General features: G+C 48.1%; 2 protein-coding genes and 1 pseudogene across 2 annotated transcripts; 2 read left to right on the top strand and 1 right to left on the bottom strand.

The window, feature by feature from the left end:
• Window positions 1–17501: 17501 nt before the first annotated feature.
• On the top strand, window positions 17502–18653 carry LOC136464211 (tropomyosin-1-like). The gene is made up of 3 exons (XM_066463170.1): window positions 17502–17686; window positions 17761–17907; window positions 17993–18653. The coding sequence occupies exons 1-3, from the start codon at window positions 17545–17547 to the stop codon at window positions 18379–18381; spliced, it is 678 nt and encodes a 225-aa protein (XP_066319267.1). The 5' UTR covers window positions 17502–17544; the 3' UTR covers window positions 18382–18653.
• An 18664-nt stretch (window positions 18654–37317) lies between these two features.
• Window positions 37318–37892, top strand: LOC136464951 (uncharacterized; annotated as a pseudogene).
• Window positions 37893–67714: 29822 nt separating this feature from the next.
• On the bottom strand, window positions 67715–71720 carry LOC136464209 (probable WRKY transcription factor 14). The gene is made up of 3 exons (XM_066463169.1): window positions 70893–71720; window positions 70087–70230; window positions 67715–68476 (listed from the first exon to the last, which is right to left on the bottom strand). The coding sequence occupies exons 1-3, from the start codon at window positions 71492–71494 to the stop codon at window positions 67744–67746; spliced, it is 1479 nt and encodes a 492-aa protein (XP_066319266.1). The 5' UTR covers window positions 71495–71720; the 3' UTR covers window positions 67715–67743.
• Between the last annotated feature and the right edge of the window lie 20 nt (window positions 71721–71740).

Here is a 71740-nt window from a genome sequence, read left to right as displayed (position 1 = left end):
CGTAAAATATTTAAACTAAAACATGCCATATTATAGATCCACTGCATAGACAATTTCACAAGGATTCCAAAAAGTCCTCATTTACTATTTTACGAATTTTCTACGATTTACTATGAATTTCCAAAGTTCCTGCAAAATAATTACAAACCAGTCCTTACGGCACTATTCACATGAGTCTATGACATTGCAGATAGGACCCTCCCTTTCTTCAAATTCTTGCGCGAAGTCCTTGACGTGGATCAAAGCAGAGGAGGCCGTCGGAGGCTCGCGGTGTCGGCCAGGGGAGGCTTGTCGGCGGCGGGGGAGGATTGCGTGAGCACCAGAGTGTCCTCCCGCACCCGTGTGTGCACTCGAACTTACCGGAGGTGGCCCACGATGGCCTGGCCACGCGCATGCGTGCGCGTAGGGGCGTAGCTCCGGCGGAGACGGCGGAGGAGCTGGCCGGCGTTGGCGGGCGGTGGCTGGCAGCGGCGTGGAGCACCAACGAGAGCGTACGCACAACTAGGAGCCCACAGCTCGGCTTGCGGTGGCCCAAGGACGGCTGGCCATGGAGGTGAGCGGTGGGCAGCTTGGCCGGCAACGGCGGCGGCGGCTGCGCCCGCAAGCAGCAGCAGCGCGAGGGGGAAAGTGAAAGGGAGGGCCAGAGCGAGTGAAGGGGAATGTGCTCGGCTCTCCACATCGACGCAGGGGCACAGGGACACGTGGCAGCAAGGTGGGGTGCTCAGCTCGGGCATGGAGGACACGTCCAGGACACTCGTCACCCAATGAGGCAAAACTCCGAACAGGTGGCGGGCATCGGTGTGGACATGGTAGGGAGCAGATTTGGGCCGTCTCGGGTGCGAATTGGACTTTGGGCCTAAAATGAAGTTTGCTCAACTCGGCCTGCTCTACGTTTCTTATTTAAGGTACCTAATCATTTGAGCTCTGTAACAGCGGGTAATTAGGCCACAAACTGTCAGTGTCAGCGCCATGATAACGGTCACGGAAATTCACTTTCGGAGGTCAAAACTCGGTCAAACTCAGTGCAACTTTTTGCATGCTCTTCTCCATAGTATAACCTTCAACTTTTATTTTTGGACCAACTCAAGTTGCTTAACGAATTTTGGAGAACGCGGAATGCCAACGTCGTTGCTTAGCGAAACTCCAGACTTAGAATATTTCTAAGTGCTGAAAACAACAGCAAATTCGATCTTGTGACCTCGATTTGACTTACTTTCAAGCTGATCCAGCTCTTAGTCTAAAAACAAAGTTTGTTCTACAAGATATGGACTACAACTTTCATTTAATGTCCAACCTAAAAACTGGTATAGATCCTGCTGTTCTACTTTGACCAAAGTAGGATCACGATGAAGCTTAAATTATCCTTTTTGATCCATTGGAGCATTTTCTTGGCATTTGCCCAACATGAACCTTTCATGACTTTTGTTGTAGAGTTCATCTAGAGTCATTTGGGCATGGTTGCAAGATTTGGTTGACATCTCATGTTCTCATTCACTTAATAGTGCAATTTAAGCACTTAGCAAAGTCATTCCAATAAGGATATAACTTATCATTTCATGTGACTTTTTGATTCCAAACTTCCTGAAACTTTTCGAGTGTCCAATATAGATGGGTATTGATGTGAGACACATGAAGATATCCCAATCACACCACCCAAGCATATATCTTGAAAAGGGGTCTATAGGCGAGCAAAGGTGCAATATCCAAGTTTAGGTTGGGGCTCGTTTCTATAGGTTTGACCTTGACATCTTCATCATCACTTAATATACCATGTTTTAGCTCAAACCCATTGCTTAACTAGTGGCAAACACCTGGGGTGTTACAGGCTGTACTATCAAAAGGGGCAAACTTGTTTGCATATCGGTCATCTAGTGCCACTCGAGTGATCTAACTTTGCATCATCGCTAGGATTGAGTGGCATGGCAAGTTGAGTGGCTAATCCTTTGAAAAATGATTGTGAAAATGCTAACACACATACACATAACGGTGTATACTTGGTGGTGTTGGCACATTTACAAAGGAGATGAAGTTGGCGTTGATGTGGATCAACTCGGCGATGGAACGGAGGTGAGAAGGGTTCGGAACTCCACCGGCGCCCTGTTCCGAAAAGATAGGGTCTCACAGTGTGGACCGGCACTGGTCACGTAGTGACCGGACGCTGGGTTCCAGCGTCCGGTCAGTTGTTGCAGTCAGCGGGTAGGCGTCGGTCATCGACCGGACGCTGGCGCTGGAAGTGACCGGACGCTGGCTGTGTGTGTCCGGTCAGGGTGACGTGTGATGACGCAGGCAGAGCAGAGAAGCTGGAAGTGACCGGACGCTGGTAGTGTGTCCGATCACGACTAACCGGACGTGTCCGGTCATGTCTGGTACCTTACTAGAAACGACCGGACGCTGGGGTTGCTGAGTCCGGTCAGTTCAAGCTGCTGCGTCCGGTCATCAGATGACCGTTGAGATCGGATGAATAGTGTTTGAAGAAGGGGACATGTGGCATGCATCGCACGACCGGACGCTGAGATCCAACGTCCGGTCGATCGGACCGGAGCGTCCGGTCGTCTCGACTTTTGCCCAGTGAAGGGGTAACGGCTCTATTTGTTCATGGGGTTATAAATAGAAGCCATGATCGGCCTTGGGCCGGTAGCTGAGCACACTAGAGCCTTGGTGGCTTGTGTAGTAGTGCTTAGGAGCCCTCCATCTCACATATACTTGATAGTGATTATTCGATTGTGTGAGAGAGCAATTCTAGTGCGATTGCATCGTGAGGTTGCATCGAGTGGCACTAGGTGATCGAGTTGCAAGCCAGTGGTGCTTGTTACTCTTGGAGGTTGTCACCTCCTAGATGGCTTGGTGGTGGTCTCTATTGAAGCCTGCAAGAAGCTTGTGCAGTGCTCCAGAGAAGAGCTTTGTAAGGGGCATTGTGTTCGCCCCGCGGGAGCCACGAAGAGTAACTCTAGTTGAGCGTGTCATTGAGCTACCCTCACTTTCGGGGTAGGTTCTTGTGGTGCCTGATGTACGGGCTTGGCGGGTGATGCCAATTAGCCGCCGAACCACCAAGTGAGCGGTCGACACAATGGGGACTAGCGTGTTGGCAAGCACGTGAACCTCGGGAGAAAAATCACCGTGTCAACCTTGTTCTTCCCGTTGGTTTGCATCCTCGTTACACAAGCTTGTAATTACTTTCATATACATTGTGTGTGTGTAGTTGCTCTTGTAATTAGTTAGCTTGTGTAGCTTACTAGTTACCTTCTTGCTTGTGTAGCATAGAAGTAGCTCCCTTGCGTGGCTAATTTGGTTTGTGTAACCTTGTTAGTCACTTTGCTTAGTTTGTGTAGCTAAGTATTTGCGCTCTCTAATTTGGCATTGGTTGTCTTGTTATTGAGCATTGCTAGTGAGCATTAGGTGGCTTTGTGCTTTTGCTTACTAGCATGTGTAGGAGCTCCCTTGTTACTTAAAGTACTTGTGGCATAGGTTTGTGTGCTTGCTCCTAGAATTGGTTACATGAGCTCTAGCTAGCCTGGCACCTTTGTTGCTTGATTAGTATCTTTGGAAGGTGCTAGAGAACAAAGACAGAGGGGTGTAGTCTTGGCTAGACCGATCATTTTAATTCCGCACTTGTTTTGGTTAGCCGACGCGATTAATTTTAGAAAAGACTATTCACCCCCCTCTAGTCCGCCATCTCGACCCTACATTAGCTGTGTGCGATGTGGTGCATGGTGTGTTAATTCGATCCATCCCCTTAGTGGGGTGCCCTGCCTTCCCCTTTTATAGACCAAGGGGAAGCAGGGATTTACAAATGGGAGAAAGAACAAAAACCAGAAGCCAAGGAGATCCTTCAACGATGCCGGGTCCTCCTTTTCCTCTGAGCGAGTCCCCCTGACATGGCAAATAGTGCCAAGGATAGCATGTCTGTTGATCCTAATAGGGCCGTGCTCTGGCTTCGTTCAGCAAGTGGTCACGTCCCATCCTGCCCCTGCGGGCGGCGTGACGTACTAGGGTGCCGAATCATGACCCTACGGGGAGCAGATGGCGTAGAGGCCCCATGTTCGATACTGTAGATGACATGAGTTTCCTCCTGGACTGTAGTGGTTGTCGTATGTCCCCGTTAGGATTCGTGTCCGAGGGCAAATGCCGGCACCCATAACACTGTAAGACAAATGTCGGCGCCCACAACGCTGTTTGGGCTCTAACATGCCTGGAAGGGCTTAAAGCGCCCATCTTGTCATATCCTGACGGTAATTTCCTACAGACATGCAGGGTATGGTCCTCGATATTGCGGTTGACTTGAGTGCCCCGCCTTATCCGCACACGTAGTTATGAAGGAGTAGTGTATAGACGTCAGGCGAGGTGGAGTCCAGCCTTCGGGGGTCGGGCGGGGCGGAGCCAGTCCTCAGGGGTCGGGCGAGGCAGAGCCAACCTTCGGTCATTGGGCAAGAAGTGTAGTTGTGTTCTTGTCTATTCAGAAGCATCAAAGTTTGATGGTTATTAGCTCCTCCTCTCTAGGTACCCCACTATCAGGTCCTCGATAGTAGCCCTGGAGCCCCCGAGGGATTTGGATAGAATCGCCCGGGAGTGATTTGACTTGCTAGAGGGTGCACGTGAGCGCACCCAACGGATGTAGCCCTCGAGCCCCTAGGTGATTCAGATAGAATTGCCCAGGGGGGTATTTCGATTCACCAGATGGTACGTGTGAGCGCACCTGACGGGTGTAGTCCCCGAGCCCCCGAGCCCCCGGGTGATTTGGATAGAATCACCTGAGGGTATTTATGTTTGCTAGAGGGTGCGCGTGAGCACACCCATTGGGTGTAGCCCCTGAGCGCCCGGGTGATTCGGATAGAATCGCCCGGGGGGTAATTCGGACCCTTTGCGGGTATGGCTGTGAGATTTGGTGTTTTGATAACGGGATAGTTTGATTGTAGTCCTGGTATCCCATTCACGGGGATCTGGCAAGAGTCAGCCTGGCTGAGACCCAATCGTGGGTCAAGATACTTGTGGCACTCATGTGCCTGGGTTTTGGCCGCTCGTGGGCCCATCCTTTGTTGTAAGGCTGCCTTGAGACAGTCATTGAAACCGTTGATGGGCTAGCCCTCAAACTCCTAGGCCCAGGCGGGCTAGAGGAACGCTTTTTGACCTATATCTCTTCTACTGGTAAAGTGTCCTGGTTCGCCCGAGAAGGCGAAACGTCCGGCGCGTCTTCGGAGGGAAAGGATAGGGATTGCGGGCGCATATCCCGCGATGTGACATGGTGGTGTATCATGGTAGGTACGGAGATCTAGGCAGACGGTTGCCTTCCTCGCATCCATCGCCCCTATAAAACCAAAGGGTTTGCCCCTAGGGTTCCGTACTTTGTCTCCTTGCCTTCTCATCTGCAACCTCCACCGCTAATCGCCCAAGCTCTCTACATTCGTGTCACAGCCGTCGTCAAGTTTGCATCCATCCATCCCAATCATTCAGTGGAGCCATTGGGTAGATCTGATATCACCCTCCAGCCCCTGGAGGGCCTCGTCCACCATGGTCTCCTTTGCGCATGGACCGTCGCCGAGGAGTGGCGGTCGCCCGGTGATGAGGACACGCCGTCACTGCCCGACGGCTATGTCATGTCCTTTGCTCACTTCCATGAGTTAGGATTCACCACCCCCGCCCACAAGTTCCTTTGGGGTTGTTGCATTACTACAAGGTGGAGCTGCAGCACCTTAATCCCAATGGAGTCCAACACATTGCAGCTTTCGTCGCCCTGTGTGAAGGGTTCCTGGGGATTAGTCCCCACTTTGACCTATGGCAGTACTTCTTCACCATCACCCTCCTTAAGAAGCAGGAGAAGAGGCAGGAGCTAAGCATGCCGATGGGATGCATCGGCATTTAGCTTCGCAACAATCGAGTAAACGAATACCCGCCGATGCGTCTGTCGACCTCCAACAAGGGGTGGCATTTGCATTGGTTCTATGTCAAGGACGACACAGCCGCCCCTTTGCTAGTGTTCACCAAGCGCCTCATCGAAGAGGTCTCGGAATCATGGAGGAAGTGGGGGCTCCCGGATAAAGACAAGAAGAAAATCTAGGACCATCTTGCCGCCATCCGAATTCTGTAGGAGAGGGGCATGAAGGGGTCAGGGATCATCGATGCCAACCATACATGGAGAGTTGCGCCGCTGATGAGGTGCGTGCTTCCCCTATACATGATGGCACCCGGAGTGTCACTCAATGGGACGGCTCTTGTCGAGGGAGCGCTCTCCCCCTCTAAAGTGGCATAGCACATCAAGGAGGCGATGGAGCCTTCGCGCGACGACAATGGCTCCATCCTCGATTTCATGTATTCAGTGCCGGGGCACCCTCCGATGCGGGCGGAACTGGGCTACATTGCCTTTGTAAGTTTTTCTTTCCTCGTGCCTCCTTTTTAATTGAACTTCTGACCCCTTGAAGCTAATATCGAGATAGGGGGACCAGCTGAAGAAACTCGCCCTCGCGGATCACCCGGCTCTGCTGCCAAAGGACCCGTTCATGGCGATGGCCAACTGCGCTGTGGCCGAGTGGCAGAGGAAGACAAAGGGGGTTGAGAGAAAAAATAAGCAGCAGAAGCTGCAGGCATGGGAGTGAGGAGAGGAGACTAACAACGATGACAATGATGAGGAAGACGATGAGGTAGTTGCCGACACCGCGTGGGATGACCTGGAGAGCGAGGATACGCTGACTGGTACCCACTCGTCCATGTAGGGACCCTTCCCATTTCATGCGGGGGGAAGTGAGTCCATGAGGCCGACGGAGATAGGCCAAACCATCAGCCTGTCCTTAGAACTAGTCGGGGTGGACGGATCTACTGCCGCGCCCGAGGTGCCATCGGCGGGAAGTGGCCCGCGGCCATGCCTTGAGAGGCAGCTAGGGTGGGCAGATCTGCCGCCACGCCCGAGGTGCTGGTGGAGCGGGATGGCTCGGCTGCCGCGCCCCAAGAGCTGATAGGGGGTGGCGGATTTGTCACCGTGCCCTAGATGCTGACGGAGGGGGGTGGCCCTGCCACCGTGCCTTCGGAGGTAAGGGAGGCGAGCCCCTCTACCCAAGAGCAGGGGGTAGGCTCAAAGTGGCCTCGCCCCGATGAGGTGCTGCAGGGACCTAGGGGTTCGTCCCCTAAACAGCCCCACTCAATAGCACCGATGTAGGTCATCAGCTCCTCTGCTTTTTCTCTGTTTTCATCATGACTCATGTCTTTTCTATTTTTGCGGCATCTTAAGGCGACATGATTTTTTGGCGATCGTGCCCAAGAACAGCGTCGCCATCCAGGCGAGACGTGGACCATCGTCCGACATTGCTCCTGTTTTGGGTAGGAGAAGAGCCGACATCATAGCCTCATCGGCCGGTCAAGCGCTGTCCTCGGTGGTTCCCATGCCCTTGGCGGGTCAAGCGGGCATCGGGCTGAAGGAGCGCCCTCAGAGGTCGCCGAGCAACCAGCGATGGAGGCGATTCCGTTGCCAACATCGGGGCGGACGAAGCCGCCGTTCACACTTATGGCATCAACTATAGTGGGCATGATGCCGCCGGTCAAGGTCCAGCCGACACAAGTAGAGGTGGCTGCAACTATGACAAGCCAGGCATAGCTAGATGTAGCTGTGGTGGTGCCCGAGGAGACAGCACGATCCGCGCCGCTGGCGGCCCAAGTGATGGTGCCCGACATGGTCCAGACAGAGGGGGACACGGCCGAGGGGTCCTCGAGCGTCGTGGCGGTGGTGGAGAGGATTGGTGGGGAGTCACCCTTGGCCCTGACATCGGGGGGCAGCCAATCGCCCGCGTGGGGCGAGCCATTGCTCCAGTGGATGGATCCGTAAGACCCGTCATCGATACTCTTCTCACTCGACGATGCTACCGAGAGCATAGAGCGGGAGAGTCTCAACGAGGAGATCTTGGCTAGGCTAGAAGTCCTAAACCAGGCCAGGGGCGTCTTGCGCGACGTCATCATTCCCACTGGCTGGGTATTCTCTTAATCTTTCCTCTCGCTTTCTTCTTTCTTCATATGTTTTTGTGTTTCAACACTGATTTTCTTTCAGTCCCTTATCACTCGTAGCCGGGAGAAGTCCTGGTTCCTCCATGAGCAGAAGGTGGAATGGGACCACCTCACTGAGGAGGCCCGGCTGCGCGAAGATATGAGCGCCCAGCTTGCTGCCGCCCAGCAGCGGGTGGCCGAGCTGACTCCCTTGGCCGAGGAGGCAGCCGGTCTCCGGCAGCGGGAGGCCGAGGCATGTCGAGACGCGGAGGTTGCCGTGGGGATGTTCTAGGATCTATTGGTGAGGGCAGTACAGGACGAGGAGGCCGCCAGAGTCCGAAAGGAGCGGGACAAGCTGCTCTAGAGGGACGCCGAGGCCCGCCAGTGGGCCCTCGTCCTCCTAGCTGAGGCGGAGAAGGAGCGGGAACTCAAGCTAGGAGCCGAGGAGAGGTCCGTGGCCCTACCGTAGAGGGCGAGTCTAGATGCTGAGGCGATAGCTCGGTTGCGCAAGGAGTGAGACAAGCTATGCCAGACTACAGAGAGACTCCAGTCGGAGCATGGCGTGGACCGTGAGGAGCGTGACCAGGCCGTCTGAGAGCGCGACGAGGCACGTTAGGGGGTCAGCTCCCTCTGGGCCGATCTTGGAACTGCGGTAGCCTAAAGGCTGGAGGCTGAGAGCGTCTCCGCCGGGCTGGTCATGGAGCTTCCCAAGACACGGGGGATCCTTCAGGCGGAGAGCAATGAGCACGACCTCCTATGCGCTACCATTGGGGTGGTCTTCGATGACTTGAGGGTGGCATGGCCGGAGGGAACCAACTCGCTTGTGGCCTCTGCTGCCGTAGACATCACGGCGTGGGTGCACCAGCTTAAGGAGGATGATTTTCATGCCGAGATCACCCAAGCCTTTGCTGTTGCCCGCTCTCATTATGCGGAGAGCATTGACTTGGGGACAATGAGCCTCGGCTTGACGCCTGGCTATGAAACCTTTGAGCTAGATGAGATTGAGATGGCTGTGACTCCTATTGCGCAGAACCTGGAGAACAGAATCAAAGACATAGTGCTCCTCCAGAGGGGATAGTTAGTCGAATGGATCTGGTAGACATTATCTGTAATCTGTGGACAAGTGTCGATCCTTTTGTATCTTAAAAATAGATTCGTAATTTCGTTTCGTTAGACAAATTCGTAATTTCATTTCATTTGATTGAACTTGCTGTCTTCCCTTTTTGTATTTGAAAAAAAGGGGCTCATGTAATCTGACCCTTCCATTTGTTAAGACCCTAGGGCCTGAGGCGCGTAAGAGGGAAACTTCGATTATGCTGGTGGGCAAAGTTACCGTAGCCATTGGGGCATGGGTTTTTTGCAGTCTGACTAGGCATGCTCGTTTATTTGTTCCCACAAACCTTGCCACTAACCTTAATGTAAGGAAGAGGTTCGACGCAGTGAATGTTTCGAAAAAGGGGGATTTATACCTTTACTAGCCCCCAAGTGAGATCTGACCCCTTGCGGTTGCTGGGGTTGAATGTCACTGGAGACCGAAGAGAGGATAGCGAAACTACTCATGTATTCGCATGTACCTCTTCCTTAGGATTTTAGCTATCGTTCTGTGACCATGTGTTTGGTCATCTTGCAAGTCCAACCTTCCCTGAGCCTCCACGCATGGCAGGGATTTGGTCAAGGGCCAGCTCGCTTTTGTGACTGTCGCCCCATCTGTGGTTTTTGCAACCGGAGGGGTTGAGGCAATGTCACTTGCCTCGAGTGACGCACTTGATGAGCTCGCTAACTGGGGTGTTCGAATGGAATCTAGTCCCGTTGCTTGTGACAGGGTCGGCAAAGCCCTCGGGTGGCATTCCGTTGCTCCTTAACCCGCCTTCCAATAGATTCCCCCTCAATGGGGATAATATGGGCTCGGCTAGAGGCTGGATCGAACGAGAAGGTTGAGATGACCCTCTCCGCCTCTATGCGGGTTGGGCGAAGGCCTCTGAGGCTCATCTATGTTTTTCTCCCCTGGCTCTTGTTCGACGTGAGGCAGCCTTGGGCCCATCATGGGCTAGCCTTCGAACCTCGGTCTCTCGATCTAGGATCGGGCGGCTCGAGCCCGCGAGCCCCTTGGGATCTGATAGGGGTCGGCCATGTTTCATGTGTCACCCCATCCTCGGTTTCTGCAACTGGAGGGGCTGAGCTAACGATACTTGCCTCGATGGCTCGAGTGTTGCGCTCAATGAGCTCGCTGACGGGCATGTTCGAGTGGAATCTGGGTCCGTCATCCGCTGACGGGGTCGGTAGAGCCCTCATGTGGCATTCCACTACTTCTTAACCCGCCTCCCGGTAGATGCTCGAGCCGTTCGATAGGCTCAGATGGCCCATTGGCCTCTCCTTGATGGAGATTCTATGGTCTTGGCTCGAGGTTAGAATCGAACAAGAAATGTCGAGATGTCCTTGTCCGCTTCTGAGCGGGGTCGAGCAAGGCCGCTGGGGCTCATCTCGATTTTTCTCCCCTGGCTCTGTTTGACATGAGGTAGCCTCGAGCCCTTTGTGGGCCGGCCTTTGAACCTCGATCAGTTGCCGCTCATATCGAATGAGGCGACTACCGCTTTATGACGCGATGTGAAGCGTTGAGATGCAGTAATTGCATATGCAATGCTTGGATATATGGGATGAATGTTCAATATAATAGAAATGAAGGTGAGGGTTGGTGATGTTACCTTGGTGGCATGAGTGACGGGGAGCTCTTACCGAACATGTCCGTGTGGGGTTTGGGTCCAACGTTTGCGACATGGCCAGTGTAACCAGCACGAGCATCACAATTTTTTGTTTCTGTCTTTCGGCAGCGATCCAAGCCGTTCAATCGACTTGGGCGACCTAATAGCTTCTCCTTGAAGGAGATTCTATAGGTAGACCCTTCCAAACCCTTCTTGAGAAGGTGGATGCTAAAGCTTGGGGTACGGGGACAAAGAATTCGATCACGCTGGTGAACAAAAATGCCATAGCCGCTGGGGCGTAGGGTCTAGTGGTTCGACCAGTTTTACTCAAAGTTTACACCTACACACCGTGCCTCTAGTTTTTAAATGTAAGAAGGGGTCAGGTGAAGAGAATGTCTAAACGAGTGGACACTCTCGGCAGCCCCTGAGCGATGTTCGTGCCCCTACCGTTGCTGGGGTCGGAGGCTCGGTAGTGAAATTAATGCGTAAAGTAAGTAAACAAGGGTGCTTATCTTTCAGCGGCCATTTGGTTACTTAACCCCATCGCTCGACGTTTGCCTAGGCCATCCGATCGACTCAGGAGGCCCGTTGGTCTCCCCTTGATGGAGGTTCCGTCGTTGGGCCCTTCTAGGTCCTACCTGGGAAGGCGAAGAGCCGCCTGCATGTGGCTACGCCTTGTTTCTTACGCCTGGCGTGCGGTAGTGGTGGGCCATGCCTAGGCCACGTCCCGTTTGACTAGGCACCGTCTCATCAAGCAGGGCGCGTCCCATCGGTCAAGACGCGTCCCATCGAATTCCCATCTGCATTGAATAGGGGAAATGGAGACAAACCATGTACCTCATGCGTACCCCGAGGGGCGATATGAAGACTAGCACCGTGCCGGTGCCCCTCTTCATCAGTGACCCATCGAAATACATCATCTAGTACTCTTGGTCGATGACCATCGGTGGCATTTGGACCTCGGTCCATTTCACGATGAAGTCAGCCAACACCTGGGACTTGATCGCTGTTTGGGAGGCATACATAATGCCATGATCCATCAACTCGAGTGCCCATTTTGTGGTTCTTCCCATGGCATCCTGGCTTTGGACGACCTCACAAGGGGGAACGACGTCACGACTGTCACCGGGTGTGACTCGAAGTAGTGGCGTAGCTTTCTTTTGGTGATGAGGACAGCGTACATGAGCTTCTAGATTTGGGAGTAGCGGGCCTTAGAGTCAGATAGTACCTCACTAATGAAGTACACAGGGCGCTACACCTTGAGGGTGTGCCCCTCTTCTTTCCGCTCCACTACTAGGATGGCGCTGACCACTTGCGTGGTGGCCGCTATGTATAGCAGAAGGGATTCTCTATCGGTTGGAGGAACCAAGATCGGGGCCTTTGTCAGAAGCAGTTTGACCTTGTCAAGTGCCTCCTAGGCCTCGGATGTCCATTTGAAGTGGTCGACTTTCTTCAAGAGTCGATAAAGGGGGAGACCACATTCGCCGAGGCGCGAGATGAATCGGCTAAGTGCGGCAAGGCACCCTGTGACTCGCTGAACCCCCTTTATGTTTTGAATCGGGCCCATCCTTATGATGGCTGAGATTTTCTCTGGGTTGGCTTTGATGCCACACTCAGAGATGATGAAGCCGAGCAGCATACCCCTTGGGACCCCAAAAACACACTTCTCAGGATTGAGTTTGATGTCGTTGGCTTGGAGTTTCGCAAAGGTTTGCTCTAGATCGGCTACGAGATGGTTAGCCCATTTGGACTTGACCACGATGTCGTCAATGTAGGCCTCAATGGTCCGCCCGATGAGGTCCCCAAAGCATTTAAGAATACAGCGCTGGTATGTAGCCCCAGTGTTCTTTAGTCCAAACGGCATTGTGACGTAGCAGAACAATCCAAAGGGGGTGATGAAAGATGTCGCGAGCTGGTCGGATTCTTTCATCACAATTTGGTGGTACCCGGAGTACGCGTCAAGGAAGCAGAGGGTTTCGCACCCTGAGGTAGTGTCGACTATTTGGTCTACGCGTGGTAAAGGAAACGGATCCTTTGGGCATGCCTTGTTGAGACCCATATAGTCAACACACATCCTCCATTTCCTACTCTTCTTTCGTATAAGAACTGGATTGGCTAACCACTCTGGGTGGTATACTTCCTTGATGAATCTGGCCACCGAAAGTTTTGCTATCTCTTCACCGATGGTCCTATGTTTCCCCTCATCGAAGCGACGTAGGCGTTGTTTCACCGGTTTGGAGCCTAGGCAGATCTTCAAGGTGTGCTCAGCGACTTTCCTTGGTATGCCTGGCATGTCCGAGGGTTTCCTCATGAAGATGTCTCTATTAGCGTAGAGGAAGCCGACGAACGTGCCTTCCTATTTGGAGGAAAGCGTGGTACCAACGCGCACCATTTTACCCTCGGTGCTCTCGGGGTCTATAAGGACTTCTTTAGAGCCCTCTACAGGCTTGAACGACCCGATCAACTTCTTGGTGCCGGGCGCTTCTTCAGTGACCTCCTCCTTGATGGCGGCAAGCTCTCTGGAGGCGACGATTGCTGCGGTGTGACCACAGCACTCGACCTCGTACTCATAGGCACGCTGGAAGGAGGTGCCGATGGTGATGACCCTGTCGGGGCCTAGTATTTTTAGCTTGAGGTATGTATAGTTGGGGACGGCCATGAACTTCGCGTAGCACGGACATCCCAGGATGGCGTGGGAGGTTTTGAGGAACCCGACCACCTTGAAGGTGAGGGTTTTCGTCCTATAATTGGATGGATCCCCGAAGGTAATAGGCAGATCGATCTACCCCTGTGGCATGGCCTGCTTTCCGGGCACGATGCCGTGGAAAGGTGCTCAGATTAGGCGGAAGCATGTCCGGTCGATGCCCATTTCTTCGAGCGTCTTGGCATACATGATGTTGAGGCATTGCCTCCATCCATCAGTATTTTGGTGAGCTGCATCATGCCGACTGTCGACGAAATATGGTCGGCAGTCTACCTAGGGGTATGCCCAAGGTAGTAGATTATCGGCAGACAGATGCGCAAGCCCCAAACAAGACGGTGACGCAAGACAGACACGAGGTTTTATCCAGGTTCGGCCGCCAAGAAGGCGTAATACCTACGTCCTGCGTCTGATTTGTATTGCTGTATGTCAATGAGAGATATTTTTTAGAGGGGTCCCCTCCCCGCCTTATATAGTCCGGGGGGCAGGGTTACAGATCTGGAAACTAATCCTAGTCAGTTACAATTGCCATATCTGGCCGGATAAGGATTCCTATTCTAACCGACCAGGATCCTACTTGGTCGCCAAATCCGTCTTGATTCCTTGTGCGGGACTCCGATCAGGTTAACTGGGCCGCACGTCATCTTTCGGGTGGACTGAACCCATCGATCCGGGCCAGCCCAAGCTTAGCCATAAGGGTATAGGGGTTAATACCCCCACAGCTAGTCCCCGAGCATCATGTATTATGCTGTGACACGCCATTTGAACCTTCTCCGACAAACGAGGCTTGAATTCTTGACGCCTCCGACCACCGTCATCACCGGAGAAGTAGGTTGTCCGAAGAATGTATGGTGCTCTTAAGAAAAAAGAAAAAGATTTCTGTCCTGAGAAGTGTGCCCACTTGTATTTCTGAAAAGAAATGTAAGTGGTCTTGAAGTATAGCATCCTGAAACATCAGAAGCGTAGGGGTCGAAAAACAAACACATTCACCGCAAGGTGAAGTGTGCCCACTTAGTCCCCGAGCTTGCTGGAAGGCAAAGTATGAGCCTTGTAGCAAGGTCTAAAAGAAAAGTCTCTTAACTGTATGTGAGTACAAATCACATGTAGCCAAGGAGAACCTTTATTCAAGCAGTGGTCGGGGCAGTCCCCGAGCATACTAATAATCCTCATAATCATTCAAAACACAGGGGTCGATTTAAACAAACACATTCACCGCAAGGTGAAGTGTGCCCACTTAGTCCCCGAGCCTGGTAGTAGGTAACGCAGGTACGTGGTGCCAGGGTCTAGAAAAGAAATTCCGCTGAGGTTAAGAATCCAATTACCGTACAGGCAAAACAAGATACACCGACAGGTGCATCGTACCGACGTAGTCCCCGAGCTTGCTGGAAGGCGAAGTATGAGCCTTGTAGCAAGGTCTAAAAGAAAAGTCTCTTAACTGTATGTGAGTACAGATCACATGTAGCCAAGGAGAAACATTATGCAAGCAGTGGTCGGGGCAGTCCCCGAGCACAGTAGTGGTCAAGGCAAATCCACGATCACTTGCGCTGCTTGTACTAATATTTTGTGTACTTTTCTCTATTCTCTGCCAAGGCCAGTCTAACACGTCTGGCCAAAAAAGTAAAGAGGTGTAGGACATCATTCCGTCTTCTTCTTCTTTTTTTTTGCTAACAGTCGGTTGACACCTGTATTGAGGTGTGTCAGTGTGGGCCCCCGTACACCATCAACGAAGAGGCGCGTACACTGTTAACGAAGGAGCGCGTTTATTGGCGCAGATTTTGAGGTTGTGTGAACAACCGTCTGCGGCGCGTGCGCACAACTCCCAATATTCTCGGGCGGACGAAGCGATGGTGCTCTTTGTTTTATATAATGCAGATCTGGTAAGTTACTCATACCATTCCCCATTGTCATCCGCCGCCGCAACCTTCTTCTTCCTCCTGCCGAACCCTAATCCCCCAAAAATCATCACCAATCCCCTCGGTCTCCCGCATCCACCCACTTACCAAGGACGAGCTAATGGCGAAGAGAGACGCCCAGAAGAAAGGCGGGGTCATGGCGAAAGAATGGTGGAAGTCGCGGAGCAACGAGCAGACCATCGAGGACCTCATCGCCATGGGAGTGCTCCACAACAAGGCACTTGCGGGATGGCGTGCACCGGAAGGAGAAAGCTTCCCCGATCCACAACCAGGTGAGATTGTGGTCTTTGAAGATTTCTTCAAACGGGGTTTTGGGATTCCAGTGCACCCTTTCCTTTAGGGTCTCTGCTTGTACTACGAGATTGGGATTTGCAATCTGCATCCCAACTCGATTCTTCTTGTCTCCACCTTCATCCATCTCTGCGAGGCTTATGGCGGCTTCCAGCCCCATTTCGACCTCTTTCGCCACCTATTCTGTCTTCGGAAGAAAGGGAGCGGTGGCTCGAAGATCGCCGGAGGCGTTTACCTGAACCTGCGTGACGGCATGAAGGCTCAATACCTGCACTGCCCCTGGAACACCTCATTGGACGAGTGGTACAAGAAGTGGTTCTACATCCATGAAGAGCCGAACACCATCACTCTGTGCGATGTGGGACTGATTCCAGAGAAGAAAAGCAGCTGGTCGGAGAGGCCCGAGAACTTGGAGCAGATCGCCGAACTGCTTGGGATGATCCCGTGGGGAAGGCTTGATGGCCCGAGCGTTGTCGACAACTTCATCAGCCGAAGAATTCAGCCCTGCCAGAAAAGGATTCACCCCGGCTTCGAGTACCAAGGAGGCACTGATCCGACGAGGACCAGGAAGGAGGCGCTCGACAAGATGGAAAATAAAGGCCAGGATTGGAGAGCTGTTCAACCTGGCCGATCCCAATTATGTTGCACTGAACGCCATCGAACACGCCTTCAAGCTGGCTCGCCCTCCCCCAAAGGTAAATGACGCCTCCTTTTAACTGTAGAGTCATGTTGCATCAAGAAAATAACTGTCTTTTCCTTCATTTTGTGTCTCAGTGTAATGGCCGTGACCGGGCAGGAGTGTTTGTGTCGCCTCCCCCCGGTGTAGAATGGCCACAAGCTACTGGGCCAGCCGCCCAGACCAGCGCCAGGACCAACGACGTTCACTGGGCGGTACTCGAGACCGTAGAGGACACCTCGACCAGAGCCGCTGGCAAGCGTCCGGCTGCCAGCAAACGACGTCAAGCCATCTTCCCCCCGTCGGACGACGAAGCAGAGGATGCGGACATCTTCCGGCTCGTCCCCTGAAAGAGGAGAAGGCAGGTGGGACCGTTGGAGCAGGGTGGCTCCTCTGTGCCAGCAGTGGTCACAGCACCGACCACTGCAATACAGAGCACAGATGAAGAGAACATGCCGCATCGTACTCCGACGCCCGTACCGGAGGTTGAACAAGTCCCGGTGGAAACTGCCGAGCAAGCGGAGCAGGGGCGGTCGAGGAGACGTTCCTTCCTCACATCCTTCCGCAAATCAAAACTGTAAGTATCTATACTTTTGATGTAAGCTTTGCATTTTGCATTGGATGCTATTATCTTCTGAATTTGTCTCTGAATGTATTAGATCGGCATCCACCGAAAACCCCGACCAGCTAGCTGGGTGCGGAACGTCCTTACCAACAACAGCTGGACAAACTGCTCAGCAACCAGCCGTGGAGGAGCCCATGGCAGGGACTCCGCCTGGGCCTCAGCAGGCGGACGACCAGATGCCAGTCCCCGAGCAGAATACAAGTGCTCCAAGCACGAAACCTGATGAGGCGGATACCACAGCGCCAAGGGAGCTGGATCTAGCCGAGGGGTAGCAGCCAGAAGTTGCCCGGAACATGGTTGCCGACGCGACGGCTCGTGGGAAAGCCCTGGTGGTCGTGGAGTCTGTGAACTCCGGACCAGTGCCACTTCCCGAACAGGAGGCTGAAGAGGATGAAGTAGAAGAAGTCCTAGGCCGTCCCCAAGATAGGCGACAACATGTATATGTGTCGCGCTATCGGAACGACGAATGGGTCATGCACGAGGAAATCCTAGAGGTCGAAGAGACCTTAAGAGTCGAACGGGCGACCAAGCGTCTGGTGACTGAAGTCCAGGTATATTTGGCTTTAGTCCTTGACCCTGTTGTGTAGTCGAGCTGTCTGATGTGGCTTGTTTGTGTGCAGGACTTGATGAAAACTGCAAGATACCGAAAAAGGTGCTTCGACCAGATAGAAGGAATCATGATGACCAATAAGGAGCTGACGACTGAAGTGGAACGCCTACAGCGCCACCTTAAAGCCGCCGACCAGGAGAGGACAGACCAAGAAACACAGAACCAAAACCTGGTCGGCCAGCTCGAAAACAAAGAGCAGGAGAAAACAAGTAAGTGTTCACCGTATCATAGCAAGTGCAGGACTTGCGTTATTTTGTTCTTGACAGTAATAGCTGTAATGCAGGTTTAGAAGCTGAAGTGACCCGCCTCCAGGGGGAGAACAGCCGCGCGCTTGCAGAATGTGGTCGCCTGAAGGAGGACAACGAGAAACTGGCATGCCGCCAGTCGGAACTCCAAGACCACACTAACAAAATGAAGGACGACCTGAAAAGTAAGCACTCCAGACCACCTTTCTCATTCAATTGCCCGCATCGCCTTGTCGTGTCATCACGTTTGATGTCTTGTACTGTTTTCAGTTTTGAAAGTCAATGCCAAGAGGCACCTTGAGGCCGTGATCAAGGAGCGCGACGACTGGAAAGCACAATGCCTTAAGGCCTCCGAGGAGCGGGACACATGGAGCAAGCGGTGCCAAGAAATGGCAACAGGCATTGTGCCCGTCCTCGACCTTATCGACCCGGCGCTCACAGAGGAAGAGCTAAGGACACCTCAGCTCGGACTGGTCGAGAGATGCAAGCAAGCATGGGGATGGTTCCAAGACTTCGTGAAGGAGGCGGGTGAGTACATGGGTGCCCATGTGCTAAGCATGGTGCGTGCTCACTACCCCCTGATCGATCTCAAACGCTTGGAGGCTGGGTACCCGAAGGAGATAGACACAGACCAGGCCGAAGAGCTTCGGACGGCCTAGCTGGACTTGTCGTCAAAGATAATTGGCGATATTAACCTGTGCGGAGGTGGGACAGCACCTGTGCAGGGTATGCCATCGACAAGCCAGCTGGAAATGCCATCAGCTACAAGCCAACCAACGAAGCCTGCGGTCTCGACCAGCCAGGCACCGGCGGGGCCATCCCCTTCAGCTTGACTAGCTCCAGAGTCCCCGAGACTCGAGTAGGGTATCAGAGGCGGCGAGCAGTAAATGCCATGCGCCCCGACCAGCCAATGTAATAGGCTTAAAGCTGTAGAAGGAGGACATAGTTATGTTATTGTAAACTTGAGCCTTTTTAGGCAAGCTTGTAATAACGTAATTGTATATCATTATAAGCTTGTTTGTTTTATACAAAACGTACTTTAAGCTTGAAATTTTGTGTTGGTGTAACTAAGTGGGAACGTGTTAACGTTCTGTTTAGTTGTACCGTTTTGCTCGACACGACATCCTGAAAAGTTTGTGCGGCCCTAGTCTGGCATGTGGTCGGAGTATGAGGTACTATGACCTGTGCACACGTGAACGCAGACAAGCCAAACCAGGGGGGACCTGCCGATCACCCGCAACGTAGAGAGCGGATCCCGTGCATGTGTTGGGAGGAACTGGAGACAGGGCCTGCTCCGAAAACCGTAGGAGGAGTGTTGGTCGGCTTGTACTGGCTTAAGTTAGAATAACCATAAAATTTGGAGTGACACATTAGAGTGGTCGGAGAAATCATAGTTGCTTTAGTAAAGTAAATCGAAAATAGAAGTAGAGTACATATCTTAGTAGTTAAGCATAGAAACGTCTAAGCTTGTCGATGTGCCATGAGTTCGGTACGTCCGTGCCGTCTAGATGAGCTAACCTGTAAGACGTTGGACGTGTGACTTCCTTGATCATGAAGGGTCCCTCCCATGGGGTTGCGAGTTTGTGGACACCAGCCTAGTTCATCTTCCACTTCAAGACTAAGTCCCCGACCACGAAGAAACGCTCTTTAACGTTCTTGTTGTAGTACCTGTGCAAAACAGCAAGGTATTTGGCCGTGCGTACGCAAGATTCAAGCCTTTTCTCTTCTGCACTGTTGACTTCTAGCTCCCGTACTTCGTCGACCTTGCCTTCGTCGAAGTTCTCTACCCGTGCTGATCGGAAAGCTATATCTGGTGGAAGGACTGCTTCAGCGCCGTAAACCATAAAGTATGGTGAGACGCCAGTGTTACGACTGGGCTGAGTTCGGAGGCCCCAGGCAACGGCTGGTAACTCCTTGAGCCATCTTCCAGGAGCTTTATCGTTTTCTCTGTACATCCTCTTTTTCAATGCGTCCAAGATCATGCCATTTGCCCGCTCGACTTGTCCATTAGCTCTAGGATGCGCCACCGAGACGTATTTTACAACTATGCTCCTTTCATCGCAGAAGTCCCAAAAAGCGTTCCCGGTGAACTGAGTACCCAGATCAGTAATGATGCTGTTGGGCACGCCGAAAAGGTGGATGACCTGGTCGAGGAATGTGATGGCTTTCTCTGAGGATGCCTGTACCAGAGGCATGTATTCTATCCACTTAGAAAACTTATCAATTAGCACGAAGACGCATGTAAATTTCCCAGGAGCTGGTTTGAAAGGCCCGATCATGTCCAGTCCCCAGCATGCGAAGGGCCAAGAGGCTAGAATCGTCTGGATCTCATGTGCCGGTACATGGATTCTCTTGGAGAAGAACTGACAACCTTCACAGCGGCGGACTAGCTTTTCTGCGTCGGCCACTGCTGACGGCCAATAGAACCCTGCTCGGAAAGCCTTACCGACCAGTGTTCTTGAGGCCGCGTGGTTGCCGCAGGAGCCAGAGTGGATTTGGTCTAGGAGATGCTTGCCTTCCTCCTGGGTTATACACTTCATCAAGATTTCCTCCTTAGCGTTTTTGCGCCATAACTTGCCATCGACGAGCAGATACTGCTTACTACGACGCATCAGGCGTTCATTTTCTGTTCGATCGATATAACCGCTACCGTCTGTTAAGTACTTGATGAAAGGTGTTCTCCAGTCTGGCTCATGAGTGGTCGGAAGCGGCTCGGTTGCGCTCGGCGCCGGAACCGTAGCCACTAATTGCTGGTCTGAGACTTTGTCGGTCGTTGAATCTTCGTCTTCAATGGAGGGCGTGAGCAGGTCTTGGACGAATACGCCATGTGGGATTTTGGCTCGGGATGATCCTAACTTTGACAACGCATCCGCTGCCTGGTTCTTGTCCCGGACCACGTGTATGTACTCGATGCCATAGAACCTGCCTTCCAGCTTTCTTATCGATTTGCAATATGCGTCCATCTTTTCACTGGTCGTGTCCCAGTCCTTGTTGAGTTGGTTGATGACCAAAGCCGAATCTCCGTAAACATAGAGACGTTTAACTCCAAGCTCAACTGCAATGCGTAGACCATGCAAGCATGCTTCATACTCGGCGGCATTATTAGATGCTGGGAAGTAAATCCTGAGGACGTACCGGAGCTGCTCCTTGGATGGTGATATGAAAAGAATTCCTGCTCCCGCACCGTCAATATTGAGAGAACCATCGAAGTACATCGTCCAATATTCGTCGGATCCCGGAGAAGCGGGCGTGCTTAAGTCTGTCCACTCGACGATGAAATCGACGAGTGCCTGAGACTTGATTGTAGTACGGCTTGCAAATTCCAAGGAAAAGGGGCATAGCTCCATTGCCCATTTGACGATGCGCCCGTTCGCATCCTTATTGCGAATGATGTCCCCCAAAGGATACTCGGTCATGACCACCACACGATATCCGTCGAAATAATGTCTCAACTTTCGGGATGTTATCAGTATGGCGTAGAGCAGTTTCTGAATCTGTGGGTACCTGGTCTTGGATTCGTTGAGTACCTCACTAATGAAATAGATTGGCCGCTGTACCTTGTAGGCGTGGCCCGGCTCGTCGCGCTCGACCACCATTGTAGTGGAAACCACCCGTTCGGTTGCCGCAATGTAAAGCAGGAGAGTTTCGTCTTCTCTGGGAGCAGTAAGTACCGAAGGTGACGTGAGGTATTGTTTCAGCTGCGTGAAGGCAGCGTCTGCTTCCTCCGACCACTCGAACTTCTCGGACGATTTGAGCAGTTTGAAGAATGGTAGTCCTTTTTCTCCTAATCTTGATATGAAACGGCTTAGAGCAGCCATGCAGCCGGTGAGCTTCTGGACATCCTTCACCTTTTTTGGGGGCTTCATGTCTAAGACAGCTTTGACTTTCTCCGGGTTAGGGCGTATGCTGTCGTAACTGACGACGTTGCCGAGCAGTATGCCAGAAGGGACACCAAAGATGCACTTCTTTGGGTTTAATTTCCATTGGAACGTATTAAGGGCTACGAAGGTGCGTTCCAGATTGTCAACAAGGGTATGTGCTTCCTTGGTTTTGACAACTACATCGTCGACGTAAGCCTCGACGAGGCCGTCTTTTATCTCGTCGTTGAGGCAGGCCAGTATAGCGCGTTGGTAGGTAGCACCGGCGTTTTTGAGCCCGAACGACATAGTCGTGTAGCAGTAGGCGCCGAAGGGCGTGATGAAAGATGTCTTGATCTGGTCGTCCTTTTTGAGAGCGATCTGGTGATAACCAGAGTAGCAATCGAGAAAGGAAAGCAGCTCGCAACCGGCGGTTGAATCTACAACCTTGTCTATGCGAGGCAAGCCAAAGGGGTCCTTAGGGCAGTGTTTGTTGAGATCAGTGTAATCAACGCACATTCTCCATTCATTATTCTTTTTGCGTGCAAGAACCGGGTTGGCTAACCATTCCGGATGATACACTTCTTTGATAAATCCGGCTGCCAAAAGCCGTGTAACTTCTACCCTAATCGCCTCCTTTTTGTCGCGAGCGAACCGTCGTAGCTTCTGCTTGATTGGTTTGGCTTTGCTGTTGACATTCAAGGAGTGCTCAATCAAGTCCCGAGGTACACCGGGCATGTCGGAAGGTTTCCATGCAAACACATCCATGTTGCCCCTCAAGAACCTGACGAGCGCGTCTTCCTATTTGGGATCCAGGTCGGCCCCGATGAGGGCCGTTTTGCTGGGATCGCCCTCGACCAGCTGGATCGTCTTGTGCTCCTTGCACCTGATGTTCTTGCGCGGAGCCTCGAGCTCTGGGATCTCCAAGTGGTCGGCCGTGGTCTTCTTAGCGTTGAGCATGGTCTCGGCCATGCGAATAGAGAGGTCGTGGGCCTCTGCTATTTTGAAGCTGTCGTCCTCGCAGGTATAAGCTACGTATACGTTGCCCCTGAGGGTTAAAACTCCTTTCTCAGTAGGCATCTTGAGCACCAGATACCTGTAATGAGGTATGGCCATGAACTTGGTGAGCGACGGTCGACCAAGAATAGCATGGTAGGTGCCATCGAAATCAGCGACCACGAAGTTGACGTAGTCGGTGCGGAAGTGGTCCGAAGTCCCAAACTGCACAGGTAGCGTGATCTGCCCGAGAGGTGTGGAGCTCTGTCCGGGGAGAACGCCCCAGAACTGTGCCTCGTATGGCTTCAGGTCCGCCTGGGCTATTTTCAGAGCGGGCAGGCTGTTCTTGAACATTATATCAATGGAGCTGCCGCCGTCGATCAGTACCCTGTCGAACTGAACCTTGTTGATACAAGGATCGAGGACTAGGGGAAAACGCCCTGGCTCGGGTATGGCGGCCCATTGATCCTTCCTGCTGAAGTAGATTTCACGGTGAGACCACGGAGGAAGCCGCGGATCGGTAAGAAGGTTGTCGTTCTTTGCCACGTTCAAGCAGGCGCGGGCGAGCAGCTTGCGTTCTCGTTTGGTCTCAATGGACACCTTGCCGCCGATGATGGTGTGCACGCGATCCGTCGGCTTGACGTATTTATGACGAGGATCTACATCGTCGTCGTCGTTGTCCTCATTGCGCTGTTCCCTCACGTCAGTAGGCTTGTCGGACATATCCGAGGCCTGTTGGCGCGTGTAGATAGTCTTGAGGACGCGACAATTCTCCATGGTATGGTTCGACTTGGGATGGAGCTGGCAGGGGCCCTTCAATGCCTTGGCGTAATCGTCCTCGTAGTTACGACGTCCTCCGCCCTTTTTCACAGTATTGACCTCGCCATCGTCTTCCCGAGCACGCTTGCTTCTGTAATCATCACGGCGGTTGCGCCGCTGATTACGTTGATCACGGTGGTCGCGGGAGTCGTTGCGCTGGTTGCGGCGGTCAAAATTGTCGTTCCGACCACGGTTGCCGCGGTAATCATCGCGGTGTGGGGGGTGGTCGGAGCGTGGGTCCCTCGCTTCTTCTTCGACGATTATCTTTTTAGCGTCGTCAGCGTCCGCGTATTTCTTAGCGGTGGCCAAGAGCGCTATGACTGACTCAGGTCTTTTCCGGAGGAGCTTGTCTCTTAGGGCGTCGTGGAAGCGGAGGCCGGTGACGAAAGCCTCGATTGCTTCGTTGTCGGATATTGATGGGACCTTGATGCGCATCTCCGAGAAACGCCGAACGTACTCGCGCAGTGGTTCGTCTTTCCGATCTCGGATCCGTTGCAGATCGTACTTGTTGCCGGGTTGTTCACAAGTAGCGATGAAATTGTCGATGAAGGCCTGCTTGAGTTCCTGCCAAGAGTCAAAAGAGTTTGCCGGCAAGCTAACTAGCCATTGGTGACCTGCATGACCAACGGCGACTGGGAAGTAGTTAGACATAACGTGCTCGTCAGCCATGGCTGATCGGCACGTGGTTTCATAGAGCATGACCCATAATTCGGGGTTTTCTTTGCCGTCGTACTTCTGAAGCTTCTCGAGCTTGAAATTCTTGGGCCATATGACTTGGCGCAGGTGTGGAGTGAACTGCTTCAGACTCGGCGGACCGTGGACGGTGTCGTACTCCATACGGCGATAGCTTTCATGGGATGCATGATCGTCGGCTCTCTGGTTGATGCGAGCACGCAAATCACGTCCACCGAGGTAATGGCGGAGATCGTTATTGCCATCGCGGCGATCTCGATTGCCACCTGGATTAGCGCTGCGACCGTGGTTATCACGGCGATTGTCGCGGTTATCTCGGCGGTTGTCGCCTCGAACGTCGTGGCGGTTATCCTCCCAGCGGCGGTTGTCGTCCCGACCACCATCACGACCACTGTTCCCGCCTTGACGGTTGTCCGATGGGTCGTTATTGCGCGAGCCACGTAGGTTGAGTGGCTGTGAGCGACTTGAGTATTGGCGGCTGTGGCTTGATTCGACAGAAACAGATGGAGCCCGGGCTTGGTTCATCTCTGCGGTCTGAGCCATAGCAGCCGTCAGATAAGCTTGTATGTCATCACGGATTACTTGAGTCTCGGGAGTGTTGGGCAGCCGCTGCATCGTCGCCATGGCGACGGCTATGTTGGCGCTTGGGGTCTTGAAGACTTGTTTATCCCCCACCCTGTCGAAAGCATTGTTGAGGTCACGCGGTTGGACCCTTATGCGTCGTGCCTCCTGGTCTGCTTCAGCTTCGATTTGCCAGCGATTAAACCGGTCAATATTGCGTGCTTCGCGTGCAGTCTTTTCTTGTTCTGTTTCGCCAACTGCTGGCGGCTCGTCGTTGCTGACAACATGGATCAAATCCCCTCGTCTTGGCGGGAAAGACGGAAATTGGGGGAAACCCGGGGCATGGTCTGGTAGATCCAGATCATATTGGGCGCCTTCATCTTCGTGACGCTGAAGCTCGGTGTGGACAGATGCGTTGGACGCGATGCCGGATGAGGAGCTGGAGTCACCTTCTTGGACTGTGTGGACGGATCCTTCCTGATAATCTTCGATCCGGACCATGTTGACGATGTTGCATGGCTTCGGCCGAGATCGGTGTACAGGACACAGATCCGAGCGGTGTCGCAGGTCGTACGCGTAGCTAGAGGCAGCGTTTTGCAGGCCGTAGGGCTGGACCTGGTGGTTCTCCGTCGGGGCTTCGTACTCGTAGAGTCGGAGACCCGTCGCGATGTCTGGCCGGCGATGAGCGAAACGCCCCTCAGGAGTTGATACGACCACAAGATCTGTTCCAAATCGCACAGGACGACTGGTCCGAGCTGGTTGGATAGATCTATCGTGGAGAGCTATTACCTGCTCGTTAGGTTGGGTTTGAATCGTACTTACCAGAGCCAGGGTTTCAGCGAGTTGGATGCCGACCCGATCAACGGAATCGAGCAGGTCGGTGTTGTCGATCTGCTTCCCTCTGTAGCGGGGAAGCGGATGACGGGTTGTTGGCGTGGCTGTAGGCGTGGTCGGAGCCAGATGTCCCGTGGTCGGAGCCAGGTCCATCGTGGTCGGAGCCGTGTTCACCGTGGTCGGAGCCGTGTTCACCATGGTCGGAGCCGTGTTCACCGTGGTCGGAGCTGTGTTCACCGTGGTCGGAGCCGTAGCCGATGCAGGTGAAGTAGTCGTCGACGCAGGCTGAATCCATGCCTCCCCCGTGGCCATGGCGATGGAGTCGTCGGAGCTGGTGGTCCAGGTGATCTGGCCGACGGTGAACGTGAGGCCGCTGGGCGTAGCCATGGAGCCAGAGATGATGACCATCTTGTTTGTTTGGAGAGCAGTACGCACACCCCCTACCTGGCGCGCCACTGTCGACGAAATATGGTCGGCAGTCTACCTAGGGGTATGCCCAAGGTAGTAGATTATTGGCAGACAGATGTGCAAGCCCCAAACAAGACGGTGACGCAAGACAGACACGAGGTTTTATCCAGGTTCGGCCGCCAAGAAGGCGTAATACCTACGTCCTGCGTCTGATTTGTATTGCTGTATGTCAATGAGAGATATTTTTTAGAGGGGTCCCCTGCCCGCCTTATATAGTCCGGGGGGCAGGGTTACAGATCTGGAAACTAATCCTAGTCAGTTACAATTGCCATATCTGGCCGGATAAGGATTCCTATTCTAACCGACCAGGATCCTGCTTGGTCGCCAAATCCGTCTTGATTCCTTGTGCGGGACTCCGATCAGGTTAACTGGGCCGCACATCATCTTTCGGGTGGACTGAACCCATCGATCCGGGCCAGCCCAAGCTTAGCCGTAAGGGTATAGGGGTTAATACCCCCACACCGACGATCGGATCGACCATGAGCAAATATCTCCCTAGATGCGGGACACTCTCTGGGTGGTTGGTCCGATCGAAGGTTATGGTGGACTCTGACCATCGGAGGAAGGCAGGTGTGGCTAGTTCGGTCGTATAGACTTCACGGCGCGCGACCTTCTGACGGCGTCTGGAGTCATAGGCCGCTGATCCTCTGAAGATCATGAGGCAACCGTCCGGTGTCGGAAAGCCATCATCCTTCTCCTCGGCGTCGTCCACGGTGGGAGCAAGGTCTTTTCCATGCTCCCCTTTGTTGGAGCCTCTAGACAAGAACCGTCGCATGAGGCCGTAGTCCTTGTATAGATGCTTGACTAGGAAAGCATGGTTTGGGCATGGCCCCTCGAGTAGTTTTTCAAAATGGTTTGGAGTGGTGGGCTTCCGACCACCCTTGCGGTCAGTAGTGGCCACGAGTGAGTCCTCGCGCCATTGCTTCTTATTCTTCCTTTTGGTAGAACAATTGGAGGTGCCTTCACCGGCGCCCTTGTCCCGCCTTGCCTTGCCATCGAGACAATCGAGGATCGCCCCGACCGCTTCTTCTCCTGAGGCATGGCTGATGGCGATGTCCAGGAGTTCTTTGGTGGTTCATGGGCCCTTGTGTCCTAGCTTATGAACCAAAGACTCGTAGGTAGTCCCGGACAGAAAAGCTTCTATAACGTCGACGTCGACGACGTTAGGTAGCTCGTTGCACTGTTGGGAGAACCACCGGATGTACCCGTGGAGGGTTTCACTGGCCTTCTATCGGCAGTTTTTGAGATCCCATGGGTTCCTATGGCGCTTGTATGTGCCCTAGAAGTTCCCCACAAATATCTCCTTCAGGTCCGCCCAACTCTAGATTCTGTTGGACGGCAGGTGTTTCAACCACGCTCGTGCCGAATCGACCAAGAACAATGGAAGGTTGCGGATAATGAAGTTGTCATTATCCACACCACCGGCTTGGTAGGCAAGCCGATAGTCTTCGAGCCATAGTCCGCGGTTTGTTTCCCCAAAGTACTTCAGGATACTGGTTGGTGGTCGGTACCTTGGCGGGAAAACAGCATTGAGGATGTGATGGCTGAAGGCCTGAAGCCCTGGTAGGCCGGGGCTCGGGCTTTGGTCCTCACCGCTGTCGTAGCATCCGCCATGTTGAGGATGATAGCCGTGGCTGGCTCCCTCTCTTGGATCATCGTGGGTACGCCTGCGAGCATCGAGAGTGTTGCGTGCATCGCGGTTACGACCGAGACGCTGATGCACCGGGACCACGGCGCGCCGCCTGCCGCCTTATGGTGCCTGGTGGACCAACGTGTCCCTGTCGAGACGCCCGAAGAGCGTGTGTTGGCTGGCGTCGAGTTCGCGTCGCCGAGACAACGAGCTCTCTGCCTGCTGCGCCGTCGCATGCTCGAGCAGCGTGCGAATCTCATGGTGGGCCTGACGATCCTCGAGCGTTGCGGCCTCTAGAAGGCCATGAAGCAAGGCCGTCGTGGTGGCGATGTTCTGGCTCACCCGAGTGAAGCAAGGGAGGGCTTCATCATCGGCGATGATCCTTCGGTTCACGTCGCGGGCCATGGCGCGGGCGCACCCACCGTCTCCATGGCGTTCGATCTCCCGATTGAGCTTCGCGCTTTCCTGCACAAGCTAGAGTCGCGCTTCCTCGATCTCTTGATGTCGGGCTTTTAGCTGGTCCACCCCCATATGAGGTGGGGCCGCTGTCTCCCCTTCGGCCTCGTTGTTGAGGTTATCCGCTGGGGTAGCCTCCTCCTCAGAGATGCTTTTGACGTGTCCCTCGGGAGTTCTTGTCATGAAGCATTCTCGAGAGGGGTGATGGCTCCCCCTACTGGAGTTATAGCCAGAGGGCGACCCTGGCTCCTCTGCGAGGAGGTAGTGGAGAGATTTCGTGACGCATTCAATCACCCCTACGAACTCGTTGTCTGTGGGATGTGAGACCATGCGTTGTGCCACAAGGTGGCTAACGGTCACCGCGGCGTTGCGGAGACCGAACAGAAGTACCATCGGGGCGCTCCATATGTGGTGTTCCGGAGAGAGAGGTTCTCCTTTGGTGAGCCATGCCATGTTGTTGGCGTTGGAAAAGGTGAGGCGACGCTGGTCCTCCCTGGATGGCTGGGGTCCCAAGGAGACACTGAGCTAGCACTCAAGCCTCTCGTAGTTGAGGCCGATGGAGGGGAGAGGTTGGATGGCGGCGTGAGCCAACGCCAACTCTCCTCCCACCGTGATGATGAAGTCTAGGTCCCCGAAGCGCACTTGTGCACCTAGGACCCAGCTGATATCGTGACTAGCCATCCGTAGCCTGATGTTAATGTCAGAACGCGCAAAGGTCCCCTACCTAGCGCGCCAACTGTTGGTGTTTCGAGTAAACACCAACTAGTAAATTTGTATTATTGCGTGTTGGGCCCGGATGGTGTGCTAAAAAGGCACAAGGTTTATACTGATTTGGGCAGAATGTCCCTACGTCCAGTTCGTGGCCGCTGCTCGTGTTATTTGCACTGAAAGGTTCGTAGTAGGGGGTACAAACGGGCGAGAGAGGGACAGGTCCCAAGTCTCAGATGGAAAGGTCGAATGGGTGCTGAGAGCTTGGTTGCTGCTCAGCTATGTGCGATGTGGTGCATGGTGTGTTAAATCGATCCGTCCCCTTAGTGGGGTGCCATGCCTTTCCCTTTTATAGACCAAGGGGAAGCAAGGATTTACAAATGGGAGAAAGAAAAAAAACCAGAGGCCAAGGAGATCCTTCAACGATGCCAGGTCCTCCTTTTCCTCTGAGCGAGTCCCCCTGACACGACAGACAGTGCTAGGGATAGCATGTCCGCTGATCCTAATAGGGTCGTGCTTTGGCTTCGTTCAGCAAGTGGTCACGTCGCATCCTGCCTCAGCGGGCAGCGTGACGCACCAGGGTGCCGAATCGTGACCCTACGGGGAGCAAATGGCGTAGAGGCCCCATGTTCATTACTGTAGATGACATGAATTTCCTCCTAGACCATAGTGGTTGTCGTATGTCCCCGTCAGGATTCGTGTCCGAGGACAAATGCCGGCGCCCATAACACTGTAAGACAAATGTCGACGCCCACAATGCTGTTTGAGCTCTGACATGCCTGGAAGGATTTAAAGCGCCCATCTTGTCATATCCTAACGGTACTTTCCTGCAGGCGTGCAGGGTATGGTCCTCGGTATTGCAGTTGACTTGAGTGCCCCGCCTTATCTGCACGCGTAGTTATGAAGGAGTAGCGCATAGACGCCGGACGAGGCGGAGTCTGTCCCCAGACGTCGGGCGAGGCGGAGTCTAGCCCTCGGGGGTCGGGCGAGGCGGAGCCAGCCCTTAGGGGTCGGGCGAGGCGGAGCCAACCTTCGGTCGTTGGACAAGAAGTGTAGTTGTGTTCTTATCTGTTCGAAAGCATCAACGTTTGATGGTTATTAGCTCCTTCTCTTTGGGTACCCCACTATCAGGTCCCCGACACTCGCGTAGGCCACGCCTACCGAGCCACCGTCGTAGGCCTGTTTTTGGATAAGATCGAGGTAGAGGAAGATGATAGGATGAGGAGGAAGACGGTGACTAGGTTGTTTACGGCTTGGCCCCACCGGCTAGAGAAATAAGGGTATTCTAAGCATCGTCATTGGTTGGGTCCGCATATTAGGGCTAAACCTAACTGAAGGTGGACGAAATAACGTAAAAGATAAAAAAACTTTAACGTCATAGCATCAGGGTGCGTTCAAACTTTTTAATAGCTCGTAATGACACACGGATAAAAGGCTCACGTTTTTTCACCCGAACAAGGCAGGGATGCGCGGGCATGCCACGAGCTCTCGCCCCCACTGCACGGTAACGGCAACAGGGCAAGAGCTGACGTCGACCTGGGTACATGAAAGGTCGCGGGCTTTCAGACCCAGAAATTTCTGTTCTGCGCAGTAGGTGGAGGTGGCTGCATGCTTGCCGGGGGCCTGCAGCATGGCTGCATGGGGCCAGACGGCACGGACCATGCAGGTGGGGGGTTCCGTCAAGAATGGGTTGCCCGAGCCCGGTGCGTGCTCATGCGTCCAACTGTCCAAGTCTCTGGTCAGCCGCCGCGACGGCAAGAGGCAGAGTGGGCGCCATGCAGGATGTGTTTTTTGAGCATTTTATTATTCTGTGTTCATTCTTCAAAAGCGCAGACACGTGGTGTTTTACTCAGGGGATTGGAAAGAAACGCAAGACTGAACTTGTGGCAATTCAGTGCTCCGCCGGTAGGTGCCAAAAGGGAGCGAGCGGAGATATCGACAGTGCCTTCGTGCTCCGTAATTGTCATGGCGGCAGATCCGGGGTCAAACTTATCGTCGGATATGATCATATGATGGACAGGGTGACCCATTTTGGATTATTTCGTTTGTCATTCGAGTTTCAGGACATCACAATCTCAGCTGTTCCATATAGTTCAGCCTCCAGCCTTCACTTCTTTATCCAAAAGATTTTGCCTTTCTCTCCCACTGGCCACAAACGCTTCGCCACCAAACACAAGTGGTTCTTAGAAAAAGAAAGGCAAATAAAAAGATTGCCGTGAAAGATACAAATGCAGTAAATAACTGTTCGGCAAACCTCAAGACGACGAGCTCCAAATCCGTGAAGATAAACCACCAGGTCAACAAACCCATTACCCAACTGTATGTTCCTGCCTTTCTTTGTCATATTGACCGCATCCAAACCTCTCTCCCTCTGATTATCTTAAATCAGTGACTTGCTGATTAGCATATGTAGTTGCGTGCTACGCTTAACGCGATCTCCTCGTTGAAGCTGGCAACCATGCATTGGCTAGAATGATATCATCGAAGGATATAGTTTTTCTTTCAAGGTCAACTCGTTAAATCTTCGTTTAGCAAGTGATCCAGACGATTTTCAAATTGTTTTTCAAATTTCAACGCCAATTAGAAAAAGGCAATGATCCCCATCCAGGTTAATTGTGCTGACGATTGAGGAAGTTGGTATATGGAGTAAAAGAAACAGCCCAGATCAGTTCATTTTCATCATGATCTGGTGACGACGTCATATGTTGACAGATTGAAAAATTGGAAAAAAAAAAAGTGATGGAAAGAATGGACAAGTTGCAAAAGTTTGGTTATGTGAACTTGAGTTTCCAGTTCTCGAGTTCGAAATCTTCTGTATGGAAACATGAAACATGTGCCACAAGTCACAACATCCATAATGGATGCCTCATGCCTGTGTTGAATGGTGAAACTGCTACCGTCATCGCGAGACCACCGATCTTCTCTTCTAATAAACTGCATTGTACTAATGAAACAACGGTAATTTCAGCACATGCGGAATTAGAACCTTCGCGTTTGATCACGGGACCATTCTTATTTTGTGGTTGTTGAGAAATTTCAACTTAAAAAAATATAAATATATATGAAACTGAAAAGAAGACTAAACCTGTGTCACATGTAAATTGTAAACCAAACTTGGGGTTGTTTCTTGGGACATTTCCTCCTTTTATTTAATTCTTCTATCCTGGCCAATCGACAACATCTTACTTGTTGGAAACCTTCTTTGATTTTAAATCTTGCTTGAAGCAATTAGAGAATTTGCAAACTGAAAAATAATCATCTATTTTCGGAATACTATACTGCTAATGCAAGATGATTTAAACTAGTCTGGCCTGGGTTGTTACAACAAATACCTGAATGTTACTCACGTCCACTTACCAGAACCCAACTGTACCTAAAACCTCCTTAAATAGCATGACTTGTAGATTTTGACCAAGATATCATACTTGAAAAAGTCAGTAGATAAGTTGGTGAATATTACAAGCCAAAAATAGGCCTTACCAGAAAAAGAAGAGCAAATGCATCTCAAACTGCTGTGTGGTTTATTATGGACAGTTTGAGGATACAACAGTGTCCTGATATAAGTTTTGACTTAGTGATCAACAACTTCAGCTGACAGATGTATGTAGCACAATCACCTACTGCATGTCCTTTTTTATATATATAAGAACCTACTGCATGTTTTAATGTAATTCCCAGTTGTACTGCATATATTTCTATAATTTGAATATAACATATGTAACATTTATAGACCATCCATGCCCTACATGCAGTTACAAATATGAAAACTTATGTATGACTCAACTTTAAAAGTTGAATTCAACTCAAGACCAACCAGATCTCCCGTACTTTACAAAGCTAAACAGTTCGAATTCAGCAATCTAACTCTGGTTTCTAGCTTACACCAAACAGTACATATGCAACAGAACTCATCAGGCAAATGTCTTATAAGAATCAAGTAGGCCAAGTCTGGTGCAATCCACCACCATCTTCCCTGCCCTAGTACAGAAATCCACTGACATTACCTGTCATCAGCAGGTACCAGGTATCTTTCAAGTTTTTCTTCCTCAAGAATCCACTATCCATTAAGTATGCAACACTTGTAGTTGTAGGAGACCAGGCTATGAACCACCATGGGCCATTAAAATTTGATAAATCTGCGCTCCAAGGACAAACAAATCTCATGTTCAGCAACTCCAAGTTCCCTTTTTATTCTCTTCTTGTTAGTTCACATAACCACACATAGAATTCCTGTAGCTTTCCCAAGAGCAAGGGGAGAGGGAATAATACCAACTCAAATAATCTCTTCCCTTGTGAATGCAAGCAAAGGTTATTTTACCTCCCACAGCATCTAGGCAAAGATGCATAATAAACCAGAAAAGAAGCAAGGTTTTGAGTATGAGTTGCAAAGGTGCACAAGGTGTGGCAATGCCTGAAATCGGATTTCAATCTCTGTATGATTTGGTCAAGAATTCTGTGACCCTATGATGGCCATGACAGAAATGTACACAACTGGCAAAACCCTGGACAAGTTTGCCACCAAACCTCACTGCAACTGTGAACGGGAGCTATGAAAACTCTGCACTCAAATCACAGTCGGCGACTGGCAGAAAACAAATTTCTGGAAGGACAACTGGCTACAAGGTAGTGCACCCATGGACATAGCCCTGGATTGCTACAAACCTCTCTGTCGTTGTCGTGCTCAACGCACATTGCTGGATGCGAGGCCTCAGACACATTTCATTTGAAATTGCACTGCAGCAATTTGTCGAACTGTGAACACGGATACAACAGATCCAGGCATCCAGCTAACTGCAGAAGAAGACACTATAGGTGGTGGTTCACAGCCAGCGGCATGGCATGTATGCTTCATCGGTTCATCCTCTGCATACAATACACAATTTCGAGGTTCACATCTTGACTGCAATAGGAACAAAGTATGGAAAGCCCATCTACTGCAATGAAAACTACCCACGGCAGACAGAATCCAAAAATGAGGAGGAAGTGCAAATCCAATTTGTCAGCTGTGCCGTACAAGAGAGGAATCACATGCTCACATGATAATTAACTGTAGATTTGCCAAGGAGATCTGGCAAAGATGTCTCAGGCCGCACTTCTCAACCTCAGGCAAAACTGCAACAGCATCATGAATTGGTGGGAGCATATCACCAAAGTAACAGGACAGAACCAGAGGACTGATGCTATCCAACTCACTGTCTACATGGCCTGGGATCTATGGAAGTGAGCCTTTGACAACAAAGCAACCACAGCCGAGCAACTGATCCAGCTAATCCAGAAGGCATATGGTAAAATTCAGGCAGAGCCCATATGAACCACACGTGATACCTGCTGTCGCCGGACAGCAACAATGGCTGGAGCCCCAATCTGTCCAGCCTGGGACTTTTACTCTATTCAAACAGTAAATTTATTTCAATTAATTTTCTTCTCACTAGTTTGGGATTTCATCCGTAAATACTTTGTCATCCCCTACAATGGCAGAGGACCTGCCGAGCTTGCTCAAAAAATGAATTCTGTGACACAACCATGTGAAGACAGCTTATCATGACAAGCAGTGTTTTAAATAGTAGAATTATAGTTGCACTATAGTGGTGCTATAACAGCTCCATAGAGGTGCCAGCCTGCACTACGACCGCAGCAGGAGAAATAGCAGGCTACAACTCCGCTATTAGCGGCTAGAGATGGCTGCCACTAAATCCTATAACCCGCTATTTAAAACACTGATGACAAGTGTTAGTTGTCAAGTACTGATAGCTGCCTCATTTCAAGCATCGTTGCCATGTAAGACAAGTGGATATAGATAACTTGCTCTATATCTCAAAAGTGTTTTCTTGAGAGTAGTCAAAGCCTGAAACATCAAAATCAACAATCACCCCACTTCCTTTTAAGCATAGAATGACCAGAAGATATTTGACTTTTCAAAAAAAAAAACATTGTATCTGGTACAATACAAATATACAAAGATAATTAGCATCATGTACTTCATCTACTTGCACTTAATCAGATTAGCTTCAGGGTGTAGCTTGTTCACTAGCTACAGCCTTGCATAAGCAGAACACAGAAGTTGCATCATATAAGCCTAAACGTAATTATGCTCGCTCAAATGATTGTAGATGGCCTACCATCCTGAATATAAAAGCATCATTGGCATGCATCATACTGCTCAATTGACTTTGCTCAACTTCGTGCTGTAGTTGGAAATCGAAGAAGAAAGACTCCTAAGTAAAATCTATTACTTTTTTATGCTTTTGAAAAAGAGTTAAATTACATAATTCTAGTAATTGGAACAATGTAAAACAAAAAGGATCATGGTGAGTCCGGCTAGGAGTTAGAAGACCAAATTCACAGAAGCTTACAACAGATAAGTACGCTACACCATGGCACATCCAAAAATGGCATCAGCAAATTCTATGCTTACTGCGCTCAGCATCCAACGATATGACTTTTGTCTTAAACAATAAGGAAAGATTGCATACCTTGGAAGATGAACATATGTTACATATCATACTAGGTAAGAGATGCCAGAAACAGCCATGCTCGACGTTCGCGTCTGTTTGTCCATTAGCTCTAGATATCAGTTTCCGCGACACGGACGGATCTGCAGTTGTGATGCCGAGTTTGCCGACAAGACAGAAAAGATGAAGGCGCCAAAGATCAATGAGCCCCTTCATCATTAAACACAAATCTGGGCAGGCGGTGATGACATAATAGAGAACGACCAACTTCAACATCACTAATGGTGACCAAGGGCATGGCAGCCATTCTAGCAACCATTATTCCAGGAAAGCATCAGCGGTTTTGCGGACTGCCCCCGGCCGGAGCGGCGGACCCTGCGTGGGCGGCGGTGAGCCAGGCGGCGACAGTTTTGGTTTCGACGGGAGCGCGAGAGGGTGTGGTGTTGCGGTGGGCGTGGAGGAGGAGGAGCGGCGGCAAGGTCGCCTCGCCCGCTGCCGGGCTGCCGCTGCGGCGCCGCCGACAGAGGCCTGCGTTGGGCTAGGCGGGCCTGTAATTTCGGTCGTTTGGGACAGCGTACAGCGATGCGGCGGGTATAATTGGGCCGAATCATTTGGGCTTTGTTGGGCTCTCTTATACTGCTCCGTTTCAAATTACAAGTTATTTTAACTTTTTGGAGAGTTAAAGCATTTCAAGTGTGACCAAAATTATAAAGATTTATAACATTAAATAGGTATACTATGGAAATATAATTAAGGAACAATCTAATGATACTCCTACTTATTTGGTATCATAAATGTTATAGTATTATTTTATTATATTAATTTGGTCAAACTTAAGATGTTTTGACTCTCAAAAAAGTTGAAATGACTTATAATTTTGGATAGAGGGAAGCATGTGGAGCAAAATGGTTGAGTGCTTGAATTAGTCATAGTATATAAAGATTAATCCATCGTCATGGAGATTAATACATACTCCTACACAATATTTGAGAAACGAGATTAAAAGGTTATGCGTGATAACGTGATTCAAAGTGTCTCAAAAGAAAATGTGGAACTTATTACGTTTTTCTTGTGCGAGGAGAGCTTATTATTTTGATGGTATAGTCATCAAGGTAGAAAACATTCTTTCACTGGCATGAAAATTAATTAATCAGCAGTAGTGATATTTGACCTGCCAGGCTGCAACGAGCCATAGAAATATGCGTTGTTCAAAGTATTTCAAAGGAAACGTGGAACCTTTTTTTTTTGTGCGAGGGGAGCTTATGTATATGTTGATGTAACTTAGGAATGGGGCTAGCCCGTTACCTGATACTCGTAATTTGGATTTTTGCAGGTTGCTGAGCTGTTTACACGGCGTCTGTGTTCTTCAGATAAGAGACTACAAAACCACACACACGTGGTCAAGGTAGTGACTAATCTCAGCCTACAAGTACGCAAAACCATTGAAAACATCTCTACTTGGTCGTCATGTGCTTGACCCTATATATCTATATCTATAAATAATAAATAAATAAATAAATAAAAATCAATACATGTGTAGACGTACGGCAGTTGGCACCTGTTACCCTGTAGCTCTTTGTGCTTTCCTCCCTTCTTTTCTCTCCTCCGATCCGATTGTCTTTCAGGATGCTTCTTTCAACGTCGCCGCCCCCGTGGTACACAGAAGGGTTATTTGCGTCGGTATCATTATAATTCTCAGAACTTTGAGATATACCATTAAAATTTATCTATTTTGAGATCTACCATTATAATTCATCGTTTCACTGAGTTTCGTCATTTTCTACGTTTTCCAGCTACTTGGGCCCACTGGCAGTCGTATGTGCACTGTTCTCTTTTCTGTATGGACGATTTTGCCCCCGTTCGAAGATGAAAGAGCCATGCGCTGCGCCCGTGGCCCCCCATCTCTCGGTCCCTTCTCCCCCTCGCGCTCACTCTGTCTCTCACTCTCTCGTCCTCCCGACGCGGCGACGGCGGGGGAACCCTAACCCTAGCCGCCGGCGTCCTGGAGCCTGCGTCCGCGCCCGAGCTGTCCTCCCGTGGCCCTATCTCTTGGCTGTAGGCTCTGCTCCGTGGCTACGCCTAGCTTTTGAAGCCATGGCGGGGCAGTGGACTGGAAGCCCGATGAAGGTACCTTCAACGGGCTCGAGCGCGACAGGCAGCGGCAGAAGGGAGTGCCCTTATTGCCATGTTCCTTTGATCCGGATCTAGAGCAAGCAGCCGGCGACAAAGGGTCGGTGGTTTCTCACGTGCCCGTACAACATTAAGGTTAGGATTCTTGATATTGTTGACCTCACTGTGTCTCTTGATGCTACTCTGATTGATGCTTTTTTGTGTGCAGGGTGATCATACTACCTGTGGCTTCATCTGCTCTAAGTTGCAGATTGAGGCCTTGGAAGCAAAGGAAATCCGGTTGCAGACTGGTAAGGAGACATCAGCTGACTGTTATGCCGAGTTGAAGGAAGAATTGCAAGAGTTGAAGCAAACTGTGGATAGTGTTGTAGCTGATCTGTGGAAACCGAAGGTCCAACCTGCTGAGCCGAAGCCTAAGCTGGACACGAAGAAATGCCAAATTGTGCTTGATTGTTCAGTTGTATCGCTAGTTTTTTTTGGCTTTGTAGGTGTCCTGATTGGTGCATTTGTTGTTGCTGTCATGTGGAAGTGAACAGCTAGAATGTGTGTTAGTCAGCTAATGTAAGTGTGGGTTGGTTGTGTTGGAGCTATGGCTCCCTGTTTCTTTTGTGTACTGATGAGGTCCAAACCTTTTGATTAAGTTACAAATCTGTGGTTAGCTTCCAGTGAGCTCAACTTGATCTGTGGTAGCTTAACTTGATCTGTGGTCGCCATGTTTGAGCAAAGCTTGTGTTCATCTTTTCAGTGTTCAACAGCTTTAGATGTAACTGTTAACAAAAAATGAATAAATGTCAATGCTGGTTACAGACTACATATCAAATTTTTGATGTATGGGTACAGGTCTTACATGTAGAGATGTAACAAGTGTAACAATGCATTATGGATGTTACACTAAGCTCTACACCGACACAGCAATTGCCCCTGATCAAGATAATCAGCACATGAGGAAAGCCGATCTTGGTGTTTTCATCCTGGAACCTAGGAGAAAACTGATGATTCACATCAAAGCAATTGCTACTGCTAACTCAGTCATTATGGCAGATGTAGGTCCAAGATGTCTTCTTCCTTACTACAAGGTTCCAGGATTCTAACACTTAAACCAGTGACCTGTGGCAAAGAGGAATGCCAACACTTAAACCAGTAGCACAGGACTCAGCACCAAGCACAGTTCAACACTTAAACCCAACTACAAGGTTCTAGGATTCTAACACTTAAATTACAAGGTTCTAGGATTCTAACCCAATTATAAAGTTTCATAACTTTTCGAGATATACAAAGTTTATTTTGGTTGTTTAGTCATCTGTTCATCCGACATGGTCGTTCTAACATTGTTCACAAATCTTATATATCTCTCTTGTAGTTTCATAAACTACAAGAGAGATATGTTAGATTTGTGAACAAATTTACTTTCACTTTGTCATATGAAGAAAAGACCAAAACAAACATTGTACATCTTGATGAGTTATACAACTTTATAGTTGAAAACTTTTTCATTTGAATTAATTTACTGCTTCAAAATGTGCTTTGAAATTTTCTTTGCCGAGTGTAAAAAAAACACTCGGCAAAGAACTTCTTTGCCGAGTGTCAAAAAAAACACTCGGCAAAGAAGCTTCTTTGCCGAGTGTCAAAAAAAATACTCGGCAAAGAGCTTCTTTGCCGAGTGTCAAAAAAACACTCGGCAAAGATGTCTTTGCCGAGTGCCTAAAAAACAACACTCGGCAAACCACTTGGCACTCGACAAAGAGCCGGTCTCCGGTAGCGCCGGTGTGTATTTCCTATTTGGCTTCTACGATGAAGAGTTGTGCTTCTGGCCTGCAATTGCTATTGACCTCATTATTTTGGCCTCTACAAGCTATCATGTTCTATGCAGTTTACTTTCATTCCATATGCTAACTTCCGGTTGTGAGTCTGTATAGTTCTGTTATTAGATTTTTGTTTCACATTCTCTTGACAGTTTATTTTAGTGCAGGAAATTGTATTGTCGTAATCTGTTATCCTGACAAATTCATCGATTCATCATATGATAATTCCAATACGGAAAAGGTAGCATGCAATAGTATCCGGAAAATAAGTCCTGCTTTCTCTCAATTTTCTTTGAACTACACCTTTCATTGGTCACTCGAAAATTTCCACATCCCTACAAAAAGAATGTGCCACTTCAAGATTTCAATGCACTTTTTTTTCGAACGTGCCTCGGGCACGGTTTTCATTAAGCAGGAGAAGATAGTTTACTTGAAATTATAAATAAATGCCCTGGTAATCCATCGATTACCGAAGCACAACGGCCCACGGGCAACAAGCGAATTTGATTTACATACTACTGTGCTTGCGACGGGAAGGACAGAAGCAGCTTGTATCCTGCCAAACACCACTCCTCGGCCTCGCCCAAGATCGAGCCAGCCAGACCAGCCGCGTCAGTAGAAACTCCATCAAAAGTGCACGAGTTCCTCTCCTTCCACAGTCTCCAGCCATCGCCGGTTTGACAACGAGCTTTCTTTTGCGCATCCAGCATTCCATGACATCCTCCTCATTGACGAGCACATCTCCCTCGGCCATGTGGTGAAAGAACTTGGTGTTTGCTAGGTCCCTAACGACATTGCGACGGGCATGGCCATTCAACCCGCACACATCCCAAACAACGCAGTTGTATGATATCATTGAGAAACAAAGGGCGCGACTGACAAAGGTCCCAGGCTCCACTACAGCGCGTCCCCCTCCAACTCGGCCAAGTTGAGATTAATGGCCACGGGATCAAAATCAGGCGCGAAAAGCATCTGTAATGCCTCCAGCTTCGACGGTGTCAGCGGTTCTACGAAGATCGCCAAATATTTCTCGTAGGCCTCCTTATCCGCCGGCGTGACATTGACCGCCAGTCCGAGCTTCCGCATTAGGACGGACTGCGCTTGCAGCGTGGCGTTGGCCGCCCGCGGCTTGGCCGCAAGACGACTGCTCCTCCTGATAGATAGCACGGTTGCCGACGTCTGTGACTTCCGCAGCCTCGGCCCCGCCTTGATGATGGGCGAGTCAAGGGGGATGCAGACCCTAGCCACAATTTCGTCCAGTCACGCCGCAGCGGTCATTCCTTGCGTAGCGTCCGCCCGCGCCTTGACGTTGGACGATCCCAGCGCTGCGGCCATTGTTGTGGCGACCGGCGAACCCAACGGCGACCCCAGACTGCCGAGCTCCAGATTCATGGGCTCCCGAATCGTCGGTTCCACACCTTCCGTCCCGGTATCCTGACTGCAGAATATCGACCCAAGGTCCTGGATGGGCCACAGAAGGACCCTTTCCCCCCTCAGGCGTGGACTAGCATCGATGCAGGGTTTCAAAGCATGCGGGCCACTCCCCTGTGCCGAGCGGTGCGGGTCCAGATCAGGAGAGCGCAGGTCGAGGCAACGGCGGTTCGCCTGGCAAGGGGTCCCCAACTCCGCCTCCCACTCCATCGGGTCCACACGGATTGGCAGGGCCCCCAACCCATCCTCAGTCATCGGGGCGGCGAAGTCCTGTGCAGCGCGCGGCAGGCACCGGTCTGAAAAGGTTGTCTCGCAGCTTTCGACGTTGACAGGTGGGGCAGTGTCACGCCCCGATGGGACGTCCGGGATCCCGCGGCGTGAGCCCACCCGAGACGCGCCACGTCCATAGCTCCCGGGCCCAGCACTCATGAGGCAGCCACCCCACAGTGGGCAGGGTACCGAGCCCACCACCAACGACCTCAGAGAGGCTCCCGTGGGCCCACCGACCAGCGACTCGGATGGGCCGACCACACCGGGGAAGACGACTCGGCCGTACCCCGGCGGCGTACCGCCACGGCAACAGTCCAAGCCCGGGTGAAAACGATTGCAGTTACTGTCGCCGGAGCCGTCATCGTCATCAGTTGGATCGTCGAAATCTGTAGGGGACCTTCGTGGCGGGCCATCATCGAAGCCCGGGTGATACCTGTTGATGTTGCTATCCGGCGAGCCGTCATCATCATCACCGAGACCCGGATCAACAGCGGCCAGGGACAGCGACGGCAGGTTCTAGTCCTGGAAAGCGACCAGCCTGATCCTCACCAAGTAGCGCAAGCCGGGCAGCTCCACAAGCGCGCCTTCCACTGGATTAGGAATGCGCGGTTCCGGAACGAAGATGATCTTCTCGTCCGGGATGAACTGAGGGTGCAGGCACCAGGCCAAAACGAAGAACTCACGGTCGTCGTCGGCCGGCACCCCCCTCGGCCGCACGACCTCGACCTCTGCGCACGACGAGCCGAGGATGGTCTGCGCCGTTTCGGCACTCCGCACGTGTAGGGGCACACGCGTCATCCCAACCAGCACAGTGTACCTGAATGAACCTCCGCCACTTTTTACTTGCCTAATACCCATATACCGCAGCGAAGCGCGGGGGGCAACTAGTATATGTATATATCCATAGCAAAGAACAGTCCCATGCGTATTATATCGGCAATGAACAGGAACAACACGTGCTACGGAAGAGGTACCAATAATGAGCACGACGAAGAGATGGATTTAGGCCGGATATTGCCGGATTTATCTCAATCCACATATGTTATAGATTGGGATTAAATTTAGTTCAAGTTCAACTCCAATCCATCCCAACACATGTGGATTGATGCGAATCCGACTACATGCAAACAAAGCTTAGTTGTTTGGTTTACCAACACCAAGATTAATTACTGGTCTTCCCGTAATGAAGCTGGTATAAATGCAGCTCTTGTGAAGTTGTTGAGAAGATTGACGCGGTGATCTATCGTCAAAGGCAAACAGCAGCACCTTGGATCTGCATCACGTGCGTTTCCATCCATTTCTTTGCTGATTACTGGTCTTACCATAATTAATTAAGCTGGTATACACTCAGTTCTTCTGAAGTTGTTGAGAAGATTGACGCAGTGATCGTCAAACTGAAACGGAGAGCAGCACCTTGGATCGTTCGGCAATCGGCATCACGTGCGTTTCCATTTCCATTTCTCCGCTGCTGTCAGTGCAGCCGTCTGCGTATGTAGCCCGTCTTGTTGAAGAAGACTGACGCAGCAGTGGACTGTCTATCTGCATCTCTATCGTGCTGTCAAGTGTCGATGCAGTCGTCAGAAGTTTACTTGCGGCGTGAGTAATGTCGAGAGAAAAAAAAGTATGAACAGGGCCCTATTTGATTGAGGTTAGGAATCAGTATTTGGTACTGTAGCATTTTTGTTTGTATTTGACAATTATTGTCCTATTATGGCCTAACTAGGCTCAAAAGATTCGTTTCGTAATTTACAATCAAACTGTGTAATTAGTTATTTTTTTTATCTACATTTAATACTTCATACATGTGTCCAAAGATTTAATGTGATGAAAAGAGAGTGAAAAAACTTACAATCTAAACAAGGCCCAGTTAATGAATCCATGGAAGATCCGACCCGAAGCGAGAACCTTTCGGGATCTCGTGTGCATGCATGCGACAGCTTGATACATCGGACATCTGGACCAGTTTCTTACGGAAATGGTTGGACAGCCAAGAAGAGGATCTTGGATTCTGGAAACAACCTGCTCCGTGTTTGACCAAGATGTCATGCTCGAAAAGGCAGGTGAGTAGCAAAACCAACGACCAACAGAAGAAGTACTCAGAACAGCACCACATTTCTTGAGCAACAACTACCAACAACCTCGCTGTCTTTTTGGGCTTTCGAATAAGCCCTTGCATCCCGTCGTGCAGGGCCCAATCCTGCGCATGTAGGCCTACAAAAACAGGCGCTCTCGATCAAGCGTCCAGCTCCAGCTCTAGCAGTGGCGCGCGCTGTCGGCCGTCCTCTTTTCAGCAATAGGCCTATTTGCCAATTCGGCAATCATTAGGTTGCTCTACAGTGCCGGGTGGGCTAGCCCTCGACATCATACAATTGTATAGTTTTCCAAACGGGCGGCACTTGCACTACACGGCAATAGCACTATCAGGCACGGCACTATCAGGCACGGTGTCACTGCCGTGCCTTGCCGTGTAGTGCCACCGTGCCCAGACTCTGGCCCAGGCACGGCACTAAAGCCCTCAGATAGTGTCGTGTCGTGCCACAGGGCACGGCAGCCCAGCGGACTAGTGCCGTGCCTTGGCACTAAAACCACATCACCACTTCAACAGATCAGAATCAAAAGAACAGTTCAAAAACAAACTTGAAATCTGATGAATCTGAAGTCACAAAGAAGAAAACACAAGACAGAGATAACAAAATACCAAATTAAAGGAGCTGTGCAATGGCTGGCTCATTAAAAACCTGTCTAGGTAAAACCCATCCTTGTGAGAAACCCTAGACAGAGAAAAAGAGTACAACCAGCTCCATAAGTTCAATTGTTCATTACATCCACAACTAAAGGTCCAAAGCATCTGAGTCTTAAGATTACAGAACCATTACATAAATGACTAATCAAGATAAAGTTGTTCAAATGCCTCCTCGAGCTCCTTATCCTCCACCATATGCTGTAGCCTTGTCTCTGCAGCTTCCCAGTCCTTGATGCATGTGAGTGCCTCCACAGTTTCAGGGTTCAGCCTCCGCCGCCGGTCTTCAATGATCCTACCAGTGGTACTAAAAGTAGCTTCAGAAGAAATGGTAGAAACAGGCACACTGAAAACATCTCTAGCAAGAGTAGAAAGAACTGGATATGTTAGTTTATGCTGATGCCACCAGCTCAAGATGTTGAAGTCATCATCCATCTGGCTAACTGTGTCACAGTCCAGATAAGCTGAAAGTTCAGAACCAGTGTTAGATGAACTTGCTGCATGTAACAAAGCAGTAGCAGGAATAGTCCTGGACATATCAAGATTAGGAGGAAGAGAAGAACAGCCAGCTCCAAAGCAAACCACCGCCATCATCATCATCATATATCTCAGCCCAAGCTGTTCTTTTCTTACCAGATAGGCTTGGAGGGTCAGGCCTTTTCGCCCTAACAGAGCCATACAAATAATCATACTTATGATACAGTTTAAAAAGAAGAGTTCTAGTTTCCACCATCTTATTAGAATAATCAGCATCAGTAAGCAAATTTAACTTCCTAAGAACTTTGTTAAAACCTTTAATTTTAGCTCTTGGATCCAAGATAAATGCAATGCAGTAAAGTTCAGGTATGGTTCTCCAATATTTATTGTACTTATCAATCATAGGTTGGACAACAGTTCTAATATGCTCATCATTTTGATACCTATGCAGGTGTATAGCAATCTTAACAATATGATGAACCATAAGTGGAGCAGTAGGATAATACACACCAGACAAAGCAACTGTTGAGTCATAAAACAGTTCAAGGAATTCCAGTATTTTAGTTGCCATAGCCCAATGCTCATGAGTCAAAAGAAAGGGGTCACCTCTTTTTATAGGATAATTAGACTCAATGAAAGTATGGAAAGTTTTCTTGTGTGGTAGCAAATGCCTAAGCATCAGGTAGGTAGAGTTCCACCTAACCTCCATGTCCAATCTAAACTTCCTAGGTCTAATACCAGATGTCATGCAATAGCTCTTATATGCAGCAACTCTCTAGTTAGAAGAGTTAATGAATGATATAGCAGTTCTGAAAGCATCAAGCATAGGACTAACAGCAACCAGAGCCTCTTTAACAATAAGGTTTATGATATGACAAGCACAGTGTTGATGCAAAAACAAATCAGCACCCAGATACTCTCTAAGTACAGGTTTCAGTTTATCCATAGCTTTAGTATTAGCAGAGGCATTGTCCAAAGTAACAGAAAAAACCTTCTTCAATATACCATAATCATTAAGCACATTACTAACACGTTCATCAATGTTATCAGCATTATGTGATGCATCAATAAGCCTTAAGCCAAGCACCCTTTTTTCAAGTTGCCAATCAGTATTAATGTAATGACCAACAACACTCAAATAATCTTCTTTTGCATTTCCAGACCAGATATCAGAGGTAATAGCAACAGATGAAATGGCATTACTCTTCAAATCATCAATCAAACGATCACGCTTTTCATTGAAGTACTTAAAAAGATCTCTAGCTGTAGTTTGCTTAGAAACAGTTGTGTACCTAGGGTTATGAGCAGTTTTTATGTAATCTTCCTAGGCCTCAGTTTCCCCAAGACGGAGGGGAAGATCTAACCTAGCAAGCAAACGAACAAGCTGAACACGAGCAACCTCAGCCAAATACTCCCAATTACGCATAGTACCATCCTTATTGAAAGTAATGTGGGACTGAGCCATGCGACATTTCTCACGCTTCTTAGGGCAAGAGTCTTGATGACGAAGAAGGTGGCCAGTCCCAAATCTAGAGTACGCAGAATACTCCTTACAGCAGTGAAGACACCGAGCGCCATACCTGACAACCTTACCATTTACCTTCTTGGTGAGCTTCTCGAAATCTTCCTAGCATACTGAGGTAGAAGGACGGTTAGGCTTGCTGCTGGAGCCGTCATCAGCAGCGGCGTCGTCCTGGACGGCGTCGCCGGTGTTGGGGGCATCAGTGCCATCGACGAGAAGTGGGTCAGCAGCAGTACGGCCGTAGAGTTCCTCGGCAACACGATGGCTGAAGAGCTCCTCGCCATCCCCAGCAACATCGTCCTCGTCGTCTCCGGTCATCCTGTAGAGGTGTAGCTCGTCGTTGATGGTCATGGAGAGACCGATGTCCTCCTGCTCGTCCGACATCTCGTCATCGCCGGCCTCCGGTCCCTCAATGCCAACGCCTACCAAAACCAAGAACAACAAGAACACCTAGGGTTAATAGAAGATCATGAAGAAATCAAGAAGAACAAAAATGAACAGATCTAGGGTTATGGCTCACCTCTCTTGACGGAGCACCAGAGACAACGGCGACGACGACATCACGGAGACCCGACACCCTGGTACCTCAACGCATCAGAGCGAAGCCCTAATGATGCTGGACTCCAGCGAGGTCGATGAGAGCCACAAGACAGAGACGAAGACGAACGGTGGTGGATCTCGACGAGAAAGCTACATCGACGATTAGGGAGAAGGAAGAGTGGTGTAGAAGGCCGTGCCGTGTGCCCATGCCAGCAACCGCCGCCTTAACCAGCCACCGGATGGCGGGAAGAAGAGAGGAGAGCGGCTAGGGTTTCAGTCGATGGGAGAGCTCGATGCAGCCATGCGACTGGAATGGGGATGGAATGAGCTAGGGTTTGGAAAGGTGGGGAGCCAGGAGCGGCGGCTGGCTTATAAAGCCGTCCCACCCGACCCCTAGATCCAACGGTCAGCAGGCGGGGGGGCTCCATCCAACGGCTTGAGGCCGTGCCGCCCCCGTGCCGGCCGTTGAAGCGGGCCATGCCCGTGCCGTGCCATCGTGCTAGCATCACGGCCTAGGCACGGGCACGGGGCCGTGCCGTGCTTGGCACGGGCACGGTAGCTGCCGGGCCAGGCCGTTTTCGTACCGGGCCAATTCGTACCGTGCTCGTGTCGGCCCAGTGGGCTTGGCCCATTTGGAAAACTTTATACAATTGTTGGCACGCACTAATGAGGGCCTTTGTTCCAACTAGCAACAGTGGCCGGACACGCCCAGTCGCTACTGCTACTGCGGACGTGTACTTGCGTGGTGGCCTGCTAGCTTGATGATTCTGCCTCGGCCTCGACGGCGCGTCGACAGCCACTAGCCATGCTCTGTTGGGTGTTGGCACTCGGCTAGAGATGGCAAGGTCCCAATCTCTAATTCCTCATGGAGATAATTCTCTGTTACGGGACGAAGATGAGACTAATCTAATTCACATGGGAATTGAAACGGGAAAACTAGTCCCCATCAGGTTTGCGGGGATGGAAATGGAGAACCATCCCCGTCCTCGTCTTCTGTTCCATGAACTCTTGCTCTTACTCTGTGGTTGTCTTTTGTTTTAAAATGAGAAGGACGAGATGGATCCATTCTAGCATTTTGGAATAGGATGGTCCCTGCTAGTTGTTTGGCTGAGGGATAAAGATGAAATATAGTCTGTTAGACATCTGTTCAAGTGGGACCTAGGTGTCAGTTTCGCAACTCCTTCCTTCAACCCCTGGGGCCACACAGTTGCGCCATGGCCAATGCTGCTTGCGCCAGGTCAGGTCCAAGCTTGCTCGCACCGGGTCCGACTTCATGCTGCAAAGTCCCTCTCCATTCGTGGACCGGGCGCCGAGAAGCGAAGAGCATCGTCCGAAGGCGACATCGTGGTTGAGACAAATTCCAACAGCGACGCCTTCAGGAAGGGCATGACATCGGCAACGCCACTGTCGCTCGCCCAAGATGGACCAGGCTTTCACCCTTGGAAGACGGTGCTGGGGAACACGATGCCCTCAACAGGGAAAGTGACACCCACAGGCGTCACCGTCGCCAAGGCTTTCGCCCGTGGTGTCCCCCAGCACAACGTCAAACCAAGACACCGAACCCTAGCTTCCTGTCACCGCTGTCGTCGCTACCCTGCCATCCCACAGAAACCCTTTCAAGGCATCGACGCACCGGCTACACGCAGTAGCCGCAAAGCTGCTTTTGCAGCCACCCCCTCCGGCTAGGCACACGAAACCGGGCTCTACCTTGCCGTGCGCGTCACACTGTCGCACGCGAAGCCATTGCCGGCCATTGTCGCCAGCTCTGGTACACGCAGCCGATGCTGCTAGCCATCGCCAGCCGCCACCGGGCGCGTGTGCCCCACCACCGTGGGCGCCGCCCCCAGCCCATGAGGCTCTGGATTTGGCCGCAAGGGCCTAGAACCCGGTGCCCCAAGCCGCCATCGCCGCCGGCTCCACAATTGCCAGGGCACCAAATTCGTCCGCCCAGGCCTGGGAGTAACCCAGGCCGCCGTTGCCATGCGAGGAGGAAGGGGACGACAGAGGGGAAGAAGAGGAGAAATCTGCCGCCGCCACCACCCTGCGCCTAATCGGGCTTCTAGCCGGCGCTGGCGGCGCCGTAGCCGTGGCCAGGCGGCCCTACCGGGCCCCATGCGACTTGAGCTAGGTGACACCCCGTCGGGCCGCCACATCCCACGCCAGGCCGCCAATTGAGAGGAGGAGCCCGCCACCGCCATCCCGGCTCGCACGGCCCTGCCGGCGGCTTGCTCCGGTGGCGGCACGACGGGGAGGGAGGAGAGGGGAGGGGTAGCAGGGGCTTCTTCGTTAATTCTTTTCCATTTCCAATGCATCTCCTCCTTTTATTTTCTTGTCCTCTAGTTTTGAATTCTTTTTCTTCTCTTCCCGTTTTCCTCTCTCTTTCTATTGTTCTCCTCTTTTAATTTCTTCCCACCTTAGCTTAATTAAAAATAGGTGGGGCCTTCCCTCCTGACTTCCTAAAAAAAACTACTAGTTTAGAAAAAATTCGAAAACTGAAATGGCCATCAATGCAAGGCATCAACAAACTAAACTTCACTTATATCGGATAAAGTCAGTGTGCTGACGAGCTAAGACACCTTTACTGCTGTCTTCTTACAGTACCGTACTGTTACCTAACAAATCCCATCGATTGGTTATTGCAGAGGAGCAGAGGACATCGCATGAATCAATTATTACTACCCCTGTTCTAAAAGAAAATTCATTTCTAGATTTGAGATTGGTCAAACTTTCTTAAGTTGACATATATAGAAAAAATTATCAATATTTATGTCTCCAAATAAATTTCTATATACAATAATAATCTAATAATACTTATTTGATATATGAAATAATAATATTTTTCATATAGAGGTGGTTAAAATTGAAATTGATTGATTCTTTAGCAAGTGAGAATTGTATTTTTTTTTTTTAGGATGGAGGGTGTACTACTGTATACTAGTACTAGTTAACCACGTACGAAATAGGCGAGATTCCATCTGAACTGGCTGCTGAATTATGAGTATGTATATCTTTGAGCAGTTCAAGGTGCTGTTACATTTTGGTCTCTGGCGTTCATACGAATATGCAGTACTATCTTAAAGTATTCTACACTAGTCATCAACTTCCAATCATCAATGCTGGTGTTTAGTTAGCCAATGTTGCATATACAGGCATAATGCTCGACCACGACATACCGTCTACCATACAAACACGCATGCTCCTATGACTATGAGCATCACTGAACCCAAAAGGAGTCGATCGAAGAAGACGGAAGTTTGATAGAGAGAGTAGAAGTGCAGAGGCAGAAGGATAGGGGGCATGCAGGCCGATAGGAAAAGATTCTAGAAAAGCAACCGGCTTTTCTTTGACCTGACCGCATGCAGGGCGTAAAGGCGAAAGCGACCTATCAGAGCTGTTACGAACGGCCACGATTTGTTGCCTCGACAGGCTGCTGGCTGCTGGAGTCCAGTCCAGATGGACAAGCACGTGCAATACAGTTGAGCTGATGGTTTTTATTCCCTCCTCGCGTTCATCAATATTTGAGCCACACGTATAAAAATCTTTCATGCACAGGGACATGAAGAATCATAAAACCCCTTCCAATCCATTCGCCCCTCTTTCTCCTGCTGTGTTCATACACATCGCCTTCTGGACGTGTCCTCTCACCTTAGCCTTAAGCTTAACGGCTCGCTTCTTCGATCCTTGTGTTCCTGAATAGTCTTAGCATCACCACTGACGTCGACGTGGGGAAAATGGACAAATACGTGTTGACGACCGAGATTAAAAAAACATACAAGCTTTTGATATATATTATATGCAAAGGGACAATTGATTCTCTCCAAGGCTTTTGCGTGAGATACTGGCAAGCTGTTTATTAAGTGGTTTCTCTTTGAGAAGTTGGTCACATGTAGAAAACCACAGCATGACCGATATCAAGGTAGAGTGGCATGGGGTAGCATGCTTGAGATTAGCAACTCTGGCATTATAGTGGTGGTTACATAGTAGGATGGTTCAAAAGGTTTGAGGTGCCTATGGATGTTGGTATGAGGATGAGGCCGGCTAATGGTTGCTTGTGCCAATGACATGAGCAGGATTATGATAAATCGACGACGATTTAAGATAAAAAATGTGACTTTGAATTTACAAGAGAAGATAAAAGATAATAAAAGATTTAAATTCTTAAGAGGGCCAAGGAACTGAACAATTTGTAAAATACTTAGATAGTAGTTTTATCAAGGAATGAAGCTTACCTAGAGAAAAATAAGCCATGTTGATTTAACCACAGTACAAAATTGCATGACCACAGGACAGAAGTGCAAAAAAAAGAAGAGAACACGAAGATGACGATAGTCAAAGAATCTATCGATAATAGCTATATAGAGTCCGTGCAAATCGATAAATGTAGTAGAGATAAATAGAGATAGGAAAATTATAATCAAAGAGACAGAGAAAACTATTTACAAAAAAAATCAAGGTAAAAAACAAAAAATAAGGAAAAGCTAGGTTCATTTTTTACCCACGACTGGTATTTTATGTATCACGGTAGTAGATTAGAGAGGGTAGCACATGGGATAAAGATTTATATTGGTTCAAATAAGGGGGCCCTACGCCAAGTGTGGATGATGATTTTTATTGCCTATGCTCTGTGCGCTCGGGGCCGGTTGCGACTTGCGAGTAGGGGATCACAACAATTCGTCTATAGGCGGAGCTATCTAGAGGATGAGCTCGATCTATGTGGGATTTGATGGGATGATCATGGGATGACCAATTAGCAGGGGGCTCTCTACCCTACACTCCTTATATAATCCAGGGGTAGGGTTACAAATAGAGTCATAATCCGTCTACAGGCACGTTTCCTAGTTTGTTAAAAAATCTAATAGGATAGGCCTTGTCCTCTAAGTAATCAAGATACCCCGTTCGATTTAGGCCTCCTATCTGTAGGCTAGGCCCTAAGGATGGCAACAGGGTGGGTTCGAATTGAGACCCAAAACTGAAACCCAAAGTCAAAACCTGAATCCGCTCCGAACACCGATTCGGATGGAAATCTATCCCTAAAACCAAACCCGTGGATCCAAAACCCGATGGATCCTCCGAAACCCGAAAGTTTTACAACAGACCAGCAGCAACAAAGACAGCAATACAAAACATAAAAATACTACTGTACTAGCAGCTATAGAACATAAAAATTAGGAATCAAAATCTATTCTGTACAACGGAGAGAGTAACGACAAGCCTGGAATGCCTTGAAATTAAAGGCATGCATCACAACCCACCTTTTGCTAATACAGTTTTCCACGTATTAACACTACTTTGGCAAGTCGATCGATATATGCCCGTTTAAGTAGGCAGTCGAGCTGTCTAGGAGCAGACATGTCGCATCGTCCTACATATATAAGCACGCGCACTCCAACAAGAACGGGACGAGATCGAGAAGCTGCCAAGGTTGGACAACACCCGCTGTTCTTGCCGAGAGCTTCTTGGACATAAATGCGTGCTCTACCACACCACATGCGATGCAAGAGATTGAATTGAATCAGGCCGGCCGGCCGGAGACACGCGCTTCTAATTTACTTGGGGTTGGGGGATCGAAATAAAAGTTGGCGCACGACCAGTCTAGTCAACTATTTCGAGCGACATGCGAGGGTCGTGCATCTGCATGGCATTGTACGCGTGCTGCGTGCACCGGAACAACACACGACGACATCGTATCAATGGCGAAAACATTGGCGGGGCTCGTATTCAAAACGGGGTGTCCCATGCATGCATATTATATATATATATATATATATATATATATATATATATATATATATATATACACACTACATTACGTCATATTTGCACATCACTACTGGTATCATCATTATCGGATTTATGAGAACCGGCAGTGATGTACCTTCAGTGCCGATTATGAGCTTGAAAATGAAAAAAAATGATTGGGGCTTGGGCTAAAACCGGCAGTGAAGGACCACATCACTGTCGGTTTATGGCTTGAACCGGCAGTGTTTTGGCGGCCACTCATCACTGCCGGTTTAAGCCAAGAGCCAATAGTGATTGGGCTCTATTACTATCGGTTCTAGCCAAGAACCGACGGTGATAAGCCTACAACACAAAAAGGCTGCAGTCGTCCTATCCTTCCTCCTCTCTTCCATCCCGAGAACAGAGGCGCGTGTTTGGACCCTTCCCTCCATTATTGCGGCTGCTTTTCACCATGAAGCTAGTGCTTGGATTTTGAAGAATGGCTTGATCTTTTTGCTTTAAGGTTAGTAACAAACATCCACTCCTTTGATTTTGTTGTTTAATTAGTTTCGTTTTGATGGCTACATTATTTGATTCTCATTCTAGTTCTTTCTCCATTCTAGAGAGCATTTTTCCAATTGAACATTTGTGCAAGGCTCAAATTATGGTAAATCCATCATCCAAAAGGTTGGTGTCTATGAACACATTTAAATTCCTAGCTAATTATTCCATGGAGGTCAATATCATCATTGTTAGTATGTGATGCTATAATTAGTTCTTATAAGTAGAGTAAAATAGTTGTTCTTTAATATTGTGCAATAATTATTTTTTACTACGATTTTCAATTTATAGGGCCGGGGCTACCAATTTCAATTTTTTAATAATTAGTGTACAATAATATTTTCAAAAAATGGTACTTTTGAGCTACAATTGTTGTTCATGAAACTCGATTTCTTATTAATTCTTTGTAATTACTGTCTTAGTACTTTTTTTGTGCAGAGATGGATCGAGAGTGGATGCATCTGTCCTGAACGGACAAGCGGTGCATGCATGACGTCAGCCAGTTTATCACCGATGCCAAAGCCCATGCTGGGAATGGGAATCATGTCTTCTGTCCATGTAAAGATTGCAAGAATTATAGGAACTTTCATTAAATTGAGTCTATACGATCGCACTTGATTACCAGGGAGTTCATGCCAAACTATACGATATGGACTATGCATGACGAGATTGGTGTGAATGTTATGCAGGGAAAAGATGATGATGTGGACATGCCTGACGTAGCCATCTACGATGCTGACGAGGAACCCGGTGTCAACACGAAACCTATGGCCACAGTTAATAATGTGTTTAGGAACACGATAGCTGACAACACCGAGGATAACGATGGCATTTCTCAGCTGCTACGTAATGTAGAGATCGGATGTCTTAGTGAAAGACAGCTGAGAAAGCTAGAGAAAATAAGACAAGATGACAAAATACCATTGTATAGGAATTGTCCAATGAGTAAACTGGAAACCAACATCATGCTGTTAGAGTTCAAATCGACAAACGAATTGAGCGATAAAGGCTTCGATCAGTTGTTAGGTATAATAAGGAAAATGCTCCTAGAAAAAAACGAGTTGCCAGAAAAGACATACTTGGCCAAGCAAATGATCTGCCCCATCGGCCTCGAGGTTAAAAAAATCCACGCGTGTTCCAATGATTACATATTGTACCATGGAGAAAAATACAAAGACTTGGATAAGTGCCCCAAGTGTGAAGCTCCACGGTACAAGGAAGGGCCGTCAAATGAGGGTACCAAGACCAGAGGAGGTCCCGTAAAGGTCGTTTGGTATTTCCCTATAGCTCCCCGGGTGCATAGGTTGTTTGCATGTGCAAAGTCAGCCAAGTTGTTGCGCTGGCATGGCGAAGAGCGTAAGAAAGATACAATGATAAGGCACCCCACCGATGGGCATGACTGGACGATTGTTAATACTATGTTCTATAAGGACATCGGTGGAGAGATAAGGCACCTTTGGTTTGCTTTGAGCACAGATAGGATGAATCCTTTCAACCAGGTTAGAAACAATCATAGCACCTGGTCAGTGACGCTCTGTATATACAACCTTTCACCTTGGGTCTGTATGAAGCGGTCGTACATCTAGATGCCACTACTGATCTAAGGGCCAAGACAACCTAGGAATGACATCGATGTGTTTCTAGAACCAGTGATCGATAAACTAGTGGAGATGTTTGAAAAGGGTGTGCTGGATGTTTGGGATGAGTACAAAAAGGAACATGTCACGATCAAGGGAGTACTTATCGCTACAATCACCGACCTGCCAGGTCGAGGTTCGTTGTCCGGAGAGAAGACAAAAGGCTATACTGGATGTGTCGAGTGCTTGGACGACACCGATGCGGTAAATCTACCAAATAACTCAAAGATAGTTTATATGGGACACCGTAGGTTCCTACCTAAGGATCACCCTTACCGCAGGAACAAAAAAGATTTCAACGGTACTATTGAGAAACGCTTAGCTCCAAAATATCGAGACGGGCCTGCGATACTTCAAGAACTCAACAAACTAGAGGTTGTCCTTAGAAAGGGGGACAATGCAGTAGCAGCGCCTGATGGGAGCATCTGGAAGAAAAAAAATGGTTTTTTGGAAACTACCTTATTGGCCATTTTTTAGTGTACGCCACTGTCTTGATCCTATGTACATCACTAAAAACGTATGCTCTAATACTCTTAACACCTTGATGGACACCGAGGAGACATCGAAGGATTCACTAGCCACATGCCTGGACTTGCAACACTTGGGAATCAGGAAGGAGCTGCATCCCGTGGAGCTAGAGAATGGTCAGTTCGAACTTCCGGTTGCGTCATGGACATTAAAGAAGGAAGAAAAGCGTGCACTTCTTTCTTTCTTTAATGAACTCAAAGTCCCAATGGGCTACTGTGCGACCCCGAAGAGGCTAGTGAACATGAGAGAACTCAAGTTCAACTATGTCCCTATGAAGGCCCATGACTATCATGTCATTATGACTCAGCTGCTCCCTGTTGCCCTGCGTGGTATCCTCCCCCAAAGGTCCATGCCCCAATCATAAAACTTTGCTCGTTCTTTAATGCGATCTCAAAAAATCATTGATGTGTCCACGCTAGAGTAGTTGTAGCGGGACATAGCCGAAACTCTCGTTAGGCTTGAGATGCATTTCCCGCCGACTTACTTTGATATCTCATTGCATCTATTCATTCATCTTGTTGACCAAATTAGAGCCCTTGGCCCAATGTACCTGCATTAGATGTTCCCTTTCAAAAGAATAATGAAAGTTTTCAGGAGGTATGTTAGGAACAGATTCAGGCCAGAAGGGGGCATGGTTGAAGGATGGTCAACGGAGGAGGCTATTGAGTTCTACACATATTATCTGGACATCAAAAGGGTCGGAGTTCTAGAATCTCGTCACGAGGGAAGACTACATGGCAAAAGAATGATCGGGGAGAAATCTGTTACAGTAGACGACCCTGTTTCTTTCAAACAGGCATAGTTCGCTGTTCTTCAGCAAGCTGAGGGTGTGATGCCATACATTGACGAGCATAGGCAATCGCTGCAAACTCTGTATCCGAGCAGGTCACAGGCTTGGCTGGATAAAAAACATAAGGAGGAATTTGTCAGCTGGTTGCGATGTCGCTTGCTTGGAATAAAGTTGGGTAATCAACTGGATGCCTTAGCCAAGGGCTCTTCGAGTACATATCTTAAGTACCAAGGGTATGAGATCAATGGATTCACATTTTACATAAAAAAGCAAGATGGAAAGAGCACGTACCAAAATTGTGGTGTTCGTTTTGATGCTCATGATGAAAACGGCAACGTGCAGGTGACATACTATGGTTTCATAGAGGAGATATAGGAGCTAGACTACGGTCCGTTGAAGGCAGCTCTTTTTTGCTGCCAGTGGGTCTGGCTCGAGGAAATCAACACTGACAGCGAAGGGTTCACTACCGTCGATCTCACTAAGACCGCATACAGAGACGACCCCTTCATCCTTGCAAGAGATGTTATGTAAGTCCTCTATGCAAGGGACAACAAGACAAAAGAAAGGCTAAAAGTAGTCCTAGAAGGGAAAAGGAAGATTGTCGGTGTCAATGAAGTGACGGACGAAGAAGACTACGTAGGCTATCAGGAAATGCCTCCATTCAGGGCGAACATACCCCTACCTATCCTTCAAGAGGGTGACGAACCTGCTTACGTACGAATTGATCACAATGAGGCCCTCATTGTTGATGCACCTAAAGATAGTTAGATTATTGTTAACTATGTAATCATTATGCAGACGTTGTATCAGTAATTCGCACTGAATATTTAATTTATATTTTGCACGCATCTCTACAATTTAATTATTGACTATGTAATCAAATATTAAGATGATATTCACAAACACTTTTATCTGATAATTATAGACCATTAATTAATTATCATAGAATTAAATAATCAAGACACAAATTTTTGTGTTATTTTAGAATATAAACTAACTACATTATTTCTATTAATAAATAAATAAAGAAAAGCAAACTAAGCGAACTCCCTATCCTAGCTCAGCGGTTAAGGCTACGCACTCTGTACTCTGAGACCCACGCTCGAATCTCAGGCGGGCCAAACTTTTTTAATTTTGGATTTATTATTTAGTAGTGCATTACAATGGGATAAAAGAAAAAAAATAAAACCATTCTAACCGAACTTCCTATCCTAACTCAGCGGTTAAGGCCGCGCACTCTCGACCCTGCGACCCACGCTCGAATCTCTGTCGCTCGAATCTTAGGCGGGCCAAACTTTTTTATATTTTTTTACAAAAAGGCTACGATGACAGGCTCCAAACCGTCAGTTTTTTTATATTTTTTTACTAAAAGATGGCGACAGGGCCCTTCACTGTCGGTTTTGGTTTTAAAATCAGCAGTGATAGCTTCTATCACAGTCGGTTGCTCAAACCGACACATAAGGCGCAATTCGCTGTCGGTTTTTAAACTAAAACCGACAGTGATGTGTAGATGCTCCTCACATGTCAACAGTGCTTCTATGACCACAACAGTTGGAACACTGCTCCCACCTACCCCAATAACTTTAGTTCAGAAATAAAAATATACCACGACTGCTAGCCCCTATAAAATGGTCCTCGGTTAGGAGCTAGCCTCTCCATGTATGTTGGTTTTAGCCAGGCTTTATCAGCCATGATACAATGTTTTCCTCTCACAACAAACCACAAATATTGTTATGCAACATAGTCCACCAAAATGGTGCACACATGAGGCCACCTTCACTGTCGGTTCTATTTAAAAACTGGCAGTGATGTCCATGCCCCCCTATATAAAATAAACTGCCAGCCACATACATCGATCCCACCCACCTACGAACTCTCTCAGTCTCATTTCTCTTGTTTCACTCTCACTTCTCAAGACATCAACTCTCTCTTTACGTGATTTGGTCATGGCTCTTGCATTTTTCAATGGTATTAATATGTTGTCTTCTCCAATATTCTATCTATATTCATTTGATCTATATTTATATTCATGTTTCTTTGCATTCTACATTTATATATATTCTTATTCCTTGCATTTGATCTATATTTAATTATGTTGCCACATTTTACGTGGAAGAATTTCTTTGTGCATATATTTTATGTTCATTTTTTTGCATTTTATCGACCAGGTGGTATGAACAACGGACCTTCCCCACCACAAGAACCAGGTTTCCACCCTAGCGATGAGCCATTCGCTCCTAATGTGGCCATTCCATGGTTCCCTGTTCCAGCTATTGTATGAAATATTTTCCAACATCTTTTGTTTTTTGATGCTAATAAATAAGTGTAATTAGTTTAATATCATTGTTGCATGCATATATGCCGCAGACTATATCCCTAATAGATTGGCTACGAACAGCACTTAGCTGGTTCTTTATCTCGGACATCGTTGAGAACACGACATCTAATGCAAGTGGTCGGCTATGGATGTGTGAACTTAGTTTTTTCATCCCTGTGAGGGGTTCAAATCATCGGAACCATATCCACGGGACGGGAATACAGAGCCCGGACGTGATAAGCGCCCAATTAAGTGTCGTGCGCATCTGTTTAGAGGCACTTCGACATATTTGCTATGATGTGCCTGATTTCTCGCACTTCAAGGCACTTGCTTTGAATGCTAGTGATATCCCCGTCCCGCAAGCAAGCGAATGGTTTGCGAGCTACAACTATGCGGATGTGATAAAATGGTCACTTATACCTGAGTCATGGTTATTTGTTGTTTATTATTGTAATAACATTCTCTATTTTTTATTTTTCTCCACATGCAGATTGCGCTACAGGACCTTACCTATGCTGCATGTGGCTTGTGGGCCGTTCTAGACCAAGCTACGGAGCAACTCATGTACGATTGGGACTTCTACAATGGAAACCTCGGCCAGCTCACTATAGAAGGACGCCAGTACTGCATAAGGATTACTAACAGGGGCAGTGGTTGTTCAGTAGGTTACATCTATGGCCGACTATTCTTTCGGTATTGTGAGGCACGAGAGAGTGCACTCATACGGGCATTGGACTTCATCAATACAAGCGGATACATAATCCGTGACATCAATTACCATATATGGCTACAGAGGCATGTTAGTGTGCGTGGCCCGATCGACCCCGACAGTGATTTTGATAGTAATTAATGTTTATTTAGCTATGTTTTCAAGGTCGTAGTTTAATTGGGTTCTAATTTTAACATGTACGGCTTTGTGTGTTTAATTATTATCATGCATGTAATTCGTGTAACATTTGTTGGGCAACTAAAAATATACATTCCGGTGTCGTATTGGTCTCAAAATTATTCTCAGGCTTGCATGTGCCACGTGTGAAGGAAACACCAAGTTTCGGATTTTTCGGAGATGGTTTGCTACTTTCTGAGGTTTAATTGAATTTCCGCGCGACGACACCTATTAATTATAGGTTGAACTGAGTCTACCCACGAAAAGATCCGGAATGGTGCCAAATCTTTACACAAGCTCTAATGTGCCCTAGGGATAAGAATTTTGTGGAGGTGGATGAAAAAAATCTATTGGATCCAAGATGAAATTCACCCTCTTTTGTCTCATTTGGCACAGAGAAAAATCTAATAAATAAAAAAATAATCAAAAAAACCTCAAATCTTGTGTGGGATCTTAATTTGGGTGTATATGCTTGCCAAGAAAATTTCAAGCCATTTCGACATAGGCGGAGTATACATGCTTCACAGAGATACATTTGTGTTTTCATCAAACCATGACTATACACATAGGTTATCAAGGTTTCTGTGGTTCATAGGCATTCCGGTGTCGTATTGGCCTCAAAATTATTCTTAGGCTTGCACGTGCCATGTGTGAAGGAAACATCAAGTTTGAGATTTTTCGGAGATGGTTTGCTACTTTCTGAGGTTTAATTGAATTTTCGCACGACGACACCTATTAATTATAGGTTGAACTGAGTCTACCCACGAAAAATTTTGGAATTGTGCCAAACTTTTACATAGGCTCTAATGTGCCCTAGGGATAAAAATTTTATAGAGGTGGATGAAAAAAATCTACTGTGTCCAAGATGTAATTCACCCTCTTTTGTCTCATTCAGCACACAGAAAAATATAATAAATAAAAAAATAATTAGAAAAACCTAAGATCCTGTGTGGGATCTTAATTTGGTTGTACAAGCTTGCCAAAAAAATTTCAAGCTATTTCGACATAGGAATACACATGCTTCTATTTATTCAGTATATAAAAGAATTTTTTTAATATATATAAACATCACTGTCGGTTTCAAAAAACCGGCAATGATGAGAAGAAACTGACAGTGATGCTGGTTATCACTGTCGTTTTATTTTAAAAACCGGCAGTGATATATAAAAAAAATTGTGCCAGCCCTCGGGTTTGAGCTCGGGTCTCGAGCTACAGAGTTCAGAGACTTAACCGCTGCGTTAGTATAGGATGTGTGTCAAAGTTTATTTATTTTTTATTTTTTGACCTTTAGACCACTTAATAAATTATAAAATTAAACAAAAAAATTTGTGCCGCCCGGGATTCAAACACGGGTATCGGGGGCTAAGTTGTGGGGTCTTAACCGTTGAGCTAGTATAAGGTATTGGAAAGAAGTGGAAAATATAACGTATGTATGCTGTAACCTCTACACGGCAATCACTGCCGGTTTAAAGAATGGCCCGACAGTGATATTTCTACATCACTGTTGGTTTAGACTTACAACCGGCAGTGATGTACCCCATCACTGCTGGTTTATAATTAGAACCGGCAGTGATGAGGTCTGGTTTAAAAGCCCGACGCGGGTTGAAATTATCCAAATTTCAACCCCGCGCTAACCGTTCTTAGCCCCACGCTCCTCTTCTTCGACGTCGACGCCCGTGCACCGCCCCACGCCAGAGCACCCATCCACCGCCCCCCACGCCGTCGTTCCCAACCCCGTGCTCCTCTTCTTCGACCCCGACGCCCACGCACTGCCCCACGCCGGAGCACCGCTGAGGCCTTCAGGAGCACATGGACAACTGCTTTCCCACCCCCACGGTGAGTGCGTGGCTCACTGCCCGCTAAGTGTTTGATGAAATGTCCCACGGTTGTTGTCTTCCCAATAGCAGCCGATTCCTATTCGATTGAGTTACATGCTGTTACTCCTTGGTTTAGCTATCCTTGTATGTACATGGTGTTACATAAACCAGTTAGTTTTCCCTAAAGAGATTATGCTACCTACTGATTTGTTGAGGACCTAGTAATCATGGCCCTAAACTGTTTAAGAACCATTGGTGTTATTTGCATGTTGTCGCAACAAGTTATTCTCTCGAGTCATAGCTAAGTGACCTTTTACGCTGTGTGCAGTCTAAGTATTTAAACATTGATCATCAACACCTCTTAACATAGTTAGATTGAATATGTGACAATAATATGAGCATATATGTCTCGAATAGTAGTTGCATAATGTTATGATATCTCTATACTTTGTAATTATTGCAAGTAATGGAAACTAGCAGTCAAAGGTACACGTTAATGACTATGGATGTCTTATTTGTGACGGTAGGGAGTGTTCTGCTTGTGTAAGAGTTAGATAAGAATTTTTGCTCTTGCTTAAGCAATGATGGATTCTTGTCAAATGTTTACATGTATAATCGTTATAGGTAGAGTGTTAATTGATTTTGATGGAATGTATAGCATGCTTAAAAAAGACATCTATAGATGTTTGTTCCAGAAAAAAAGTTAAAAACAACTTTTAAAATTGGCTCGACAACAGTAGCAAGTATGATTACTAAACCACATTGGTCTCCGAATAATAAACAGTCCAATTATTGAGGTAATTTTTTATCATGTCAAGAATAAAGAACATTAAATAGATTTAGTTTGGCCATATAATTTGAATAATAACTCTTGTTCAGTGAGTTACCATTACCACTTACCACATGCCTAATTTACGTAAATGTATAGGCAACCATGGCATGGTATGTAGTGCATGTTGGTCACATGCCTGGGATTTATCAAACCTGGGAAGATTGCTATGCTCAAGTCAATCGCTACCCTGGTAATTTGCACAAAAAATATAACACAGAAGCTGAAGCTTTGAGGGCCTACTATAGTCATCTGGCCTACCTTGCAAACCATGGGCAACCGGCCTACTATGGTCCAATGAATGCAAACCATGGCCATCCGCTGACACTGGAGATCAAAGAGAAGCCACCCGCCGGAGATGTGAAGATTAGGAGAATTGCTCCTTGGTCTTGGAAAGATGTCATGCTTTTATTTATGGCTATGGTCATCGCTTTTCTTATTTAGAAGTTGATGTAGGCATAGTTTTGTAGAACAGTAGGTGGACTTTGTTGTATGTGGTCAATCAAACAATGAATTTGCTCTAGGTGAACATATGCTATTATTTGACTTTGTTGTATGTGGACTTATTATTAGACTTTGCATTAAACATATTATATATATATGAACATATGCTATTAGTAGTTGGGCGGCCAAAACTAACCATGATCGTGTCATAGCCATGACTCATCGTCGCCTGTTACCCCATCGCCGAAGAACAGATCGGCAACAAGAAGCGACTGATATCGCTGGGATGGGAGAGCCGCATGATCCGACAAACGGTGACGGTGTCAATCAGGTCGGTGAGAACGAGCAGCCATGGACCCCGTCCAGCCTGCTCGATCTGGGTCAAAATGACCAAGATGGCCAGGTAACTTTGGTATCATGTGACTATGTAGCCACACACGCTAATCAATTGAGAGGGTCATAGCTTACTTGGTGTCTCTAGCAGGAGCCTCCCGCCCGAGGAGCCAGAGGGTTCGGGTAGCAGGAAGGCCAGATCCAAGCGAGACGTGTCAAAGATTCCTGTTGGTAGGAATGCACACTGGCATATTACTGAGTTCGATGAATTTGGGGATCCACTCTCACCGCCTATAGCTTTGACCAAATACAAGACTATCCTCGGGTTACTTGTTAGGGACTTCATCCCGATTAAGTACAGGAAGTGGATTGAGAAAGATGATGACCAGTAGAGGGTTCCCGAAAGCAAGAAGGATTATATATGGGATGTCAAGATCCCAAAGTATTTCACTTTCATAGCCGAGTATGACAGGGAGTTAGTCAAGAAAAAAACAAAAGAAATTATGGGGACATGCTTCAAGAATTTCAAGGGGACATTGTACAAGAATTTTGTCCTCCAAAATAAAGAGCCGGATTTCGATGGTGGACACTTTAGCAAGCAGAAGGACTTCTGGTAGGATTTCAAGGAATACAGGTTATCCGAGAAGTACTTAGAACTGAGCAAAAAGAATAAGGAGAATTCACAGAATGCGACGAATCCTCATCATCTCGGCTCTCGTGGCTATGCCAAAAAGATGCCAGAATTTGAAGCAGAACTTCAAAAGATGAATCGCCTTGCTGAGGAAGGCATTCAGGTTGAGACCGCCGATTGGGAGCCTAGATCGGTATTATACTGTATGGGGAGAAATATATGGCACGCCGAGGACGGGAGCTTTAGCTCCTCAAATCAACCCATGAGCGAACTCATCCAAAGGATCTCCTAGGTAACTGAGGAGGTGAGGCAAGGGACTTGCACTTCTAATAGGGACAAAGACGTGCTCACCCAAGCACTCGGAACCAAGGAGCACCCTGGTCGCACTAGAGGAACCGGTGTTGTTCCTTGGAAACTAGCATTCCCCCAAGAATCTAACACTTATCAGAGCCGCTCGAGGGATAGAGCGGAACATGAGGTAGAGTATTTGAGGAGACTAAAAGAGATGAAAGACAGAATGGAAGCACGGATTAAGTCGGCCGCTGAAGCGCGAGTCGAGCAAATTTTGCTGTCCAAGGGGTCAGTAGTACCACAAAACTCTACTCCTACTGTCTTTAGCCCACAGTTTAGGGGTCACAGTAGCTGTCGATCGACCCCGCTCGACGAAGAAGAGGCGAATGTGCCTCATCCGGTGGACGACATCACTGAACCCGTCAATGTCAGGTTGTACATCCGTCAGGAATGGACAAAGGATAAGGTGGCGCTCGGCCAGGCCTGGCCTGCGGGAGATAGGACAATTAATGGCCACCCAATTCCACTGGAGTACGCTCGCATCACCATTGACAGAATACTTGATAAGAAGTATAATAAGATACCCATTGAGTACCCTGTAGCGGAAGACAGGCCGAAACTTGGTCAAAACAAGGGCTCTCAAGTGGCCTGGCGCAAGCGCTTCATTAAGCTTGACCATCAATTGTCCTCTAATGATGAGGACGACTGCGAGTCTTTACCCACCCGCGATGATCACTCACCATCTCCCAACAGAGATCACTCCCCTCCTCATCCGGAGCCATCACCCCTGAGAAGACAGAGGTCTCCTTCTATTCCTCCTCGTCTGACTCCATCTTCATCAGCTCCAAGAAAAGAGACTCCTCCTCCTCCTCCTCCTCCATCTTCATCAGCGTCAGGAAAACAGAATTCTCGTTGTCGTCCTCTTCCTCCACCTCAGCCCAAAACAAGATCAAGAACATACTCGCAGTCGCAGAAAAGGTCCTTGGATTCTGTCGCTAATGCTCCCAAAGTGGACCAACAGAAAAGAAAAAGGTTGTTCAGTGACAGTGTTACCACCTTAATGAAAGAAAAATTTATAGCACACATCTCGAAGGAAGATTGTGTTAGTTTCTTTAATCTCTGTGCCTCACTGCCTTCGTTTTTTTTGAAGTTCGAATTCGAAAGGCAAACACATAATAAATACGCTACAATAAGAGACGAAGAAATACACAATAAAGATTTAAGGAATATACAGAAGTATGTCGAAAACAACCCAGGATTAATCATGGAAGAGACCGTGACCATCTATTATGATGTATAAGGGATGGCAACACCGACAATGAAGTATGAAAGGGGCAATCTTTTGGTTCCCGATCATGAGTATAAAAATCTGACAACATATATGTGCCAGTTACATGAATATTACATGGCTCAAGCAACAGAGACGAACGACTTTGGTTTTGAGGTTATTATCCGTTCGCCACATGTTTTCCATTATCCTGAAGAAGAGAAGTTCGATGTCGAGTGGGAGTGCTTGTTCTAGCTATACCAGAAACACTCTCTCGATGTTCAAATGTTGACGCTGTGGACTATGTAAGTACCCTACACACACGATTTTACAATTAACTACTCTCTCGAGACATAAATTATTAACTTTTGAGCACTTCTCATGATTTTATGTAGGTGTATAGCAAAATTTTGTATTCTAAAAAGCAAATGGGATTACATAGGCTTCTTGGACCCCATGCGAGTCAATGAGAGGACATGTCTAGGCCTCTATGGATGTGATGTGGAAGACCTTAAACAGAGATTGATTGCTGTTTTCGACGAATTCACGATGAAGAAGAAAACCCACATACTTCTAGCCTACAACTGCGAGTATGTGTTCTCGGGTTTTAATTTTATGCTTCTTTTTTCAATTAGATTATTCGATAATTAGGATTCTGTGATTGCAGCAACCATTTCGTCTTCATTTGTGTTAATCTTGCCAAAAATCTACTCGAGGTGTGGGACTCGAAGAAAAAACCATTTCATCATCTGGATGCACTGGTGGCAGCGCTGAATTAGTAAGCGATCATAATAATATATTATTTTCTAATCACACATACCGCTTTCTAATGTTTCTTCCTTTAATGTTGCTTAGTGTCCGAAGAAGACATCGGTGGGACGCCGGTCCCATTCAAGGTTGTCGAAATGGAGGGGAAGTACCTATCACAGCCGGCGGGAAATAATGAATGCGGGTTTTATGTAATGTGGACAATGATTCGCTACATCGGCGGGAAATTGGAAGAAGCCGATAAGTTGGTGTGTATAATCCCCATTTCATTTATGTCTGTTAATAATTCAACAAAATGATTTACTATTCCTCTTTGGATATCATCTTTTTTGAACGACAGCGCAAGAAATATAAGCACGAAAGGCTGCTAGACATGGAGATCGTCACACTACAATCGGAGCTGGCAAAATTCATCTTAGCCGAGGTATTGGAAAAAGATGGAATATTTTCTATTGCACAATCCGTGAAGTACAAGGACCAATATGGCCCAGAGCGGCTCGCCAGATTATTGTAACAAGTTGGAGAAGCATTGCACAATCTGTGAAGTACGAGAATATTTCTTTTTTTGTTTTGAGTTATCGAGATCTTGATAAGAACATTTGAACTATAACCGTGACATTTGTAATGTTTAATATTGATGGACCTGTTGTCTACGTAGCGTATATAAAGCGAAACCCAATTCCACGAAAAAATATAAATTAAAATAAATTATAAAACAATAAAATACAAACGGGCACCGCCGATTAGCAACAAACCGGTAGTGTTGTCGTAACCATCACTGCCGGTTAGAAACAAACCGACAGTGTTGGCTTGCTCAACACTGCCGGCTTGAACCATGAACCGACACTGATGGTTACGACAACACTGCCGGTTTGATTCATGAACCGACACTGATATTTACTACAACACTGCTGGTTTTATCTATGAACCGACAGTGTAGGCTTGCTCAACACTGCTGGCTTGAGCCAAGAACTGACACTCTTGAAGCAACCGTCACTGTCGGTTGGCACTACAAACCGGCAGTGTTGTTCAATTGGACACTGCCGGGTGGAGCTAGAAACTGACACTGTTTCCTATAGATCAGTGTCGGTTTTTAAGGACCGACAGTGATGTCAACTCTCCATCACTACCGGTATGCCACTGTCGGTTCAAAATCCGACAGTGAAGTAGGTTTTTGAACCGGCAGTGATGTCCAGATCTAGGGTAGTGCTAGCTCGTGCCCAGCAGCACTATGGGCGGATAGGAAAAGGTTTCCTTTTTCTTTTTTTACTCGTGTCGGCCAGAAATAAAGACATGCTACACGTATGTTCATAGTCATAGCTATGTAATTCCTCCGTCCCATATTATAAAGTCATTTCAAAAATCTTAAAGAGTCAAGACATTTCAAATTTGACCAAATTTATATGAAAAAAGAATAACATTTATGATGCCAGCTAAGTATCATTAGATTTTTCATCAATTATATTTTCATAGTATAACTATTTGATGTCAAAAATCTTTATAATTCTTTCCATAATTTCAGTTAAATTTAAGATACTTTAACTCTTAAGATTCTTGGAATGACTTATCGTACAGTGTGTATCGTGCATGCACACTGCATGTGGTCCAGATTGACTGGCCAACGCACCTGTCTCTCGTGCCGCCCTGCATGAACTGTACGTCGTACATTGTACATGCGCTTGGATTGGTGCATGCTCTCTGTATATATTCTTGCAATACGGCAGTAATGGTTTTTTAGGATGGGTGTGGCCACGGGAGGAAACAAAGATGCTCTGAGGAACAGGTGAAGTAAATGTAGTGAGTCGTGCAGCAGGAGACAAAAGTATGTACCATGGCAGATCCAACATACTCCGTATCCCCTTCTCGTGCAAGCAAGGGAGCTGGGAGCCAGCACTTGTTCTCCCACTTTTATCTTCAGATTCTCTCTACACAGCCAGACGTACACTGTCTGCCCAGAGAGAGAGAGAGAGCGCGCGCGCCCAGCATCAGCAGCACTTGTGGTCACATCAGTGCACTTCCTAGGCCTACCTCCCGTCCGAAAAGCATCGCTATAGTATTCGTGAACATTTATATCTTTAAATATTTTTATTATAAAAATAAATTTAATGATCTATCTAATGATATTATCGTGTATATATATTTGGCAAAGTTAAAAACACTTTACTCTTCTGGAAAGAAGAACGATACTTATTTTTGGAGGAAGAGAGTAAAAACTTAACAGACGCAAGCAAGCTAAGCCTTCGTCACTTCCCCAGCTTTCTATCACGTCTTGAAGGACTTGTCTTTACATGCACTTTTGATTCTATTTCTATTCTATATATCCTTTCCTCCGAGCACATAGAATATAATGCATGTTCTGTTAAACAACAGTAAACATTGAAGAAACTAACGAACGAGTACAATCCATCAATATTATACTCGTCAACCTCCTAAAAGAGCAGACAAAATGTTTACAGCCAAGTAGATAATCACGATCAAAATCGCACGATCTAACACATCAATTAGAGTGATAAATAAAACGAAGAAGAAATTACTTACTAAAATAAAAACAAAAATAGCCCCCATGACACAGAAACGAAGGAGAAGAAACGATTTCTAGTGCGATTTTTGCTCGTATTTATTCTAACACATCAATTAGAATAAATAAATACAACGAAAGAAGAAATTACTAAAAGAGGGGGACACAGAAACAAAAGTAGCCCTCATCCGTATCCTTTTCTACCTCTTTCCATCTAAATTAATGCAATGGTTATTGTCCTAGAGATCGAACGTGTTGCGTGCATATATGCATGCTTGCGTGTTTGCCGACAGATGCAAGCTAAACACTACTGTCACCAACCACGCTCTCGTCTTGCTCAAACGAACTCCCTGCAGAAGTAGCAACAACATTAGTGGCGGCACCCCAATCTAGCATATTGAATAATGGATCGGCGCCTAAGCTCTTGTTGGGCATTATTCCCTTCTCCTTTCCAGTATCACCACCAGGGAAGATGAGGCTCATGGGATCCGATTCCAGCTCGGCGAGGTCAGCGAAGAAGTCATCGGCGTGGTGGCCGCCGCCGCCGGCCTCCGGTATCATCGGCCTGTAGTAGCTCTGGCTGAACATCTGCTGCATGAGATCACCGTGATCCAGCAAGACAGAAGCGTCATGGTCTATCCCTTTCTCCATTTCCGACCCCACCATTGCCTCCTCTTTCACAGCGATCGTCGCCGGAGGAGTGCTGTTGCAGGTGGTGCTCGTGGTCGTTGTGGTGGTGGTGCTGGTGGCTGCGGTTGCGGTGGTGGCGCAGCTAGTAGGGACTGCCGCCGACGCCTGATGCTCCGGTTCGGCTTTAAGCAGGTTTGGCTTCTGCAGGTTGTGCGAGGGGTTGTTCTTGCTGTTCTTGGCGTGGTGAGAGCGTGTTGAGCCGGCGAGCGCGTTCCGCTGCGTCGGCCAAGGGTGGTTGTGCTCCGAGTTGTAGGTGATGACGAGCAGGCTTGGGTCGGTCCGGCTGCGCTCCACCTGCTTCCGCGCCGGGCATCCTTTAGAGCTGCTGCATCTGTAGTATCCTCTGAACAATGCACATTTCTTTTTCAGAACTCAACCAGTAGTGCATATATTAATTTGCATGAAGTTAATTGTTAGCAAAGCATATAACTGCTGCTTCGTCAACTTTTGTCACAAGAAATTAGAGCTTTCTACGTATATATGGGACAAATAAATAGTTTTTCAAGATTTTCTTGTCAAATTACATCATTTTAAACTTATGATGCCAGCGTAAAATTTTTAGAAGACACATAAAGAGCAACCTCAAAACGTTTTAGCAGAGTTATTGATGTATTTTGCTTAGGTAGACCATATTTCTGACTATAACAAAAATATTTTGACAGAATGTCAATGATATACATATCTGATCGAGACTATATATGCATGTAAAAATCACTAAGTAAGAAAAGTACTTAAGAATCATCATGAAGTGAAGGAACTATATATAATGCTTCAACATTATATCAACCAAAAATATAATAGACTTACAATCTTTTACAGAAAATTTGAATAAATTTGTTTGTGAGCTGTGCCTGACGATGAAAAGCATTGTAGATATATATATATATTTGTGCAAAATCAGCATAGTTTTAAGTTCTGTCACATATTTTTACACATCATGACAAAGTTTGCACACAAAATGTGCTGCAATTGTCATTTGTTTTTTTTTTACGAACGGGCACGAGCCATTTCTATTAATATATAAGAAAAATACAAGTAGCCAGCGCGCCTTGAGAAGCCACCTATAGGAACAAAACCGAAATGCAAAACAATTGTCAATTGTGCATGAACCAAATTCCGGAACTCGATTCATTTAACTTTTCTTGGCTTATTAATTCCTGCAAGTTCAAACATTTTCTCATGCACCGCTTTTGTATACATGTTTTTAACATCTAGTGATGTTTTTTTTTTTTTGTGGCAACATGATATAAGAAAGATCTCTATTGAATCAACTCAATAATATTTTGAGTGTACAGATGTGGACATTGAAAATTCTATGATATATGGTTCAAAGGAGGACAAGGCAATAAATACAGCTCTGAGTTCTTGAACTTCACAATCGTTATTGAGAAATTCCATGATAGAGTTCAGTTAAGGGCGCGTTTAGTTCCCAATTTTTTTTGGGTTTGGATACTGTTTGGCTACTGTAGCACTTTCGTTTGTATTTGGTAATTATTGTCTAATTATGGACTAATTAGGTTCGAAAGTTTCGTCTCGCAATTTTTCACCCAACTGTGCAATTAGTTTTTTTTCGTCTATATTTAGTACTCCGTGCATGTGCCGCAAGATTCGATGTGACACTTTGGGGTGAAAAATTTTGGAATCTAAACAGGCCCTAAATGCTGCACTTCTTGCCAATTGCAATTTATCATGTGCTAGCTTCTACAACTAACAAGCAAGTAGTAGAATATAGTACTAGGAAAAAAACAGAAATCCGTGTCTTCTCCTCCTGATTGAGGAGATGATCGGCCGATCAATGGGTCGGGAGTACTTTGAGCAATATATAATGTTCCTATTATTATGATTACATGACCACCATAATTATATATTTATGCACATATATAACACTGTATATCTAATTATCTATATCCAAATGCATACATGAACTAGAAGAGAGGTCAGTTGTCGCAATACCTTGGGTAGGGTGATCCTTTGATAGGCTTCTGTCCATACTTCCTCCAAGCCCAGAGATCAGAAGGAACAACCTCCCCAGTGGTCCTTCCTCCTGCGGATGCTGCAGGTGCTGGGATGCAGACCACCTTCCTTGCCTTGTTCTTCCTGCATATCAAACACAAATTAATTAAAGCACCAATAAGCAACTAGTGACAGAGATCATATCAGAGATGATTAATATCAATTTAATTTTTGAGCAATCACATTGTTATATGCGTGAATGATCATCTAAAAAATAATGCATCTCGCGAAAAAATGATAAAACTAGGGTTTGCAAGGAAGCAAGTTGAGCTCAAGAAAATAGGCCTAGTTACTCTGGCACAATACTAATAAATAATAATTAGCTTAGCTGAAATTCTAGTAGCTATAGCTAGTGTATTTGTTTTTTCAACCGAGTAGATCGATGCTAGTTGTTTTTCTTTACTCAAGAAGATTTCACCAACAGCTAGCTACCATTTTTTGTGTATCTAGATTCTAGAACATTTGATCTTGCTATTTTAAATTTGTTATTAGAACCAAAAAATTGGCTGTCGATGTTTTACTCTCTTTAACTTTTCTTGGAAGATGCAGAATGACGAAAAGAGCAGGTGGGGAGCAGGAAAAGCGATTAGCACCGCTTTCCCCTGAATTACAAATCTCGAGCTGTGACTCTAGCGCAAGAAAATCCATGCAAAATTCAAACACGCCATGAAAAAGAAATTAAGGAAGAGCTTGCTTCATGAATGACAATGATCAAGATCTGGCAGCGATCGCGCGTGGTCCCGAACCTGCGCTTGATCCCGCAGCCGTGCGGCGACGGCATCTGCATCCCGGCGACGGCATCGAACGCACAGGCCGGCCCAACCGCCAGCCCGGGCATCATCGTCGGCACGCCGATCTTCACGGCTTCGCAGCCCATCATCGTCACCGGGTACGGCCGTATCTCCCTCGGCGACAGCGCCGGCATCTGCACCCCCCTCTCCACCACTCCGCCTCCGCCGCTATCCACCAGTACGCCTCCTCCGCCTCTCCTGGCGCCACCGACAGCAGCAGCAGGCGCCTCGAAGTCGAAGAAGTCGGCAGGGCCAGGGCCGCCGCCGGAGGAGGAGGAGGCGCGGAAGTCGCTGGCGAACGGGTCCGGGAGGCCGGCGAAGGCGTCCGCGAAGCCGTCGCCGCTCGGCCCGGCGCCATCCGACGACGGCGGCTGGGGTGGCGGGAAGAGACCGGCTCCTGGCTCGGCCGGGAGCTGCCACCCCGTGGCCGTGGAGGAGGAGAGCTCCGTGACAGCTGCCTGCTGATGCATCGCGCCGCCGGCTCGGACGACGTCCGTGAGGTCTCCGGCCCGGTGGTGCTGGTCGCCCTCCATCCTTTGCAAGAAGTAGTCACACATGGCTAGCTAGCTAGCTAGCTCTAGCTGCTAGTCTATCTCGGTCTCACCAAGCCTTTGTAACAGGAGAGTAAGCTCTTTCGTTCTTGGCAATTCGCAAGAACCGAAGGAAGCAAACTAATTTAGGGTTATATAGAAGAAGAAAGAGGAGGGTTGAGAGAAGTTGCTAGCTAGTACTAGCTTGCAAGGGTTTCTGAAGCTCGGCTGAATTCGCTCGATCCAAGCTTGTTTGTGTGTGTGTGAGAGAAA

The sequence above is a fragment of the Miscanthus floridulus genome, chromosome 7 (assembly GCF_019320115.1).
Source record: "Miscanthus floridulus cultivar M001 chromosome 7, ASM1932011v1, whole genome shotgun sequence".
NCBI lineage: Eukaryota > Viridiplantae > Streptophyta > Magnoliopsida > Poales > Poaceae > Miscanthus > Miscanthus floridulus.
The sequence above is the reverse complement of the archived record's forward strand: the minus strand, read 5'-3'. Positions and strand labels throughout refer to the sequence as shown.

Bases quoted from the DNA above. Each gene is read 5' to 3' on its own strand.
- LOC136464211 (XM_066463170.1), top strand. From the start codon at position 17,545: ATGATGACCAATAAGGAGCTGACGACTGAAGTGGAACGCCTACAGCGC. The intron at 17,687-17,760 runs GTAAGTGTTCAC...GCTGTAATGCAG, and splicing joins CAAAGAGCAGGAGAAAACAA to GTTTAGAAGCTGAAGTGACC. The intron at 17,908-17,992 runs GTAAGCACTCCA...TACTGTTTTCAG, and splicing joins AATGAAGGACGACCTGAAAA to TTTTGAAAGTCAATGCCAAG.
- LOC136464209 (XM_066463169.1), bottom strand. From the start codon at position 71,494: ATGTGTGACTACTTCTTGCAAAGGATGGAGGGCGACCAGCACCACCGG. The intron at 70,231-70,892 runs GTTCGGGACCAC...TTTGATATGCAG, and splicing joins GGCTGCGGGATCAAGCGCAG to GAAGAACAAGGCAAGGAAGG. The intron at 68,477-70,086 runs GTATTGCGACAA...TGCATTGTTCAG, and splicing joins AAAGGATCACCCTACCCAAG to AGGATACTACAGATGCAGCA.